Source organism: Notothenia rossii (genome assembly GCF_949606895.1).
Source record: "Notothenia rossii genome assembly, chromosome: 6".
Classification (NCBI taxonomy): Eukaryota; Metazoa; Chordata; class Actinopteri; order Perciformes; family Nototheniidae; genus Notothenia; species Notothenia rossii.
In genome coordinates this window covers 11,043,198-11,114,576 of record NC_136909.1, presented here as the reverse complement: position 1 = coordinate 11,114,576, position 71,379 = coordinate 11,043,198, and the positions used below count along the sequence as shown (strand labels likewise).

The 71,379-nt window shown below is 41.0% G+C and overlaps 4 protein-coding genes across 10 annotated transcripts in view; 2 read left to right on the top strand and 2 right to left on the bottom strand.

Annotated features, from left to right (window-relative positions):
- clip1a (CAP-GLY domain containing linker protein 1a) overlaps nt 1–20,746 on the top strand; it is a 29,580-nt gene extending 8,834 nt beyond the window's left edge. For 2 of the 6 annotated variants that reach the window (XM_079689095.1, XM_079689094.1), the window contains exons 9-27: nt 3,539–3,643; nt 4,838–5,746; nt 5,901–6,017; nt 6,509–6,566; nt 6,700–6,783; nt 6,885–7,041; nt 7,166–7,331; nt 8,359–8,574; nt 10,253–12,688; nt 13,894–14,031; nt 14,119–14,225; nt 14,653–14,764; nt 14,877–14,920; nt 15,076–15,096; nt 15,679–15,796; nt 16,273–16,423; nt 17,544–17,590; nt 19,415–19,542; nt 19,684–20,746. In XM_079689095.1, coding sequence (XP_079545221.1) covers nt 3,539–3,643; nt 4,838–5,746; nt 5,901–6,017; nt 6,509–6,566; nt 6,700–6,783; nt 6,885–7,041; nt 7,166–7,331; nt 8,359–8,574; nt 10,253–12,688; nt 13,894–14,031; nt 14,119–14,225; nt 14,653–14,764; nt 14,877–14,920; nt 15,076–15,096; nt 15,679–15,796; nt 16,273–16,423; nt 17,544–17,590; nt 19,415–19,542; nt 19,684–19,912 — 5,343 coding nt within the window. In that variant the 3' untranslated portion in view covers nt 19,913–20,746. The remainder of the gene's footprint in view (nt 1–3,538; nt 3,644–4,837; nt 5,747–5,900; nt 6,018–6,508; nt 6,567–6,699; nt 6,784–6,884; nt 7,042–7,165; nt 7,332–8,358; nt 8,575–10,252; nt 12,689–13,893; nt 14,032–14,118; nt 14,226–14,652; nt 14,765–14,876; nt 14,921–15,075; nt 15,097–15,678; nt 15,797–16,272; nt 16,424–17,543; nt 17,591–19,414; nt 19,543–19,683) is intronic. The other 4 variants (XM_079689097.1, XM_079689096.1, XM_079689098.1 and 1 more) reach the window with 3 other exon arrangements.
- Nucleotides 20,747–21,026: 280 nt separating this feature from the next.
- On the top strand, nt 21,027–23,016 carry LOC307044067 (dual specificity protein phosphatase 18-like). The gene has a single exon (XM_079689103.1). It carries the CDS (start codon nt 21,516–21,518, stop codon nt 22,062–22,064), a length of 549 nt encoding a protein of 182 aa, XP_079545229.1. The 5' UTR covers nt 21,027–21,515; the 3' UTR covers nt 22,065–23,016.
- tgoln2 (trans-golgi network protein 2) lies at nt 22,834–27,910 on the bottom strand. The gene is made up of 4 exons (XM_079689100.1): nt 27,718–27,910; nt 25,215–25,822; nt 24,584–24,667; nt 22,834–24,497 (listed from the first exon to the last, which is right to left on the bottom strand). Exons 1-4 carry the CDS (start codon nt 27,770–27,772, stop codon nt 24,492–24,494), a joined length of 753 nt encoding a protein of 250 aa, XP_079545226.1. The 5' UTR covers nt 27,773–27,910; the 3' UTR covers nt 22,834–24,491.
- Nucleotides 27,911–38,692: 10,782 nt separating this feature from the next.
- On the bottom strand, nt 38,693–70,318 carry tcf7l1b (transcription factor 7 like 1b). 2 transcript variants are annotated; one of them, XM_079686677.1, is made up of 12 exons: nt 69,370–70,318; nt 69,176–69,248; nt 68,958–69,085; nt 51,743–51,823; nt 44,696–44,831; nt 44,062–44,164; nt 43,254–43,337; nt 40,848–40,985; nt 40,541–40,703; nt 40,339–40,446; nt 40,113–40,164; nt 38,693–39,567 (listed from the first exon to the last, which is right to left on the bottom strand). In XM_079686677.1, the coding sequence occupies exons 1-12, from the start codon at nt 69,553–69,555 to the stop codon at nt 39,089–39,091; spliced, it is 1,731 nt and encodes a 576-aa protein (XP_079542803.1). In that variant the 5' UTR covers nt 69,556–70,318; the 3' UTR covers nt 38,693–39,088. The 2 variants fall into 2 exon arrangements, with proteins under 2 accessions (XP_079542803.1, XP_079542804.1); XM_079686678.1 differs by having other exon boundaries at nt 40,541–40,700.
- Nucleotides 70,319–71,379: the final 1,061 nt, after the last annotated feature.

Below are 71,379 nucleotides of genomic sequence, written 5' to 3'. Positions count from 1 at the left end.
ACAATAAAGTGATCATTGTGTATACTGTATATCAGTGTGTCTCCATGGATGCGACTAAAGGGTGCTTTCACATCTGTAGTTTCATTTGGTTCGAACCAAGGACAAAAGAAACAGATGCCTCGCTGCATTTTAGCTCTCGTCCCGTTCACGTTCATACACCCATTTAAAGGTCAGCCAATAGGAGTAAACATGGAGTTATACAGAATCCTTTATTAGACAGGTTTGGCGATCGTCGTCCTGCAGTATCCGCACCAACATGCGGAAATCAGAACTTTATTGCTTCTGTTGTATAGATTAAAGATCTCCAGAAAAAATAACTGACTAAAGGGATTTTTGGAGCATATAATTAAAGTGCAAATCGGCGACATTTTATAAATATATCACATTTAGAGAGTGTAAGGATTCTGAGCTAATGACTGTTAGGGCTGCTCAATTAATCATATTTGAATCGCAATTACGATTTTGGCTTGCAACGAGTATGAAAACAACATCGAAATAAAACTATTATTTTATTCTTTTTATTTTTCAATAATTTTTTTGTATTGGTTTTTCAGTTGAATTATACTTAAAGTTCAGGGTAATCAACTGTTAAAAACGCACTGTTCACTTTTGTTTTTCAATAAATGGATATTTTCAAAGTAAATGGATAATCGTTTTTAATAATCGTGATATCAATTATTGACCCAAATAATCTAGATTATGATTTTTGCCATAATCGAGCAGCCCTAATGACTGTGTGGAAGCACCCTAAGATTAAAAGGTACCTCTGATCACAGAACTCCAGTTGAGTCCTGACAGAGCATTTGCATTTCTTCATGTTAGCAGTCATACTCCTACTCTGCAGTCTCGGTACGCGTGTTTGCGTGGAAGTGTAATAAATTACATTATTATTATTATTATTATTATATTGTTCCAGGTAATTATCAAATCTAGTGTGATTGTTCCAAAAGAGCCTGTGATGTTAGTAGTATTATTTAAAACATAAGGCTCTGGTAAACCATTATCCTAATATTACGTGAGTCATGTTTGCATCCCAAGTTATGTCCGGCAGGTATTGGGGCTCAGTGCTACCTGTGTTCATATCTGATCAAAGGATTTGTTATTTATTCCACAGAGCTACACAGGGGACCGTCTCATTTACCCTGAAGGCATCCAAGCTCAAAATAGATGTTTTAAATTGAGGGCTACAGGGTTAGAATATCTTCTTTTTTAACGTGTATACTAACAGTTTATTACTTACTCACCGCTGTGGATACATTAAAAACGCGCATGAAGCTTGACAGACATCAACAAAAACTCCCAAATGCTTTGTTGACTTCAAGCTGTTAAAGGTGTACTAATGTTGTGCAATAACCCTCGGTGCCTCCCTGTTCAGTGATTTGATGTTATTGCTTCTTCTTCCTTCTCTTCCCCGTCTGTCATGTTGGTCCAGTGCTCAGCATGGAACCACTGGAGATGCTCCCTTGTCATTCCACTCCCCAGTCACAGACCTGAACTCTGTTTGCGCACTGCAATTTGATGCGAAATGCACTCAGCTTAAGAATTTAAATGTAATGTGCATATAAACTTAGATGTGTCAGGCTACATTGAAGGTCTTACCTACGCTAACGACAATTTACATTCAAATTACTCAAAAGACGTACAGTGGACTCTCAAATGTATTTTGTTGTTTCCAAATCGAATCCTTGTTGCTTTATTCATTACCTTTGAGTTAGGTATATCAGTCATTTAGCCAGGCAGGCCTCTTTTGCCAGATTGTGTCCATTGAAAACCTAATGTGTGACCTGGGATATGCTGTTGGCACAACATTTAAAATTGAGGCTATTCCCTTTTTTTAAATGAAACCTTTAAGTTTAAGTGCATTGGGGAACATATAATACAAGGGTCGGCAACCCCTGGCACCACGCGGCACCGTAACCAGTGGCACACTAGGAATAAGTGGAATAAGAGTGCAAAATATTAAAATTGTATTTTCGGATCCTGAACGAGACCGCCGCCAGAGCGCGTCTCCCCGTTACCTGCAGAAGGAAGCCATGCACGCAACGCAGCCCGCTCTCTTTATCGGTGACTTTCTGCCACTTTCCTCCGTGGTGCAGTGCTGATCGTTTCACCACGGAGGAAAGCACTTCACTAATTGCAGTACCCATAAGGAGCTGTACAAATGCCGCAGTTTTTGCGTGGCTGTGTCTGTAGTTGAAAGCCAAGTGGCGATCTGCTCATCTCTCAACGAAATAATTGCTACAAAGGGGTGGACTGGCCATCTGTGTGTTCTGGAGAATCACAGACTGGACGATCGTCCTTATTATTATGCCATTTGAACCAATTATTTAAATGTGTTTGTTAAATTCGGCATCATGTAAGTTGCGCTGACAGGTCCACACACTGCTTCCCCGCAGGAATGTGCCCCCACTCTCCTGTTGACAGTTCACAAGCGTCGAGCTCCCCCCCCCCCCCCCCCCCTCGTCGGCACACTGACATTTTTTTTTTTAATGGCACTTCATATCAAAAAGGTTGTCGACCCCTGATATAATACAAGAAGCCTTTATCAAGAAATGCTTCCTTAAGTTCCTTAAAAACTGTTATTCATAGCAAACAAAAGTCAAATGCGAATCATTTCTGTTTCTTGAGTCCCAACAGCCTGAGCTCTTCAATACTGATTGATTTATTTTGATTTGGTCTCAAATCCAGCACATGGGGGTCTGATAACTGGTGGTTTCTTATACACTACTTACAATATGCATTGTGAACAATGGCCTTATCACCAAAGAGAGAAAGCAGTGCGGTTATTGAAAAGGCTTCATGCGTCACAAGATGACGAGTAGAAGATACAGATGCTATGGGGTTAGCTTTATATGCAGAAACACATCTTTTATATTGATTTTGTATTAATAAATCAATATGACAATTCTACAACATTAGATCATGTCTGTACAGGAAACAACCTGCACTGCTTTCTCCCCATGATGTGGTGAAGTCATTTTTACGTGATTTACTGGCTTGACACAAATTATCCAGTTTTCTGTGTATCGTAACAATTAATGTGCTTTGTTCACCAGGTGTCAATTTTGCATGGTTACTTATAAACTGCCTCCATAAACATACTCATCCTGCACATCCATAACACATGGCCCCCTCTTTTGTCGCTTGTTTTGCATCTCACACCATTTTTTTTCCTCAACATTCCCTGTGTGCAGCTGTTTATCGCACAGCCTGAAAGTTCTGCATGGGGTGTCTCATTTTCACTCATCCATCATTTCCCTCCCAATACCCTTTCCCCAATCCCCCAAATACTCATACACAAAACACACACACACACACACACACACACACACACACACACACACACACACACACACACACACACACACACACACACACACACACACATACACAATACACGCACAATCCCCCCCTACCATTATCATTGTCCAAACCCCTCCATCCTCTCTCCTGTCTCCCTCCCTCTCTGTCTGCGTTGGGCTGGCATGTGATGGTGGCACTGGTGTGTTCTCTTCCTCTCCCCCTTGTTTACTAACAGACGCAGACCAGACTGGAGCATGCCCACATTAAGGAGCTTGAACAGAGCCTACTCTTTGAAAAGACCAAAGCTGAGAAACTCCAAAGAGAGTTAGAAGACAATAGGGTAATGAAAGCCGCTCTGCAGTGTGCTGCGTTGGAACAAAGTGCCGGGGATAGTGGCCAAAACATTTTCAAGGGATACCGAGAGGTGCTGGGCAGCAACTGGAGCTTTGCTTTGTATAAGCTTGTGGTGAACCCCACAAATGCATTTTTCAGGCTATATATATATAAGCAAAATAACACCCAAATAATCAGAAAAATAAGTTTAAAAGTTTATATAAATGCTCAAGTTGGTCTATCCAGTCTGGCATTACAGTGTGGCATTAGCTACAGAATTATTTAATTATACCTCGCATTTAAATCGATCCCCGCAAAATTATTTTACGTTTTAAGGTATACAATGACAACTGTCAACAAATTACCAGATGTGACTTTCAGCCCACTTCTATTTGAACCTTTTTCCGATACGTAACCCAACCTGAACTCACTCTCGCTATACTGCTATCACTGCTTAACCAGACAGACAAACGTGTCCCTTGTCCTTGTCTAAGTTATCCTATAAAATATTTCCCCAGTCCTTCCCAGCATCCATTTGTCCTGCTTATTGGTGTCCCTGCGTTTTGATAGTCAGAAACCTGTTCCTACTCCCAGACGTAGCATCCTTGTGCTCCCCTGACATCTTATAGTCATAAGGGATGTCAAGAACAATATCTTTCTAGTTTCAGGGCCAATTATTAACCAAGCTATTCAATATTAAGCTTAAGCAGCAGAATTGATGCATATTTGGGAATATTATAATGAAAGGCAGATTTGGAATAAAGTGGAACATGTCAATGTTCCCAAAATGTTATTCTTAATCCATGTAAATCATGAGGTTAACATTAGCATTAATCAGTGATATAGTGTTAGTGTAATGGATGGGGGGGAATTGTCTTACACACAGTTATAGCTCCATACATGCTTTCAGTGTTCACTTTCATTATTTGGACCATGCCCTTTATGGCCACAAGAGGTCAGTGTAACACCTTGTTTACAGGATCTATGTTTTTCATGCCCTCCTCATTTAGCAAGCAAATTAAATTCTCTGTCAGACACATTTTATTATTACTAAGTGTGGCTATAATTGCAGTTAACCAGTCAGTTTTCATTTGTTTAGTAACAGTTAAGTCTGATAAAGTCTAAGACCGATTTGTGTTTGAATACCGTACTAAACTATGTAAGATACATCTTTGAAAGTAAGATTGTTTTGTTCTTTAAGGTTGCTACTGTGTCAGAAAGATCCCGTATTATGGACCTTGAGAGGGACCTTTCACTACGAAGCCGAGATGTAGCGGACCTGCAGCTGCGTCTCGGGTCCCAACAGGGCTCTGAAGACTCAAACTCTACCCTTTCTCCCCTTCTGGAAGAGATAAACTCTCTGAGGGATCAGCTGACTTCCCAAGAAACAAAGCAGAAAGAAGAACTAGCAAAGTACAAGGCGAAGTTAGAAGCCCAAGAAAAGAGCCACAGTGAGGCAGCCGCCCAGCTTCAGGCTGCGTCCGTCCGGCTCTCTGGTGAACACGAGCAGCTCCAGATGCGCTTAAGCCAGGCTGAGAAAGAGAACGCTGACAAAATTGATCTGTGGCGTTCCAAGTTAGAGTCTTCCATCGCCTCTCATCAGCAAGCCATGGACGAGCTAAAGGTATCTTTTAGCAAAGGTGCAGGGGCCCAGGCAGAAGAACTTATTGAAACCAAAAGTGCACTTGAAAGGCTGAAGGTAGAGCACCCGTTGGCTCTAGAGGAGGCTGGTGCCAAACATGAGGCCGATGCTGCAGCTTGGACTCGGGAGAAGCAGGCGCTGAAGACAAAGCTGTCGTCTTTGATCGATGATAAGGAGCGACTGGAGGATTCTCTACGGTCCAGCGTTGAAAGAGTAGAGGAGCAGCACCTGGTGGAGATGGAGGATGTTCTTGGAAAACTTCATGCTGGCGAACTTAGGGTGAAGGAGCTTGAGGATAAAGAAACCATGTTGGCACAACAGGCCCAAGACAAGGATAGAGAAACCAAAGAGCAGATGTCAGAAATAGTGGCTCTGCGCAGCCAAGTAGCACAAGGTAACCAGGGACTTGTCACCCTGAAGAGTCAAATGGAGCTGGTTCAGAACCAAGGGAACAGCCAGGATTCAAAGGTGTGTTCTAATTCATCTCCATTTTAATACTCCATGTTCAGTGTGTTATGTGAGCGAAGTCCTTTCTCACTCATTTGTGTTTGGTGTGCATATTTCGTTGCAGTTTGCTTTTTCTCTATTACCAACTGTAATATTTACTTGACATGTGCTCTAGGTTAGTGAATTGAGCTCACAGGTGGAGTGCGGACAGCAGGAAGTCCTCTCTTTAAAGCAGACTCTGACCACTGTACAGCAGGAGAAGGACGCCCTGGAACAGGAGCTTGGAGGCATGGTGAGTCTTGTAGCTTAGTTATGGTAGAGTACCTTTTGTCTCACTTGTCTAATTAGCTAAACCAGCAGCTGTACAGCTCGGTGGTTGGCCAGTCCATAAAATACTACCCCACTCTAGAAGGGTGAGATTGGAGGTCGAGTGTTGTGTGTGTGAATGCATAGTCGCAGCTATTGTGGATACCGGGCTTGTTCGTGTTTAGTGTCCTTTTGATGAACAAACATGTACATTTGTTTAATTTGTCTAAATCCACTAGTGCACATCCTTGTTAGTCACAGAACAAATATAAACTATACACATATATGCAATGAGCTATCGTATCATCTGGTTCAATACATCACCTGTTCTCATCATTTAACTAATAATAAAATAATTATAATGCTGGACAAACCACAAAACCTTTAACATTCCTGAAAATGTATAAATGAGGATATTCCAGAAACATCAAACGCACAAATGTGATGCAGAATGTATTTCCCCCCCCCCCCCCACAGAAACAAAAGATGGCTGACAGCACAGAGGAGCAGACTAACTCATCAAACACTATGCAAGGTAAAATGAAATAAGCAATTGCTATATTTCAGATAGTAAACTGTTTCTCCTCCCACCTTCTCTGTTAGTAATTCGCCTCTTCCTATTCATTAAGGCTTCTAGGATCTAACATGCAACCATTTCCCTCTTGCAGAAACACTTGAGAAGCTCAGTCAGAAAGAAGAGCAGTGCACTTCTCTGACCACCGAGTCAGAGTCTTTAAGAAGTCAGCTTTCCGGTGAGAACGTTGCACGTTAAACGGTTACCATGTAGTACGTGTTTTCTCCTTTCTGGTTGAAAATAACTTTATAATCTATGAAAAATCTTTGTCTTATTCAGGCCTGGAGAGAAAGCTGAAGGCTGCAGATGAAAAGCTTGAGCAGCTTTCAAAGGACAAATGCAAGCTGGAAAATGATATTTCAGAAATGATGAAGACATCCGGCGATAGTTCAGTACAGCTGACAAAAATGAACGAAGATCTCATGCAAAAAGAAAGGTACGACACTTCATTATTACCTTCTCCTGTATTACGTGATTACTGCAAAAAACGAATATAAATCATATTGCTTTTGTGTCGTTCCATGCTTCGTCTAATGTCCTCTGTTTCTGTCATCACTCAGGAGGCTTGAAGAGTTACAGAGTCAACTAACAGAGGAGAAGGAGAAGGCGGCACACTCAAATGAACAACTGCTGCAAGAACAGACCCGCAAAGAGCAGGAGCTGAAAGAGACCAGAGACGCTCATCAGGCTCAAAGGAGTAGCCTTCAGGACAACATTACTAACCTGGTTAGTATTGTGGGACAGTCACACAAATGTCTTTGATTTTGAGAATGAAATGTCACGTTGTAAATCAAAAAGTGGGTAAATATACTTTAATATACTACAAATAGCTTTTTATGTTTATTTGTAATTCATTTAGTCTATCATATGAAGTGCACTCTGGCTGATTTAGTATGTATCGATGAAATTCAGATTTTTAGAGTAAAGTAGATGGTTGACTACAGCCCTAATATAAGAGTGTATATTTTGTTTACTCCAAAAGTCTATATTTTAGTCAATGGCTGATACAAAACAAGTCTATACAAGTTATTGTCTTTCTGATCCCTTGATTTCTAGAAGACTGTTAGTTATTGTCTTTCTGATCTCTTGATTTCTAGAAGACTGTTAGTTATTGTCTTTCTGATCTCTTGATTTAAGGAGAAGACTTTTAGTTATTGTCTTTCTGATCTCTTGATTTCTAGGAGAAGACTGTTAGTTATTGTCTTTCTGATCTCTTGATTTCTAGGAGAAGACTGTTAGTTATTGTCTTTCTGATCTCTTGATTTCTAGGAGAAGACTGTTAGTTATTGTCTTTCTGATCTCTTGATTTCTAGGAGAAGACTGTTAGTTATTGTCTTTCTGATCTCTTGATTTCTAGGAGAAGACTGTTAGTTATTGTCTTTCTGATCTCTTGATTTCTAGGAGAAGACTGTTAGTTATTGTCTTTCTGATCTCTTGATTTCTAGGAGAAGACTGTTAGTTATTGTCTTTCTGATCTCTTGATTTCTAGGAGAAGGCTGTTAGTTATTGTCTTTCTGATCTCTTGATTTCTAGGAGAAGACTGTTAGTTATTGTCTTTCTGATCTCTTGATCTCTAGGAGAAGACTGTTAGTTATTGTCTTTCTGATCTCTTGATTTCTAGGAGAAGACTGTTAGTTATTGTCTTTCTGATCTCTTGATTTCTAGGAGAAGACTGTTAGTTATTGTCTTTCTGATCTCTTGATTTCTAGGAGAAGGCTGTTAGTTATTGTCTTTCTGATCTCTTGATTTCTAGGAGAAGAGTGTAAAACAGAGTGAGACCTTAGTTGAGGAGCTAAAGGAGACGCAAGAGAAATCCTCCTCTCAGGCTTCGGAGCTCCATGCAAAGGACCTTGGGGTTCTTCAGAGTCAGGTAGACACGGTGAAGCAGGAGCTCTCCTCCTCCAAGGACAAAACCAAAGAGCTGGAGAATTTGGTTTCTGAGTTGCAGACTTACAAAGAACAGGCTAAGGTAAGCAGAAACCTTCGAAGGTCCAGACACTTCAGTTGAAACGAGATGTTTTCAATGTTCTATCAGTAACATGTTGAAATGTATTTGATGCATTATTGATTCTACTCATGATGATATTTAAAGATCATGACAAAAAACCTATCCTCTTTGTGAATGAAAAGTTGAAATTCAGTTGAAACACTAAAACAAATGAAACTAAGTGTTCATTTATGGGAGACAACATTTAACTGTGTCAGATTATTTGTCCTTGCTTTAACATCAATCATTAATGTTTATTATCCCCAGCATAACGTCATACAGTTCATTTGTGATGAGTTGCTAATCTCCCCAACACGATAATAACATATTTTTCGTACTCATCCCAGCTTTATATTTGATGGTGTCTTGTGCTTTATGCTTGCAGGGGTACACCCGATAAAGATTACGTGAAGCTTAAGTCATTTTAAAGTGATTGGAAAAGCCAAAGAAAGTGTTGTACAAATATTACACGGATTGTGTGCTAAATGTTCACGTTTAATCACTACTTACTATTTACATACTTCAGCTATTGATTTATATTTTCTCTTTCAAATTACAATAAGTGATTACCGATTTAGCTTTGTACCCCTGCTAGCATTTTTTATTACCTGATATTTCATTTGGGTTGAACATTTTCACTGCCTTACAAGAAGTTAGTTTTTTTTATGCCTTCTACTTTTTTGGCTTACACTATTTACCTGTTTTACCCTCATTTCATTTACAAAAAACATAAATACTTGTGGCAATGTGTATTGCCCATCTACTTCTGACCCATGGGACCTTATTTTGGAAAAAGTATGTATTGAAGTAAATGGGGAGAGAAAGATCATCTTTCGATCCCGTTTGAATTGTGCCACGAATTACACATATGATGTTTGTCAATCTTAAAAAATTATTTCCACGTAAAAAAAGTCAGTTTGTCGTAAAACTGTTGAAATATAAGACTATGAAAAATACACAACTAGAAAAACTACAAATCCCAGAATCCCGGTCCCGCATGCTGGCTCTTACGAACCGACTAACTCCCCTTGTGTGTATGCACAGCTCTCAACATGCCCAGACTTCTAGTGATTTTCACCTCTTAATACTTTTCGCCTCATTCTGAAAGAAAGAAGTGAAATGTGCCAACGTGACGGCCGTCTTGGTGTGTGGTGCGAGACGGGAGATGTAGTTCATTGAGCGGTTTCACACAAAAAAAAGTGTTACTTAACAAACACATGTGTAATTTATGGCACAATTAAAACGGGATGGAAAGATAATCTTTCTCTCCCCGTTGACTTCAATACATAATTCTTCTGAAATAAGGTCCCATGGAGGTCCACTGGAAGGGGAGGGACTTCGCCTCTCTATAAAAGATGCTGCAGGTGATGGTAGTATACACAGCAGGCACAATGTTTAAAGGCCAGTTTATTTGATTACATCCATTTCATTAATAGATTCTTAAAAGTAAGGCTGAAGTGAAAATGTTCCTCCTTCATATGGATGAAAGTCATTGTGGTGTAAGCTGTGGTGTTATCTTTGCCATTTTGATGCTTCTGCAGCGTAACCTTTCCAATTGCAAATCACTTGTGTCCATTTCAGCTTGGTTTATTTTGGATTCATCTTACTTCCCCTATATATATATTCCCCTCCTTTTTTTCTTTCAACTTTTTCCCCCCAGTGTCTTTCTGCTGAGCTTGACTCCCACAAGCATGATGTTGAACAGTTGTCCAAAAATATGGAAAAGCAAAATCTAGATCTGGAAAATAGATGTAAGGAAAGTGAAGATGTTAAGGCGGAGAAAAGCAAAGTGGAGAAACAGCTTTCAGATGTTCAGACCAAGCTCTCCGCCCTTGAGATTAGTCACCAGGAGCTTTCAGTCCAGACTGAAGAACTGTTATTAACCAAGAAAAAGCTCTCTAAACATCAAGAGGAACTACTCGCCAACAACAAATCCTCAGCTGACGAAAGGAATTCATTGAACACCGAGTTGAAGCAGCTCAAAGATCTTCTTCAGGCGGAAAACAAGAAACTGGAGCATGCTGAAGGTGAACACCGGGCCCAAGTCAAGGAGCTTCAAAGACAACATGAAGAGAAGAACGACTTGCTCCTAAAGTCTCAGCAGCAAACTGAGGCTAAAAAGAAGCAACTAAACGAAGATTATGAAAAAGTCTGCAAAGAGAAGAACCGACTCGAAGATGACCTCAATGAAAGCAGGTCAAAGCTCACAAGTGAAAAGGACAATCTCATTTTAGAAAGAGATTCTGCTAGAAATGCCAAAAAGTCTCTTGATGCTAAGAACGCGACGTTGCAGGAAAAACTCAAGTCCTTGAACTTAGAAAAAGAAGATCTTACGATGAAGAACACTCAGCTGCAGGCCCTCACAGAAACACTTGAAAAAGACAAAGTAGAGATGTCTTCTGAATTCAGTGCTGCCGTTTTGGAAAATCAGAGCCTTGCGATGCTAAAGGAGGAACTCCAGAGTAAGCTCCATGTTACCAAGAAAGACTTGGAGAGCTCTGTCCGTGAACGTGAAGAACATAAAGCCTCCAAAACCAGCCTGGCCCAGATGCTGGAAGAGTTCAAGACCAACAGTCAGGTGACGGATTCTGAGAGGCTTCACCTTCTGCAGGAGAAAGAAGAACTGGTTGCAAACCAAAGGAAAGTCTGTAATGAAAAGGAAGGGCTCCTCAAAGACATAGAAGAATTAAAGGAGAAGCTTCAAGTCTCTACAGAACAACTCCTAAAGTCCAACGAGAAACTTAAAGAAGCATTATCGTCGTTTGAGCAAGAGAAGCAAACGTTTCGCCTTCAGACTTCTGAAATTGAGATGTCTCTACATGTTGTACGAAAAGAAAACATGAGCCTGGATTCGGCCTTAGAGCAGCAGAAAATGGATTATGAGCGTTTAGCGGGAGAGAAGGGAGAGTTGGAAGAGAAGCACACTAAAACCCTATCTGAGAGTAAGGCTCTTTCTCTAGAGCGTGATAAGCTAGCTAGTGAAATCCGAACAAATAGAGACCAGTTGGATAGTAACTCCAAAACTAATGATGCCGTTGTTCAAGAGAAGTCTCATCTAACAACAATGCTAGACGAAAGCAAACGGCAAAAAGACCAAATTGAAGCAGAGATGAACTCGTTGAAACGAGAAAAGGCTGACTTACAAAATGAGCTTCAGAAACACAACTCTGATATTGAAACTCTTGAAAATGGCAAAGCTGAGCTTATTCAAGAGCACAGTAAACTAAAAACAGATTTTGAGAAGGCTAATTCTGAACTTGTTAAACAGGTTGATAACCTTTCTAAAGACAGTCAGGGTCTGAAGTCGTTGCAGGCTGACACCGACAAAAAAGTGCAGTCCTTGCAGAACGAGAATCAGCGTCTGCTTCAAGAGATCCAAGAGTTAAAAAGTAAGATTGAATCGATATCAGGGGCCAAGCTACTTCTTGAGGCCCAGCTACAGACTGAGTCTAGTGAACGCAATACAACTCAATCTGACAAGGAGGGTCTCTCCAAACAAATTGAGGAGCTGAAGAAAACGTTGTCGAAGGTCACAGAGGAAAATAAAGAGATTTCTTCTAACCTTAGGAATAGTGATGAGCAAAACAAGTCTTTCGTCATGGATGCAAAGGTATTCAAAACGCAGTTGAAGCAGCGAGAGCAAGAAACTAGTCAGTTGACAACAGAGAAAGAACAGCTATCATCTAAGCTTGAGGATATAGGCAAACAGATGACCTCGCTGACCACAGAGAAGGAAGACCTTTTAGCTGCAAAGTGTCAATTGGAGCAGAACAACTCTTCTCTCAACACAAGCCAAGAAACCTTGCATGCAGAGCGGTCAAAACTCCTCGGGGAGATGGAGAAGATGCACGCTAGCCAGAGACAACTAGAGATTGATGTCAAGGATCTACAAATCAATAAAGAACTTTTGGATAAACAGTACCAGAGTGCTGTCGCAGAGGTGTCTGCTTCCTCTGTTGTTAAAGAAGAGATCTCCTCCAGCATCTCAAATCTAGCCTCTCAGAAGGAGGCCCTGCAGGTGGAGAGAGATGAAGCCCAGCAGCAAGTCAGGAAGCTGGAGTCCCAACTAAAAAATGCCATTTCTAAGCAGCTTGAGGTATTCCTCCTCCAGTAGTAATCACTGACGTGTGTAGATTAGAGTGGCTGGGGCTCCTCTCACTGCATGCTTGCTGTTTCGTCTGCCTTTCCACTTCCCTTTTATCTTCATGTCTAACTTTCACCTTCCATGTACTAACTGCTGTGAACTACCCTCGGCTCCCAGCCTTTGCCTGTGGGCTTAGAACGTGATATGAGGCAATTATAATGTTAAAATCAACTGACCATATAGGGCTACGCTGATCTTTGTCACACTCATCATATGGTGGTGTTTCAGATTCAATTTGATTTTGTAACAGATGAAAATAGACTAGCTTACCTACTAATAGACATTCCGAACATAGTTTTTTAATAATTATAGCCACAATAATCTGATTTAAAATGCCCTTCAGTTAAAGGTGGGGTAGGTAATTCACTTCAGAAACACTTTTTGTTAAATTCCATGTAATGCTCTGAATATCCCGATAGCAATAAATACATTAAAATATTTCATCTGTGGAAGCCGTGGCGCTGTAAAAAGCACGACCAATCATCTGAGCCGGCCCGGCTAAAATAAGTGGATGGCCTACCTGCCTGTCAGCCTTCTATCTGAGCACAAACTTATCTCGTGCCCTCATTGGTCATGTGCGCGTTTGTGTGTGTTGGAGGAGGGGCTCTGTAAGGAAGTCTGAAGGAAGGGGCAGATTTTTTTCGGCTGCGTACTTTCAAATTCTAGCGCACTCAAGTTGGTTTCTCCATTCTTACCTACCCTACCTTTAAGTATTTGGGCTTGAAACATATTTTTGGACAGAAATAATGAAATATCTGAATATAAAGCAGGTTTAAACTTGCTTTCTTAAATCATTGTCAGTATCTGTTCTGAGCCCACAGGCTGTTGAGCTTTAGAGTATTTACTAATTATTTGACTCCTTAGTGTAGTATTTATGTTGTTAATTCTTGACTAGAATGTACTGCGAAATTGCAATGAACTGAGATTTTGAACTGATTCTAAATCTGTAATTAAGATGAGTAACTCATTAGGCATGCGATTAATTTATGAAGTAATATAAAAATCATTGGTTGATGTCTAGCAATGCATTATGAATAGCTTAATCAAAAGATTTAATTTGGGTTGGTTGAGTTAATCAGATGTTGATCTCAACCAGCCATTTGCTGCTCCTAATTTGAAACCTTTCTAAGCAAATATCCTGCTCATGCACTATTTAGGCTACAGAGGTCTCTGGCACGACCGCTGAGGCTCTGGAACAGCTGACAAAAGAGAAAGCCACTTTGATGCAGGAGAAGAACGAAGCTCAGTCTTTGCTCGAGGAGCTCCGAGGCTCCACGCAGAAGACGGAGACACAGGTGAACTCTCAGAGGTGAAGCGGCTCTTCTTATCCTATTGACCTCTGGGTTTTCTACAAATATGTGTATTGTTCATTTTTGTTTCAGCTGAAAACATTGAAGAAAAACAATTCCAAGTATCAAGACGACCTGAATGTATCCAAAGAGCAGCTTTGCATAGAAACTAAGAGGACTGAGAGTCTGTGTAAGGAAATGTGAGTATATTTAAATTCAACATTCAAGGCTTTTATTGTCATTTGTACATAGCTACAGTAGTGTAGTTATGACATGAACATGTTAGGTCCAAGGCTCCTCCAACAGTGCAACACAATAACACAGATAACAGTGCAAGTAAACACAATCAAATAGAAGTAGTGCAATAAGAGTCTAAATACAAGTTGCAAACAGGTGAATGTTATGGATGTTCTTAGTTCAGGTGTTTACCAGTCTTGGCTGCTTGTAACAGATATCTGTTAGACTTCAATATGAACAGTAGTAGGTGGGCTACAGTAAATAGATATGGTGAAGACGTTTGACCAATCAGAATCGAGTATTCAACTAAGCCATGTAATAATGTTGTTTAATATGTTGTACGGTTTTTATCGAAGTTGTAAGATGAACTTAACATTTGTTATCATTTAGAGAGGAGCTCAAAGAAGCAGATTCTGCAAAGACGCAGAAGCTGCAAGATGAGAAGAACAAGCTGAATCTGGAGCTCCAAAACAATCAGAATCACCAGAGTGATCTTGAGAAGGTGAAACAATTCAAAAAATACTCTCATAAACCTTCAAGCATTAAACATCATGTTTTTAGATTTTGATCTGTTGACCATGATTCGATTTGAACACATTTGTTCTTTCTCTTAGCTCAAGGATGAAAACTCAAAACTCAAAAAGCAGTTGAAGCAAAGGTAAGACAAAGCATCATTTATTTTGATTTCAGCAGTTGCACAGACCTTTGCAAATTCACAAATAATTGATAAGCATGTTGTTTCAATAAACATTTATATGAATGTACATGAATTATTAAGCAAAAGCTATCATGCTGTTTTGTTCTTCCTCAAAGCCTGCCAAATAATACTTACAGGTATTTAAAGCCTTCATTATTTTTGTACTGTTGATCATCATCGTGTGTTACATACCGTATATCATCCACACATCCATATCATTAGAGATAAGCAACAAGCAAGCTACGGTCACATTACGTTTCCGTTGAATGGCCTTTCCCCAAAAACGATGTGATGTCTGCTTTAAGCTGGAATGGAGGGACTACACACACACACACACACACACACACACAAACACACACACACACACACACACACACACACACACACATACACAGATTTTCTTATGACAACATTCTTGTTTTTTGTGTGAAACAAAAAAGTTGACGAAGGAGGAGGAGCGGGCTTGAAATCACGCTACAACAGGAACAAATTATAATGTGTTGTCGTTGTCCTCTGAATCTCCAACCTAAGTTCACCAAATATTTTAACCAAACTGCCAATTTTCGTTTGTTTTAGTTCCCTGTATGTCTTCTCAAATATCTGAAAGTTGCAAAAAACTGAGCTTTATAGTTGAAAATCTGTTGGGGCAAGTTTTTCTCTGCCTTGAGGGACTGTGTAGTGCACCTCTGAGATATATGTTGGTATTGTGTCTCTGATAGTGAGAGCACCTCCAAGGAGCAGCATGAGAAGGAGAAGGCTACCCTCCAAAAGTCCATCAATAAAAACAGTGCCTTAATTTTGGAAAAGGACCAGCAGGTGGAAACCCTGGAGAGCGAGGTGAGAATCTCATGCATTTTTGGTTTAGCAGAATATTAATGTAACTTTTGAGTTTGCACAAAATGTATTCAAGCAAGTCCAGATTTGAGTGTGTGCACAGAAAGAACGGAGACTTAGTGAGAAAAAGGCACAGTAGCCGATGCGGAAGCTATCTACGCATTTCTTCTTGCCGGTTCAAAACACTTGAACTTATGGGTTTTGTGTATAAGATCTCAAATTGAACTTTTGCTTTTATTAGTGTTGTAATTCAAATCACTTTTTTTTATCTTCAAATGATGTTTTAATAGAAGCCCTGCAATTAACATTTTTCATTATCAATTAATTGAATGATTATGTTCTTAAATTGATCACGTTTTCTTTAACGAATGACCTGTTATCAAGATAGTTGCCAATTATTCTCCAGCTGTTTAACTAAACATAGCAGCTCTATTTAATTATTTCAATATTGAAATAAGCGTTGATTGTTTTCTTCACAGCTGGGTGCACTGCGTGGGGAAAGTGCCTCGGTTAAGACTCTCCAGGGGACGATTGAGGATTTGGAGCGGGAAAAGACTAAGTTACAGGATCGAGTTCAAAGACTGGAGAAGGACCGGGCGGCAGGTCCTGAAAGCATCAACAGGTCCTCAGGTAAGAAGGGGTTTAATCCACCACCACTGCTAATACTTCAGAGCTGGGGTGTCCAAACTACGGCCCATTTTGAATCGCCCGTCAGCAAATAAAAAAAGTATAATGGGATATGGCCCATAAATGAAACTTGTGCTTTTCTTATAGTACTTCTTAAATATAAATCAGGGGGTCCGCGGGGTCCTAAAAAGTATTAAAAGTTGATAAATCAATTTAGCAAAAATGAAGGCTATTAAAAAGTATTAAACAGCATTTCCCAAGGTATTACATTTTGTAGCTTGTTTTCAATAAGTATATAAATGGTCCAAAGAGGTTGTATTCTACAGTCTGCCTGAATGTAATCATTGCGTAGGTGTGTAGTGTGATTCTGTGTCGTTTATTTATGGCATCCCGTTGGATTTGACGTCATCTGAACAGGACATCTCACGCTCACTGCTTGATAGCGCGAAGGTCCGTTTACGCCGGTTGTTAAACAACATCGTTATGGGGAAATGCAAGTTTGCGTCCAAATGGTTGGAAGATAAGGAGGAAGGACAATCAATACTGTATATAGTCAATGTGAGGTAAAGTGTGTCGCCAAGGCAACCGGTTAAAATTCAAAGTGGTGATGAGGTCTTAAAATGTATGGAAAGGGTCTTAAAAAAGGTCTTAAAAGGAATTACATTTGACTTCAGGATTCCTGCATATACCCCGTAAATGTAACAATATATGAAACAGTAGTATTCATGTGTTAATAAGACCACCTTTCCAATAAATTCAGTCAATTAAAGTTGAAAACATTTTCCAACATATCTTAGTTGATAAGAAAAAAGCCTAATAACTTATTTACAAAACAAGCTTGAAATACGAGCTTCCTCTTTCTCCTTATTATCGATCTGAGCTTCTGTTTGAAGGGATGAGCTGCCAACACTCACACGCATCATTTACCAACATTTGATTGATTTTGCTAACTTATAACTGAACTTATGAGGCGATACACCTCTAGTGAGTGGCCCAGGTATATTTTTCTGTATGTGGCCCTCGGTGAAAAAAGTTTGGACACCCCTGCCTTAGAGGTCAGTTCTGTGTGAAGGGACCCCAATGGAAGGAAATATTCTACTCGTGTTTTTCTTCTATCTTCCAGGTGATGAAGTTTTGGAGCAACTAAGGGACGACAAGCAGAGCGCAGAGGTGTGTGTCCTTTTGATCTCCTCCTGGATAATACTAACACTAGGTCTGGATGGACTGACGCCTTTTGCCATTCATACATCCAGTGTGAAGATGCTTCCTTACCCTGGCCCCAAAAACAATGTGACACATATTCAACCTCATTTACATTTGTCATCACTTTTGGGGCAGTCGTATGGACACCGTCTCACTGAATGCAGTTTGTGAAATGACTGTGCTGCTTCCTCAGACATTTACTAACAAAAACCACGTCTGATGTAGCAGTAGACTCTGAATTGTACAGTGTGTTGTTTACTCGTTACAGTATAATGTTTTACAGAGGTGAAAGGAAATTCAAAGCATACTGATGACAGCCTGTCTCTCTCCTCCTCGATCACTTCTCATTTCCTGCCTCCTTTTACTTAAATGTTATACTGTATTTTGTGTGTCAGTGATGACTTGAGTGTGTTGTCTGGCAGAAGGTTGGTCCTAATTTGAATCTCAACATTTTTTTATTCTCTTTTTCTTTCTTAAACTCCGATTCCTCTCCTCTGCCCTGTCTCTGATGTTGGCAATGCTACAACACCATCAGGCAGCGGTTTGTTCATGTTTTCATCAGCTTCACTTGTGCATGTCTGTCTCTGTCACCGTGGCGTCCAGTGGATCACATCTTAGTCTGTGTTAAAACTACAAACGGTCGTACGAAGATAATTCAAGCTTGATGAACTCAAACCTTTAGCGTTCAATAAATGCGCTGCTTAAATATTCCTATATAGGCAACTCCAGCCATCATAGCAAATCAGATCTGTTAAAGGGACAGTTCACCCCTTTCACCTGTAGTGCTAGTATATAGAAATGTATTTATTAGGATAAACCCCTAGAGAGCTAGTCATCCATTTAGACATTTTGCTGAGTGTTTGAGAGATAGCGATTAGGATCCGATAGCTCCAATGAAATGGAAAACTCAAAGCCCTAAACAAAAACAAAAATGCAACAGAAAGCATGAGCCATTACTAATCCACGGGTCCTTGTTGTGTGCAGTTTTACAGAGGAACTATTTTCTTCCTCTTAAACTACGCTGCCAACTGTATCACAGCACAGTGATGCGTGGATCTACTGCTGGACGAGAGCCAGGATCAGCTGTTGATTATTTTTGCGTTAAAGGGTCAAGCTTTCTCAAAAGAGACATTTCAAATGCTATTTTTTATTTTTAGGTTTAACTAAATAAAGGTTTTTTATTATTATTAGTCCAATCTATTGAACATGTCAGAAACAAAAACATACAACAATAATAAATATATATATATATTCTCTTTTTTCCTTTTTTTCTCACTCAAATGAATAATTATAACAAAGTACAAAAAAATAATAATAATATTTTTTTTTTAAACAATAATAATTCTCAAATAGTCTCTTGTCATGTTCAACAGGGGCAAGAAGAAGCTTAAAAAACCGTTTCTGGTCCTACCCCCTCTAGCATATATTTTTCTTATAAATAAAATATTAGGTCATCGTCATCAGTGACATGTTTGACAAGGTTGACTCTTACTTGGTGATACACTTCTCATAAGCGGGTATCTTTCTAACTTTCCTCATTCCAAGCTTGAGTTTCTTCTTCGGCTGACGACTCAGTCACAATTCACTATTATAACTTAGATAAGATTCATTGTTTTGGAATATGGCAGGGCATAGTTACTGTTGTATAAATAGTGTTTTAATAGAATGAAGGCAACATTTTGGCACATAAATCAAAGTTTAAATGTCACAGGGTGTTATACATACTGTCATAGATCATAGATGATCATTCAGCAGCAGCACTGATGCTAATACTGTGTTTCCCCTTGTCAGATCGAGTTCCTGAATTCAGTCATCGTTGACCTTCAGAAGAAGAATAAGGAACAGAAGGCAGACTTGGAGACAATGGCTGCTGCTGCTCTGAATGGAAATAATCCAAGTGAGCTGGATAACTATGATGAGTAAGTGTGTAGCTGTGAGGTCGAGTGGTCAACCCAAAATAAAAACGACATTGCTCCGGATGGCCAAAGATGTGTCAGACTCGTATATGTCGCGGCAATACAACTCATTCTGTAACTCATTTTCAACTTGTTTTTTTGCAGCCACGATAATCAACCCACAAAGAAGAAGCTTCCTCCAAGACTTTTCTGTGACATCTGCGACTGCTTCGACCTCCACGACACCGAGGACTGTCCCACACAGATGCAGATGCCCGACTCTCCTCCACACACCGCCTACCACGGCGCTAAGGGCGAGGATCGGCCATACTGCAACATCTGCGAGGTCTTTGGCCACTGGACCGAATCCTGTAACGATGACCAGACCTTTTAAGCCTTTTTTTCCCACCCTCGTTTTCCACCCTCGTTTCGCACAATCAGTACATTTGCACATCATGTTAAATTTACGCTGTGCTTTATGGGTTTGGGTTTGTACGTGTGCATTTGTGTGCTTGATTTTGCAAAGCATATCTGTCGTCCTTAAGCGCTCTTATGGGAGAACGTCCTCCTCAGAATCCCTTCATACAAAAAAAACTTCAGAGATAATCATTTTCAGCGGTTAACTGTTTGTATCTGTAAAACATTTTGATATCCTGGGCGTGTGTGAGTGACAAGATGCTGCGGGGGATGTTTCATGGTGGGAGAAGCGATGATCTTATCATTTAATTTATCAATATCCTAACATTGTTTGCACAGCTTGTTGGGGGCTACAAGATAATATAGTATCATAAGAGGTGTTTATTTGAAACTGTAAATTACTTTATTGAAAAAATATCAGTTTGCGCAAAAAGATTGGTGAGCTATAGTTTATTTTTTTATGCCTGGAAATATGATGTACTCTTTAAAGGTTAAATAGTATGTGTGTAGTTTTGTGAAAGGTGATCCCAGGGAGAAACTTTCTCTCTTCCTGGAGTGCAGCGGAGAAACCCAGTGCTGATGGCTTTAATGGGAACGTTTTGTATGGTCTTCATGAAGGAACTGATGGACGATTGCTTGCAAAGAAGCAGTGAAAGCACTTCAAACTCAGTTCCCGTGAAATGCCCTTTCCAAAAGGTTTCTTTGCAATTTAAAAGAGCATTTCTCTACGAAACAATAAATACTTTGGTATTTATTTTCAAATGTTTTGAATATCTGTATTAATAATAAATAAATGTATGTATAAATTAAATATTGAACTTTTGTTTTGATTGTTACATTGAAAGCGCAGTCACTGTTTACGACTTCACACAGTTTCAGATTGCACTTCAAGTACAGATCCATCAGTGTGTTGCATTGCTCACTTTATGATCAATCAACATTTATTTATATAGCCCAATATCACACATTTTACATTTTTCTCAGGGGGCTTTAAAGTTATTACAGAATATTAATATGAATACAACACCCTCTGTCACATCGGAAAAGGAAAAACTCTCAGAGAAACCCAACAGTTAATTGGTAAAAATGGAGAAAACCCTTAATAATAAATTACATTTGTATAGCAATGTTTCAAGGTGAACAAACAAGGCAAATAATAAAGGAAAAAAACCGAGGAGGGATCCTTCTCCCAGGACAGACCGACGTGCAATATGTCATGTGTAGCTTCCCAATGCTAGTAAAAAATCCAGGTATAAATAGCCTCATATTGATTTGGTTTAAGAGTTCTGAATGGATTACTGTGTGTGAGTTTTTCTTCTATAAAACAAGCAAAAACCGGTGACCGTGGCTAAAACAGATCGAAGAAACAGATGATGGATGGACAGCTTTAAAGTCGAGAAGCTGAAAGAGACCGTCAACGTTGTGACACCCCCTCCAGCAGAGGGCGACAGGTTACGCGCTCTCATAGTTTTGTCCTTCCTGAGTTGCCGTACCCCGGGTTACTTGTTACTACAGCTTGCTACGTTGTTTACAAAATTCCGTGAACCATTTTTCTGACAGTGCTGAATTCCCCTCGTTTTATGCATCAGTCGGGTCTCGCAGGTCTCTCCGGCCTGTGCCGAGTCACCGACCACCTGTACCTCAGTAATGGCCGAGCCGCAAACGACTCCTCCCAGGTGATCCGGTGCAACATCACCTGCATCGTGAACGTGACGGAGACGAAGAGCCGCTGTCCTCTGCACCGCGGGGTGGAGTACATCCACATCCCACTGCCCGACTCCCCGGCCTCTGCTCTGGGGGAACACTTCGACGATGTGTCGGATAAGATCCAGCTGACTGCGGAGCTCGGTGGCCGGACTCTGGTGCACTGCAACGCCGGGGTGAGCCGCTCCGCCTCGCTGTGCATGGCCTATCTGATGAAGCACCGCGGGGAGTCTCTGCGGGGGGCCCACAGCTGGGTGAGGAGCTGCCGCCCGGTGGTGAGGCCCAACAACGGCTTCTGGAAACAGCTCATCCGCTATGAGATGGAGCTCCGTGGGTGCGCCTCTGTCCGGATGATCTGCACCTCCATGGGAGAGGTACCAGACATTTATGAAGAGGAGGCCAGGAACATGATGCCACTGCGATGATGAAGCCTCTTTATTGTAACAACGAGGGAATGCATGAGAAATAATATTCCGTATCGTGTTTTGCATATACAATGAACTGCTGTTTGTATAAAGGCTTACAATGTACTCCTTTTATTATGGAGTCCAATACATTCCAAGGGTAAATATTGTACTCTTTACTAGTTATTCAGCAGCTATAGTAACTTATTTTAGATGAAGATGTATGTCCACATAAAAGGTTTAATATATTATGAAATACATGCATCCCATGCTTTTCAGGTTTGGCCAGTATTTAGTTTGGGCCCCTTGTCACATTTTTGAGTTGTTACAAGTTCCACCAAATAGAGATTTCAACTAGATTTTCCAGATAATTTCACTGGGGTAAAACTATCAAACATTTGATAGTTTGTTTCCTTTTTCCTGTTAAACGTCTGATGACCAGTTAGATTTATTGTGACCCCAGATGTGTCCTCCCAGGTTGGGAACTCCGGAAATAAACTATTTAACGAAAGTACTCTAAGTGAAATGCTTCTTAAGAATTGTGTCATTATAAACTATTATAGTATTAATTGTAATATAAATATGTATTTCCTATGTTGATCAGCTACAGTTGACATTAATACATAAGTGCTATTGTGTTTGTATTTTTTAAATAATGCTTTGTATGTTTTTTAACATTTTACTAAAGGATCGGATTGTTTTTCAGCACTGGCTGAACGTGATTCGACAGGCACTGAATCACGAAAGCAGGTGACAGTAAAAGCAGTCAAGGAATCCAATTCATTGAGGCTAGAATGTACAAAAAGCTTTTATTTTCGAATCAAAACACATCTCAATCGATTAATTGGACGGAAAATGTTGCAATAAACACTTGATTGACAACAGGATGTTTTCATATGGACAGCAAGGCCTAACAAACTGAAATAAATACCTATTCATGTAGCTAATATGTTCATTAAACATCTTGAAAACATGCCGTTTCATGCTTACTGCCAGACTAGGATGACTCAATGTTTTTTCTAACAAATGTTTACTCGTGAAAAGAGCAAATTAATTAAAAGATGTTGCGTTTTTCTTTGCAAATGTAACAATAAAAAATATATATTTTGGACTTTGATTCTTCCAAGAAACAATTAGATTAGATTTATCTTCCTTTTTCCAGATAGCATTTTTTAAATAAATGATAACCCTCAACCGGTACAAATAAAGTCATAAGTTAGGAAACAGGCACAAAAAACCCCACATTGAATCACAGTAAATTCGTGCACAATTTGGCACAAGACACAAACACACACACACACACATACCCAAACGGAACAATTGTATCTAATGCAATAGTGGTCTACTATCCCCAGTCACGTTTATTCCAATAGCACACTCAAAGCAATAAATCACCTGTCCAACGTTCCTCTTTGAAAACCGTTTTAAAGGTTACAACATATCAGACTACAGTTTCATGCAAAGCAACGAGTGTAACAGGTAAGACATATTCATCAAAAGAGGAAGTTACAGAATCAGACAGCAGCTTCCAGTAATGCAAGTTATGCATGTTATCATTGCGGATCAATTAAGATGCGTTAACAAACCCAACCCTGACAGCAGTCAACACGTTATTCCTTCATCTTAGGAGCTGGTTCAACCTTTTGGGGAGATATTCACTTTCTAGCTAAAAGTTAGATGAAAAGAGTGAAAGTGGTATTGTATTACTTTTGACAGAGCCATGCTGTCTGTTTTTCTGTTTCCAGTACGTATGCTATGCAAATCTAACCCTTTTGCCATATTTACTGGAAATGTTTTAGAGTGGTATTGATCTTCTTACATAACTCATAGCAAGAAAGCAAAGTACAGCCTTTCCAAAATGGACCACTTCCAGCACAGACTGAATAAGTGTCAAACGTTAGGCAGTTCAAGTTGGAGAGCATTGTTATTGTCCAAGCATCTCACTTGGAAAGTAAAGGTCACATTCAACTAAAACTCTTGTTATATTTTCTCAGAGACATTTAACCACAAATAAATTGTACACGGACAGTCATTTACAAATGGCTTATTTAGTGCACAGTGCAATAATGTACTGTACATACAAATCTGGAATCCAAACAGATAATCATTTCCTCTGCTACCTAAATATCCTGAGTCCGAACCTTAGCCAGGTCAAATGACAAAATCGCCTTTAAAGTGGAATAACGACAAGTGCAATAACAGCATGCTTATTTTACCTTCACTGCATCTCACTAATTCCCTCGATAAGGCAACAGTTTCACCTGCATAGTCACGTGATAAGCATCTATTGGTATAGAATAAAATAAGGTCAATTTATCTAAAGGTGGAGTCGACGCAGAGAGAACCAGGAAAATATATAACGCCAGTATCCATTCACCCTCTTCTTACACACACCCCTAGTTTTTTTTCAGCAGCTCAAGGCAATGGCTTCCAGATCATGACTTAAGATTACATCTGAAAGAAAATGGAGAGAATTCATTGATATGGTATTTTTTAAATTGAAAAAGAGACTTGAGTGTATCTTCATATTGACAACTTACACTCTGGTCCAGCTTCTGGTAGTCTCCGGATTTAGGTCGACGAGCAGATCTGTATTTCTTTCCTTCCAAAAGAAAGGCAAAGATCTAAGGGGAAGAAAAGAGATATTGGCAAGTTTTCCACTGAATGGTTGAAGCTTTACATACAAGACAAACCTTGATATGATTAACCGAGGCATCGCAGAGGAGAAATCGCTCTGTATCAAAAGAAATCAAGCATTTCTCCTAAAATATCAAACTATCCCTTTAAGATTGTTCCTCTCAGCTGTAGTGCTTGTTTGGGCCCAGAAATGAATCTGCAAGTCACAAGCTGACCACATGTACCACATATTTAGTCACAAAATAATAAAAGGCTGTTGGTCTAATAAAATAATAAAAAACACCAGCAAATATTTCCCCGTGTTAAACGGTGACCCACTTAATCCATTGCATATAATGGAGACCTGACCTGAGTGTGAAACAAATGCAAAAGATATAGCTAAGCCGCTTCTGTGTTTCAAAGAATTCCCCTTCTGTCTACGTTACACAGACTGAAATGGTTGACACACACACACACACAACATTTTCATCTGAAATCTGGGCCAGTGGAAACAGGAAGTATGCTTCAAAAATGTGCGAGCTTAAACCCAGGTACCTTCCGTTTGTTGTGGTAGGTGATGTAAAGCCCTGCCACGAGCACAGCTGTACAGACAAGGTAGGCAAAGAAATGACTGCTCTCCTCCACATCCTCTTCTATTTGTTCCTTATTTGCGCCGTCTAATTGTGATTTATTCTCATTGCCTTCGTCTCCTGGCTTGGTGTTATCTACTTCTCCCTTGGGTAACAGGTCTTCAGCTTCTTTCACAGGTTCTCCTTTCACGGATGTCGTTGTGGTTGCAGGCTTAACAGTGGGTGTTGTCTTCCCTTCTCCAGGGTCCTGGTTATTCCCATCTGTCCCTTTCTTGCTGTTTTCATCATCGTGGCTTTCCGCACTTGTTGTATTCGTCTCGTTGTTGTCTTGTCCTTTCTTGCCAGAGTCCCCGTCAGCCTGTGTGGATTCGTTAGACGGTTTGGTCACATCTGACGCTTTTTCCCCGTCTGGCTTTACTGTGGGTTTTTCATCTGCTTCTGGTGTTTTTGATCCTGGGACGCCAATACCTTTTCCTCCATCTTTATCTTCAGTTACAGTAGAAGCAGCTACGTTTGGAGTTTTCTCTAATGAAATGGGTCCTGCTACTGCATTGTCCTTGGTTATTGGTGCGCCTGTAAATAAGCACAAAACAAAACACAATCAGAGATTCAAGCAGAAGAACACACAGGATGGGGACAATAACAGAAATTGAATTGCCATCTATTAATAAATGCTAGAAATGCTGCCATTGTTTATCCCTCAATTAGACCTCGATACATCTGCTCTTTTCTCCACTGCCTTAGATCTTTGTTTCCCTTTGGGGTTATAGCGGCCAAAATCATAAAGAAATAAACCAGAAATCTAACTCAAATAAAACCGCTGCTGAGGCACCACTTAGAGTAGGGGTGTCAAACTCAATTTCATCGCGGGCCACATTCGCATAAAGGTTGCACTCAAAGGGCCGGTTGTAACTATATAAATATATAATATACATATAAAATAATGTATTATATTACATTATTGCCTCTGCATTGGATTATTATCGGATAGGAAAATAACTTAGTAATTAACTACGTCTGAAAGCAGAAGCAAATAATTGCAAGTCTCTTCAGTGCGCATGTCACAAAACGAGATGTATTGTGGGACATGTAGTTTATGGGCAGCCTGCTTCTGTAAAGTGGCATGTAACCGTATAATAAACGTATTCTATTCTTTGCAAGCTCTTGCGGGGCCACATAAAATGAAGTCTCGGGCCGGATTTAGCCCCCGGGCCTTGAGTTTGAGACCCCTGACTTAGAGGATCTTACGCAGGGTTCAATGATCCAGACCAGTATCCATTTCCACTACTAGTATGTTCTGTGTCACCTTTTTGGTAAGGTCCTTTGTTTTTGTATAGGCCAAGAAGATTTCATTAGATGATTAGATTATATGATGTTAATAGCACAAAGTAAAAGGGCTCGAGGTGGAAGAAAAAACCGCCCGTACTAAAAGACGAAAGATGAGAACTAGTTTGGTGTACAGAATGAACCGAAATAAATGTAAATAACACTCATCATTATTTATAGGATAAAATGGATGAGTTAATTCTTCAGACAATGTTAGATAAGATTGACTTTATTGATCCCAAATTTGGAAATGTTTCCGTCACAGCAGCATTTTAAAACAAGGCATTGCACATAATGGGAAAATAAAAAGAGTAGGAAACAAACAAACATGAAGTATAAACATCTAAAAATAAAAACACTATGATGGCCAAATTACAGCTAACAACATTGAAAAGTAAGATATTATTAACATTAAATATGAATGTAATATGTACAGTATACATTTATATTTAAATAAATGTTAATTTGTTTCTTATTATTTTACATCACAAAGACGTTTTAATTTGGACACCATCTCACTTTCAAATAGTAATATTTATGACATTTTTAAAAAGCTTGATTATTCTGCTTCATATTGCACTACATATTCCTAACATAAATGCAAATCATCCCAAACTAAATCACATTAAAAAGACTGAGGCCAGGTGGAGTTTCCGGATTAGAGTACTGTTTATCTGGGTGTGTAATTAAACTGAGTTATTAATAGGAACTTGGTGACAGGTCAATAAAGCATTACGACACAAGCCATCACTTACTTTAACAGCCATTGCAAGTCTCAGTGTGTCTGTCTTCTGTGTAACATGATATCTTGTTTTGTGTATGGTGTTTGGTGAAAAATAAACCCATTAAATAATTCCCCTTGGCATGTGTGCAGTCATTACTTGCCACAAAGAGGCTAAATACACAAAAGGTACCAGAATAATAAAGTAGCTAGACATGTAGCTGTGTTTTAATTTATTTAACAGACACTCGTTCGTTGATTGGCTAATTTTCTCTGAGTTAAAACAAGTGATACTTTGTTATTCAGCAACATGGACACTTAGCTTGATTAGCTATCAGGGATTATGGAGGACCAGGTATCTGTAATGTATTTGAATAGCCTATAAGAAGAAGAATACACAGCAAAACGACACAAAACTCACCTCTGACCAAGCAGACACACAGACATGTTGTGAGCAGCAGGAAAGCAGTCCGCATCGTGTCTCGAAAAGGATTAAAAACCGATAACTAGTGTGTTTATTCTGTCTCCTTTCAGCTCTCGACTCTATCCGCGTAGTCAGATTGACAGGTTGGAGCTTTTGACTAATTCTGCTTCCGTGTACCAACCATAGCCTGTTCTTCTTCTGCAGGGGAAAATACAGCAGAATGCTCTACCGCCACCTAGAGGTAGAGTACTGACACTACAGGGCTGTGTTTTCCAGCAAGGAAAGCTAGAATGCAATAAAAAGAAGCTTCACTGTTCAATATTATTTTCAGTTCATATTCTTTACTTCAATCCCCTTTTTCTGTAAACAAGTGTTCTTGTTTGTGAAATAAATGTGTACTTTTCTGCTTATTTTAACTGCTTTTTTATTGAAGTTCAAATGTACAAACCTGCATTTCAAATTAACAAGTTACATTTGAAGTCTCATGAATGTTCAAATGCCATCAATCACAATCTTGATACATTCAAATGTAGTTGTTTGATGTTAATGACAGAAAGAACCAGCATGTTCTTCTTCTGCAGGGGAAAATACAACAGACTGCTCTACCGCCACTTACAGGTAGAGTACTGACACTACAGGGCTGTGTTTTCCAGCAAGGAAAGCTAGAATGCAACCGAAACACGCTTCTTTGTCCTGTATTACTTTCAGACTTTATTCAGAATGATTCCCGTAATGGCACTTCAGCTGCTTTACACAACACACGAGGACTATCAGCTTTCTTGGCATGCATTCATACAGGATATGCAGTTGCTTGCTTAAGGCAGGACTGTCTATTCTTTACACCAATGCCTTCTTTCTGTACACAAGTGTGACGTGTCATTGAGAACAAAGTGATGAGTACGTAAAACTCTGTGAATATGAAACGTCTCCCACAGTATAAGGACAGTTTAAATGTGGTTTATTTGTGAAATGGATTTAATTGTTGTACTTATTCTTAACTGATTTCAATTGACATGCATTTACATCTAACAAAAAGTTATATTTTTCAAGAGACCTTCATGTTCAAATGGCAATATTCAATGTTATGAATCACAATCATGAGACATTCAAGTGTTGGAAGAAGTAGCCAGATCCTTTACCTAGTGCAAACAAAGGTACTCTTTATGCACAATGGCCCATCTAAGAATAATACTAAGAACAGCAGTATTGTATTGTTTAGGTTATTTTGTTGTCCTAGAGCATTTAGGTATTGTAGTTTGTCCATGTGGACCGAATTTACATACTAGAAATACTGTGTAAATGAGCAGTAGGCTACTCTACTGTATTATACTATATTGTGTTTTTATATGCAGGAAGTAGGCTAACTGTGAGTGTTAAATAAATGTTGTGGTGTAGAGAGTAATACATGGAAATACTAAAGTACAAATATGTAAAAAAGGACTTAAAGGTGGGGTAGGTAAGTTTGAGAAACCGGCTCGAGATACACTTTTTGTTATATTCCATGGAGTGCTCTTAACATCTCGATAGCAATGAATATCTTAAGTGCTTTGACAAAAAATACATTAAAAAAATGTCATCTGTGGAAGCCGTAGTACTGTAAAAAGCACGACCAATCATTTTAGCCGGCTCGGCTAAAATAACTGGATGGCCTACCTGCCTGTCAGCCTTCCATCTGTGCACACATTTATCTCGTACCCTCATTGGTCATGTGCGCGTTCGTGTGTGTTGGAGGAGGGGCTCTGTAAGTACGTGGCAGATTTGTTCCGGTTGTGTACTTTTAAATTCTAGTGTACTCGAGCCGGGGGGTATACTACGAAGCTGGTTCAACCTAACCTGGATATGTTTGAGTTAGCCGGTTGGCCTAATCCAAAACATACGCGCTCTCGCTAAACGGTACTACGACGCGGGTTATCAAGTGGATCGCTCAAGCCAGCCGTGTCCTATCTAGTTAGGTGCGCGTTCACATGAAAGGGGTGGTATTTGGAGCATTCGACCAATCACAAACATGGAGAAGCGTACTGACAGCGCAGCGTCATACTTCCTGAATGAAAAGTCAACTATATAATTAGACACATTTGAATACGTTAAACTTTAAACATCCATGACTTAAACACTTTATCCAGGATAAAAGCCACATCACCTGCAAGGTGAATACAGCTGGTAAAAGAAAAAGTTTGAATGCGTACATTAACAGGTTTATGATATCACATCACTGCCCCGTCTAAGACACGAGTGGATCTGACTTTAATTACATTTGTCTCGAGTGTTTCGTCAACTTAATGTGTTGCTTAAAATAATACTTCTGCATACAGTATGTGACCAGGGCCGCCTTAATGCACGGGCTGACCTGGGCTGAAGCCCAGGGGCCTACGGAGATCGGGGGCCTATCATGAGCCAATTAAAAAAAAAAAAAAAAAAAAAAAAAAATTCAATTTTTTTTATTTTTTATTTCGGGTGTTTTAAAAAAAAAAGTTAAATAAACAAAGTCTTGGCTTTCAGAATATGAAACTTTCATTTCCAAAATCACACGATAAATACATTTTTGAAGCTTGTAAAGGGAAGACGACAGCTCTCCCTCGCCACTCTGCTGTTGCACAGCGCCGCCCCCCCTCCCTCCACTGAAATTATGAATGTAAGGTGTATAGTAATCATAGATAACACAGCAAGGTCCGTTACAGTTTGTCTTCATCTGATTTAAAAAAAACAAAGTCTTGGCTTTCAGAATATTAAACTTGTTTCGGCAAACTCAGATGATAAATACAACTTTGAAGTTTGTAACGGCATAATTACAAGCGGAGAACGGAGTAACTTAACGTCACAGCAGGCATAACAACAGCCGGTGTTTCTCGTGAGGGTTTTCCCCGGGAAACAAACACAATACACACAAACGCAAATATACACAAACACACACACGTCAGAATGAGAATATGTTTCACATGTGACTTATTCAAATTGCGAGTGATTGAGTGAAGAAAAAGTTTGAGTGGCGCTCGGAAAAGGAAATTGTTGAGGGAAAAGGAGTTTCGAGACAAGCAGCTGTTACAAAAAATGCCGAAGCTTACAGGTTATTTTAAACCTGTAGGCCAGGATGAGGAGGAAGGACAGATGAGTTCTGTACCGAGCGGTAGCGGTGCCGGCCGCGGGGCCTCGGAGACAAGTAGGCCGTCTGGTTCTGATAGCGATGTGGAGTAGCGGGAAAGGAAAAACAGACAGGAGGGACATTATCTGTTGGAGGAGATGGAGAGGACGACGAGGACTTGCTACGTGGAGGGGAGCCAACGGCAACCAGACATGAGGGAGGCCTGATACGTCACTCATATGGAGGAGAGGACCAGGCGCGTGTAGAGCAGAGTGGAGAAGGGCGATCACAGAGCCTGCCGAGGCTATAAATGACTTTGATTTGTTGTTTAAATAGGGGGCCTACAAAAACTATCAGCCCCAGGGCCTGATGGCAGGTTAAGGCGGGCTTGTATGTGACACTGAGTGCACGGCCAGATACGGCTCCGCTGACTCAGATAAGGAAATATATGATACATTATGATGTGATATACCGCGGACTGTAGCCTACTTAATGTTACTCTGATCCGGTTACTTATGTTGTGGCAGATATTTAAGTAAGCTTCCTTAACGCTAATGTTATAATAGTCAGATTGCTCTGAAGATGGGAGGTCATATTCTATTAATGTTCACGTTCACACAGTCGGTGATCTTTGCCGGTGTTGCAGTATAAATTGAGTCATGACAACTGGCGACATTCTATTATTTTCGTCATAGGAATCCGGGGCGTGTACATTGAGGACCCATTGTTGACTTACCAGGAAAGAAACATCGTTTGTCGTTTACGTTCATCTTTTGCTATATCTGCCTTCCTAGGATCACTTTGCTGCACATTCAGTACTCGTATGTGAGGTTGTGGGTGAGAGGCCGATATCGTGACGCTTACAGGGAGGTATCGAACATTACAAAGTAGGTGACTGTGTGGATGCCTGTTCAAAACATTGCAAACTTCAATAAATCATTTAAATTATATATTTGTGTCCGACTTTCATTTGTTCATCGTTCTTAATGTGATTTATAGTAGCTTTGATAGCTGTCCATACCTTCAGACAGCCTAAAAGTAAAACACAAGTTGTTTATTCACAGCCCGAACGCTCATCGAGATGACTGGATCAGTCATGACAACTTGTGATCAGCTCAGATTAAATTGTGATATCAATTCTGTAGCTAACCTCCAGGGAGCAAGTTTATTTTATGAAATACCTGTATCCCTCTCATCACAACAAGACTCTACACTGTGCAGGAAAAACAATTACATACATGAAAATAACCTTGATGCATGGGAATTAAACACACAAACTATCTTCCGTAGCTATACGGATATGTCACAATAACGGTAAACCACAGAAAAGTAAGTCCAGCGGGGCACAAGTTGAATACATATAATACGGTAGTTCTATTATGCCTTTAAGCCTATACGTTTAACCCATAGGAACCCGGACCCATTTCTACTTTTGGGGAAATTAAGGGGGACGTCATTTAGACTAAATAGACACATTTCTGACAAGTAACCCCCCTAGTGTCAAATATCTGGCCTTTAATGGTAAAGTAACTCTTATTTATAACTTAATGAACAAGGATGATGTTTTGGTTTGCATTTGTTTGAACATACTATGAATTGAAGAATAAAGCATATGTTAACTAAATATAATTCAATCACTTAAATTAACTGACCAGACCATAATCATATTTCTACTTGTGCATATATGTCACTCCGGGTTTACTGTGAATGTTTAGGGTTAAAGTCCCGATGTGACACCATGTGTCACAGCAATATTTATGGCATTTGTTTCATATCAATTTCATCAAGAAATGTTTCCACAACAGGTTAAATGTAATCAGAATCAGAATACCTTTATTCGTCCCACAGAGGGGACATTTACATTTGTTACAGCAGAAAAGAGCCGAAGACAGCTTAATGTTGAACAAATGACATGTCATGTAAGCATTTTTATTCTTAAATGGCTTGAATATTAACTTTAGCAACAAAAAACCTTTCCAAATCTAGCTAGTTCTGTCACATGTTTTAGCCTGACACATGGACATCTTGGACATGTTGTTGTGGGAAGACAAAAGCAAATGACAAGGACCATGACCCCAGACTGTTCAGTGTGTGTCACTTAGGGACTTCATGAGATAAAAAAGGCTAAAGCTGTATAAGGAACTTTCCAGAACATTTAAATGTCATGTGACACCCGTGTCTAAGCAATTCTGCCTGCCTTCCGTGTTCCTGTTGTTATTTACTTCCTCTCTGCCTTCTTCTGATGATTTATCTGTTCGTTTTTGTGTTTAATTCCCATGCATCAAGATTATTTTCATGTATGTAATTGTTTTTCCTGCACAGTGTAGAGTCTTGTTGTGATGAGAGGGATACAGGTATTTCATAAAATAAACGTGCTCCCTGGAGGTTAGCTACAGAATTGACAATTTAATCTGAGCTGATCACAAGTTGTCATGACTGATCCAGTCATCTCGATGAGCGTTCGGGCTGTGAATAAACAACTTGTGTTTTACTTTTAGGCTGTCTGAAGGTATGGACAGCTATCAAAGCTACTATACATCACATTAAGAACGATGAACAAATGAAAGTCGGACACAAATATATAATTTAAATGATTTATTGAAATTTGCAATGTTTTGAACAGGCATCCACACAGTCACCTACTTTGTAATGTTCGATACCTCCCTGTAAGCGTCACGATATCGGCCTCTCACCCACAACCTCACATACGAGTACTGAATGTGCAGCAAAGTGATCCTAGGAAGGCAGATATAGCAAAAGATGAACGTAAACGACAAACGATGTTTCTTTCCTGGTAAATCAACAATGGGTCCTCAATGTACACGCCCCGGATTCCCGAAAATAATAGAATGTCGCCAGTTGTCATGTCTGATTTATACTGCAACACCGGCAAAAATCACAGACTGTGTGAACGTGAAATTGAATTGAATATCACCTCCCATCTTCAGAGCAATCTGACTATTATAACATTAGCGTTAAGAAAGATTAATTAAATATCTGCCACAACATAAGTAACCGGATCAAAGTAACAGTAGGCCTACAGTCCGCGGCATATCACATAATGTATCATATTTCCTTATCTGAGTCAGCTTCTTGAGCCGTATCTGGCCGTGCAACACTTACAGTGTCACATACTGTATGCAGAAGTATCATTTTAAGCAACACATTACGAAACACTCGAGTCAAATGTAATTAAAGTCAGATCGTGTTTTAGACGGGGCATATCATAAACCTCACACATTCAAACACTTTTTCTGTTACCAGCTGTATTCACCTTGCAGGTGCAGCTATGTGGCTTTTATCCTGGATAAAGTGTTTAAGTCATGGATGTTTAAAGTTTAACGTCTTCATATTTGTCTAATTATATAGTTGACTTTTGATTCAGGAAGTAAGACGCGCTGCGCTGTCAGTACGCTCCATGTTTGTGATTGGTCGAATGCTCCAAATACCACCCCTTTTATGTGAACGCGCACCTATTTAGATAGGACACGGCTGGCTTGAGCGATCCACTTGATAACCTGCGTCGTAGTACCGTTTAGCGAGAGCGCGTTTGTTTTGGATTAGGCCAACCGGCTAACTCAAACATATCCAGTTAGGTTGAACCAGCTTTGTAGTACAGGCCCCTGAAACTCTGGATCCACCGGTTCAGCAACAACAAATCTGTTGTTGCTGAACCGGTGGATCCAGTTCCTCTCCTGATTCCTTTTGAACAACCTTCAGATTATTCCACTAGGTCAAAAAGTTCAGGCTATAAGTAATCTGGTTACATCTTTTCCTGCCTTGTGACCAATTTTGTATTTGATTTGAACACATGTCCTCAAGATTATTATTATTATTATTATTATTATTATTATTATTACAACTGGTAGGAAGTTAAATTATCCTTTTTGTGCATGTATATTTCATATTTACTTTATATACCAGCACGTATCTCTATTAATGTTTCACAACAATCTATGTTTGCTGATTGAAGTCAGTTGACTTGTATTTGTTTTTGTGAATCTTCTTTTTGTGAATTAGAATTAACTTAATGCAGGGGTGTCAAACTCAAATACACAGTGGGCCAAAATAAACAAATGGGTACTAGTCGAGGGCCGGACTGGTTCAATGTTTATTGCAAAACTTATTGAAATGAACTTATTGCACATATTAAACCTGGAACTAACAAAGCTTAAATTAATTGCCTATAAAAGCAACATTACACATTAAATAATCAGTTGCATTCATTTCTTCTGGCTCTATCTGCAGCTTTTCCGGAGTCATTTCTTATGTTTACATTTTTCCACAGGCCAAAAACAGCTTGAAAAAAACTATTCCCCTCAAAGAAAAAAACAAACATGCCCTGTTGTTGTGAGAGAAAAAAGTGCAGAAGGAAACATAACATCCATTAAACTCAGGTTGCTGCTCTGTGATGCTCGTTCAAGCAGATACTTGGCATCTCATCTCGGGTGCAAGTTCATCAATGTTTGGGCTCAGGCTCTGAGCTGAGGAGACCCTCAGGATGGAGTGAAGGTGTGCGTGCAATATACCGGCGGGCCAGATCAAAATAGTAATTAAACATTATCCTGTGGGCCGAAATTAAATCCACCAAGGGCCTGATTTGGCCCCCGGGCCTTGAGTTTGACACATGTGACTTAATGGCTGCATTATTTAGGTTTACTCCAATAGCACTAAAACACCACAACATAACAAGTGCCTCCTAGTTATAAAAGCAACAGTAATTCAACTGATTACAAGGACTTTGTTAAGAGATGTTAACTTAATGAAGTCGAACTGTAACGATAGAGTAAATTTAATTGGAAGTGGATATATGGCTTAGAAAAACATACATTAGAAATCTGGTATATATATCTTTGATAAAAGAGGGGAAGTTATGCAACCCACAACATTACTCATGATTCTCCGTTTGGATATGGCAATTACTGATCCAAATATATATTGATCTAATAATGGTAGTAGTTTTTTTGTTGTGTATGCCCGGTGACAATATCCAAATCCAGATGTATCACTGTAAGATGGCTGATATTTTCCTATTGTATTTACAACCTTTTGTGCTGAGTTGACCTGAAGTCCTGAAGGTAAAGCGAGCACTAATACAGAAATGATTCACTAATGCTCCACTGCAGGATGCATGGAGGAGATAACATTTGTGTGATTATTGCCACCTCCAGGTTGGTTGCTGATATGATTTTATTTGACTGGTGGTGTCAGTGTTTGGCCTGATCAGCAGATGGCAGTATTGATATTCAGTGCAATTGAAGAAAACCTGACAAAAGCACATCATGACACCAGACTACTTTATGTGCATGTGATTGTGAGGGGTTCGCAAGAACTATAATCAACCTATTGTACAATTATACAACACGTCTAAGCATATAAGGATTGCATTTCTTATCGAGGAAGAAAAAAACCCATTTCCTATTAACATAAAGTCACTCAACTGTACAGACAGGCACCATGACAATAACGTAACAATATAATATGGATTACAATTGATGGTATGCTTTAGGGACGAGATAATGATCGACATGTTAATTGGAGGTGTTTTACATCTCAGCTGGGTGTGGAGGACCTGTGGGTTCTTGTAATGAATATGTCTTAATTGTGGCAGGCTGCTTGACATTTGAAAAGTCCGATGATCCCTCTCATTCTTGACACCCATTTGCATTTCCATCTTTAAGGTCAAATGGGTATGAATAATACATTAAGGAGGTTCTTAAGCTCACAGCCAGCTATACCTATCTCCACAAAGGCACCAGCTGAGTGTTGCTAAGCTCAGTGAACGCTACAGAAACAATCAATTAATACCACTTTGGGAAACCACATGTGAAGCAATCAAGGCATCCTGACATTAATAGGAATATAAGGTCATGATTCAATGGAAGCTATAGGAACAGTCTTTTCTGATTAGTTTGATAAAGCCTATAACTCTCAGCTAGTTTTTATTGTGTGAAGCAGACTAAACGGGGCAATCAAGTGTGTTTCTAGGTTTTCATTATCAAAAGTGTTTAAAACATTTTGTAGATTTTTCTCAAATGAAAGTTCTCTGTGCGATATTACTACGCATGTGAACGTTCAAAGGGTTAACCTGGAATAAATTCAAGATCAAAGGAAGGCCCAAAAAAAGAACCTTGGCAGGAGATTGGAAGAATTTAATGAGCAAAAATTAACATGTATTAAATCTGACCTCGTGCTTACATGGCAGATGTTGAGTGGAGCAGCAACCAGATACGTTATTAGGCGTGTTACATTTTGAGGGGAGCCTGGGAACTGCCTATGCTTTCAACAAAACATATATCATATATCAAATTGTGCTAAGATCATCATGTTTTAACAAATGTCATGATATTTATTTCAATAAAGAAGATTTTAACGGGAGGGAATTGTATTAAATAGAGAAAAGATTCCTCGTATATCCAGCACATTTGAAGTCATTCACTTGTGGGCTGAGTTTCATAATAAGGCTACTGTCTTAGGGGAATAGCACGGGATAGTATAGCCTTGAGGAGACAGATTTGCTGGCTGTTTTGACAACTCATTACCTGTAATTTCAGTGACGGATCGGTGGAGTGGCTCAGACTAGGCATCCGTGGCACCAGAGAAGCTGTGTGGTTTGTGCCTGGAATGATGTAAGATACAACGGCAAATAAGCAAAGATTTATTATGGCTAATGATTGCTTAAAAACAGAGCCGGGGAGACTTGACAGTTTGGTGCCACTTTACAGAGAATGGTGGAGTTGGGGCAGAAACGGAAACACATCCTTATTTCACCTTTCTGTACTTCCAGAAGAGTGTTTATTAGAGGGATAACTCTGTCTAATGACACTCACGATTCATTCTGACACACAATTTAACAGTACATTGATGATAAATACTATCTAATAAATGAATATCAGTCAAATACTTCATTGAATTTGTCAATACTAAGATAATAACGGTGGAATTTAAGTTTATTAGTTAACCCAGCGTGCTCTTTTGGTACAGTTTGCCCCATAGTGCTGTTTAATATCTGGAAATGCATTGTTAAAAAGTAAAGTTTCCCCGTACTGTAGATCTCCCTGTGCGTAAGTTCTTGGTTAAGTTTCTATGTCTGTCGAAAAGGAAAGGTGCGGGGGGTTGTATCAGTTGGGCTTGTCCCCCCCCCCCCCAACGCTCTGCCATAATTGGTCCATCCCTGGCACTACTCCTCATCTCTAAAGCCACCAAAAACTGTAACCTACCTTGTGTATTTTTCACTAATTGAATCGCCTAATGAGGTCCCCAGGGCTCCATGCCATTACCTCTGAGTTAATTAAAGCCTAAGCAGTGTGCCAAACGGTGAATAAAGATGCAGTGAAAGTGCAAGAGGGTTCTCTGGGATGGGATGGGGCTGACCTGCTTTTCTGTCATTGTTGTGGGACATTATATTCCAAGAAGGAGCAGATGTCTATTATTTTTTTATTTGTATTTATTTTAGGCTTCACATTTTGTTGCCATGGCTCAGGCACTTATTTTCCAGTGTGGTTAGCCTAATTCTGCTTTATTAAACATTAAACTCACTGCCACCATCAGCAAGGATTTTATGAAGATGTACAACTAAAGCAGAACGCAGAAGACTAAAACATGGCAGGTGTGTTATGGATTTCTATTCAATTAGGCGTGGCTGTAATCAAATTATACTGCTCATTAAATGTACATTTGTAACACCTACAAAACACAGTTATCGACTTGTTATGCACTGTGGTCACTCGTGTGGGAATATTAATCCAAACCACATAACCTTGTTAAATGACAAAAACACGGGCTGATAGAATGTGAAAAGACAAAAAGAGACATTTCATTTAAGAAACAATTTCAAATGTTTATTTAACATGTCAAAGAAGGGGCACACACTCGTGAATTGAAAAGGGGGGGAGGGGGGAGGGAGGGGGGGGGGGGGGGGGGGGCTGCAATTATTGACCAGTACTATGTCTTAAACTCAATACTAACATTAATCAGGTTTTGGCTAAAAAGCAAACATGTTTTTTGTTTCTTTTTTTTGTTTTTATAAAGAAACATTATGTACATTGGTTCTTTTATACAAGAGGTTCATTGGATAAATGCATCAAAAAGAAACCAGTTCTGCAGTAAACTTTACAAAAAATACATTTCATTTTTCATTGAGAGATGTAGAAAAGGAGCCGGTCAAATATTGACCAATAATATTTCTTCCTTTTCATTATTTAGAAAAAAAGCTGTTCTAATAACTATTTTTTTAAAGAAAAGCAATATACAGCACAATAAATGGGGTAAAATGGCCTTTGTGCAGATTTAATTATTGTGTTTGGTAACCAGGGAGAGGGGCTGCGATTGGAACAAGGCATGATGGGAGTGAAGGGCCGCCTGATGGTAAGGGGAAGGAGGGGAAAGCATGGAGTGGTGCAGGGAGGCGAAGGGGATTGGCCGACTCAGGATGGGTGTCGAATGGCTACCATGGATGGAGAGGTGAGAATGGGAAGAGGAGGAGGAGGAAGAGGAGGAGGAGGAAGAGGAGGAGGAGGAGGAAGAAGATCCAGAAGCTTTCCCGGCGAGAGAGTAGTGGTGGTGCATGCGTCCTTCTGGTTTGGTGGTGAGCGATAGCGGCTGGGCCTGCTCGGAGTGAGTGGCAGCGGGGGCCGCGGGGGAGGCGAGGGACGCGGAGGGCGTCGCGGGGGAGTCCAGCATGCTGCTGTGGGACGAGGCCGGGCTGTCACACATCTTCTCCGACGGCAGGTACTGCACGCACTGCTTCTTGCTTCTAATGGAGAAGTCTGAGGGGGGAAACAAAGGAGGAAGAAGCTGAATTATGGATCTGCTGCTGGCTTCAGAATCTGGTTCATGTCCCTCAATGCCGCCCGTGACAGAAGTGATCATCCAAACAGTGACGACGATGGCAGTGGAAGTTGTGAAACATGGCGAATCAACTCCAAAACACATTGCAACAGGGAGAGTGGAACATGATGTTAAAGATATTCAGATGGTATGCATTAGTTATGCAAAAAAAAAAGAAGGAATGTGACACACAAAATGTGCACCCAAAAGTATAAAGCGTTCTTGTTTTGGTTGCACAACAGCAGACATACCTGCCGCTATTAGCACTGAACCTCATAAGCTGCTTGTCGAAGTATAGAGGCAGGGAGAGAAGTTAGTAAGTGTTAGTGAAGAAGGAATCCATGCAGAAAAAGGAAGATAATAAATAATGTAATATCGTAGTATAGTCGCATGTTGCCCTTGCTGTTTCTACAGTTATTAATACTCATTCCAGTCGGTGACGACACAACCCAAATAAAGGCAATCAGGAAGAAAGGCCCCTTACCTTCTGGTTTCGAGTCGGGTTTGTTGTCTCTCTTCCTCTTTTTCCGCTTTCCCTGCACATATGAAACAATGCCGTTAAAAAGCTGTTTTTCATAGTGAAAGTAAACCATCTAAACAACATTGATTATCCAGAGCGTGTAATTAAGTAATATAGACAAATGTGACTTTGGAAAATCACTTCCTTTACTCATTAATTGAATATCTTGTCATGGAAATATGCTACTCACGTAATTGTCTCGTGCTGACCACCCGGGGTAGAGCTGGGAGTGAAGCTGCCTCTCTTTCCTGGCCAGCTCGTAGTATTTGGCTTGCTCCTCTCTTGACAGGGAATGCCACTGTGGACAAAGAAAAAAGACATCAAAGGACTGCTAAACACACACACACACACTGTTATGAACTCACGTGCACATCTGTGTCCGCGCTACTTACCCGTCTTCCGAGGATCTGGTTGATGGCAGCGCTCTCTTTCAGAGTGCACTCGGCCACCACTTTGGCTCTCATCTCCTTCATATACAGCATGAAAGCATTCAGAGGTTTCTTGATATGAGGCCTCTTGTCCTCTTCTTTCTTGGAAGGAACGGGGGATTTCCTGCTAACCAAACGTAAAAAATACATGCCGTTAATAAACTGTAAATGATGCAGATGTGCTGGTCAATTAGAGAAGACAAGGGAGGCTAATGTGCTGTAACGAAAGCTAGTTTTGATGCAGTTAAAAGATTATATTAAGTGTTCTTACGCATGCATCGAGGGACTCATGTCATGGGGCTCCTGTTTGATTCCTGAGGAGACGATGGCCGGATGGGGGATGCCGGTCTGATGGAGGCCGTGTGGAGGCGGAGACACCATGTGAGGCGAGAACCGGCTGGACACCAAGCTGTGAGGGCGACAGGAGGAGACATTTTAACAGTCGAGTTTAACAGCTAACCTCTGTTAACCTGACGGGAAAGGGTAACCCTAACTTGGCACATAACCGCCCTGCTTTACCCTCTGGGGGGAGATTCAACTTCTATGTGCGTCTAGACTAAATTCAAACACACAATGAGTTACATGCTTCCTTTTTGTTCAAATAAAGACTTCTTCAAAAGCCCCATTTATTCAGCGATGGCTGGAGAAATGTGGAGTGTGTAGTAACCATGGTGACTGCATGGCCGTGACACCTGAAACCACTTTCCTCTGACAGCCATTCACACAGAACACCTTAACAAAAGTGTCTTTTATTTCCAATTGTTAATACAATGGAGCATTGTAATGAACAGGGGGGGAATTAAGCTCCATATCCTTCTATCACACATTCTAGGTTCTGCAAGATTGGAAAATTCCTCTGTTTTAATTATTTTAACATGGCACACAGGCTGTCATGAGAAACAAAGCACAGTGTGGCCTTGTACACGCAGTCCGTCAATTTTTACCTCCCGATACTCTCAGTATGGACTAACCCAGGGATAACTTTTACTCAGAGGTTTTTCTAACCGTCAATAACTGTAAAACAACATTTGAGGCGAGGTTGCTCACAGAGAAACATGGTTCAAAGCTTGTTTTGGCTCCTTATTTAATATTTATCTGACTGAATCTAAAATCTGACCTTAGGTAAAAAAAATGTGTGTAAATATATGAAGTCGACTTATATATCAAGAAGTTGTATTTTGCTTTATTTTCCATCTTTTTTGAACTGTTTAATAATTGATGTTGTATAAACAAGGAGGGGCCAAATCATTCCCTAGTTAATAAACCTATACCGACTAAATCTGTAAACATCCACTTAGTCCCTGATGAGCTTCTCCATACGGCTCCCAGTGATGGCATGCAGTCAAGATCCACATTTGAACATAATGCTCCTATTAGCATTAATGTACTGCGGTTTGTTGTTGCCAATATTTGTATTCTTACTGGCTGTTCTTTTACTCCATAATCACAGTTTAAAGGTGATCTCTTCTTGAACAAACAGTGGAAACAGCTTATAGTCCTTCCAGTTATGGCAATAAACCCCTCGGATCTACTGTATCAACAAACTGCTGTATAGATAAAACAGCTTTTAATTACAAATCATGTTAAAAAACATTTGCTTATAGTATTTAAGTGCTATGCTTCAATGTTCATTTACCTTAAAATATATGGAAAATGCATTTTACATTTCATTTTTAGGGCATTCTTAGTGCATTTCTAAATATTTAGTAGGCCTAAACAGCCATTCTTTTGTAAACAGCACAATACTGTTTTAGGCTAAAAGCTTATTATAATTTGGTCTACAGTGAACTAGGTTATATATACAGTTCTGTATTGTATCATTGTGTTTCTAATATTACACAACACGGTAGATACAATTGAAGAGTTGTTATCAGTCAAATTCAATTAATAGGCTTTTTTCTAATTGTTCAGAAAATGTGTTAGTAAAATCAACAGTTATCAATTTGACCCTGACAGACATGAATAAGATATTTCCACCATAGTGCCAAAAATAAAACCTTTTTGATATCATGTTTATGTTAACATTTGATGGATTAGTGCAATATTTTGCAGGTACGAAATATTACGCCTTAAGTGGAGCAAAAAGTCCTATACCGTTTGTTGTGATTGTTGTGAGGAAACGAGCTCAGGACGAGCTACACATCCTATTGATCACAGAGACCCTGCTGAATATTTCATCTCATACTCACGCCGGAAGGCTCACTACAAATCTTCCCAATTTAAAAAAAGGGTCAGAGAGTGTAGTCTGATTGGACACGTAGGTTCAGATCAGCTTTGATTTGTCGTTATCGATTCTCAGCCCTTTCATCTCGGCAGTGTGTGTGTGAGTGTGTGTGTGAGTGTGTGTGTGTGTTTTCAGAACACTGGCCTGACCACAGAAGTTTAGCTCGGAGAGAAAAGACAGGAGGAGGAGTGCTGAATGCCAATAGCGCCTTCACACTGTTTAAGAAGCTGTAGTTGACACCGCTGCCTGTGCGAAAAAGCCTTTTTCAAAACTATATCCCTGCTTAAAAAAAGTCTACAAATTGAAGTATAAAAGTGCACACCAGCCATTTCTTTCACTTAACCTTTGAAATGGCTGCCAGGGTAAATGTGATTACAACATGTCACAGAAGCAGCAGATATTAGATGTCCCCCTTAGGGAGGGTGGGGGTGTTGCCGAACATGATCTGCTCACCTGGACATGGATGCATTCATTGCTAGCGCTGGGTAGGGGTGACGGAATCCCCCCGGAGGGATGGAGTACATGGGCTGGCCCTGCCTGAGAGACAGAGGGAGACAGAGGGAGAGAAAGATAGAGAGTGTGTGAGGTGGTTCAAACTCAGCTGACAGCTAACCCAGCAGCACTAATCCTCTACTCATCAACTCAAAGCTCCTGCTTGTGGAACGGCACCGTTGCAATTGATTACGAGAGCCGTGGCACAACTCATAAATATTCATAAATTCCTGATGTTGAAAAGTATTATTGTTCTGGTGTGATGCGCCTGCACAGACATAACAACTGGACATCCACTTAAACAAAGATTTCAAGAAATGTTTTAAAACTTTTTTTGCTTAACTCCCCACAAGCCACGCAGTGAATTAGCTAACATCAGTACTCTATGCCATAGAGTATTGATGCTATATCTATGCCCATGTATATAGACTCCTGCATTTACTTGTTTCCTTACAACAATCTCTGCAACATTTAGCTTATTGTATTTATTGAATGACATATATATAATTTAATTTATCTGCATTTCTTGCACATTTCTTCTTGCACTATTTTATTGTTTTTTAATTTGTTTGATTGTTTTAGGTCTTAAGTATATTTTGTGGCATTGTTGGAGGAGCCTGGGACTTAAACGTTGCATTGCCATGACTACACTGTAGCTACTGTGCTTATGACAATAAAGACCTTGAATCTTGAATATCTGCTGTGATTTTTAATTAATAAAAAGATAATTTAGCAGAGTGGACGGCTGACAATAATAAAAGTGACTTACTGTGGCATGAGCCAGCCCAGAGGGTGTGCGATGGTCCCCACGGCCCCAGGAGAGAGGGGGTAGTACGGGGAGAGCTCTGACGGGTGAGGTGTCCGAGGAATGCCTGCCAAAAATGGAAGAAAGACACTTTTAAAATGTAGCACATACCTGCTGAGATAACATGACATTCACATAAGGCAAGTATGTATAACAAGATTTAACATCTCTGTAATATTTGCTATCTAAATAAACTTGCCTTGCCTATGATTTCCACTAAACTTTTGATACTCCACACAAGATATTCAGAGTACAGTAGCTATGGTCTAATAGTTGCAACATTTTCAAATGGGAAAAAAAGTCATTTCCAGATGTTTCTATCCCAAAATGTTTCCGTTTTGAAACTTCTTGACCCTGCTGTGTTCATTTAAACACATGAGAATGTCTGCTTACTGGTTTCTGTGGATGTTGCAATATTTAGTGAAAACTGTCACTTATAATATTGATCATAACTGTCACGGATTGAAACCAACTAAAGCATTATGACAAAAATATTTTTTTTACACCCAGCTGTCAAGATCGCTGACCATTTTGTTTAATGTAATATCACTTTTAGATACACAGTGAAGTAAATCAATGCCTATCCTTGAGACCTTACCTGTCTTTGGGTCAAGGATCTCTGGGGAGAGGTGTGAGGGCGGCGTGCCGGGGGAGAAGTGTTCATTGCTGTAGGTGATGAGGGGCGTCAGGGGGTGGACATGGTGGGCGTGCTGCACCACTGGGACTTTATTGGACTGTTGATGGAGAAAGAAAAAACAGACACGTAGAAGTTATTAGCAAGAAGTAACCAATGTTCAAGTGTCTAACCCAAAACATTCAAATAAAAGCTTCTCTTCTTGTGGCTGTAACAAGCATTCAACTATCCTAAGGTGTGAACCACACATTATTTCTGTTGCCCATTGTTGGAAGGAAGTGCACGGTTAAAATAGGCCATCATGTGTTAATGCCGTCTACGGTAAACATCACATCAGTCTGAGCGTGTGACCGGCCCTGTGATGCAATCTGGACCAGCACCAAGGAACACTAAAAAGCCCTGCAGACGCATGCCAAGACCATTACGGTTGTTTAGCCGAGGAGAGAACTGTTTGTTCAGTCCAACAAGAACAACAACGGTGCTACTGGGTCCAAAAGTCAAAACAGCGAGCCACAAACAAAAACAATCAGTGTGAGGCAAACTGAATGCCCATAAACAAGTGGGGACATACTCTCTGTCTGACAGATGATGGAAAGAAGCAGACGCCCATGGGTGGGTATAAGAAAAACATTTGAAGTTCTGTAAGATAACTAGCGAAACACAGAAGGCTTTTCACATGCAGTGTGGAGATATTTCAGCAACACTCTCAGAGATGGGAGCGAAAACAGCTACGACGAGTCTGATGAAGACAATAATAATAACCAGCGTCTCTACTTTCATTAGGCAGCGCGCAGCACCGCAGTCATTTCCCCTGGCTGCCTGGCTGAATAGAGCACTTGTTGGCTCAACTTGTCACATGGGAGGGTCAAGGGGTGGAGGGGGGAAAGGGGGGAGAAAGGAGTCTTGTTCCTCCAGGCTAACCTTTCTTCAATATCCCTCCCCACCCCCCTCTCAACCTCTCCAACGTGGTCTGCTGGGGAACAAGGTTTGCATTGAGACTTCTGTACACTCTCTTGCTTCACGATGCTTAGAATTGTTCCAAATCTTTGCTTTTTTTACGGCCACTTTTTTCTAAGTACGGTCCAACCTTTTCCTCCTTTTAAACCTTAAGCAAATTGGTTTCTCCTATGTGTAAAGCAGGCTTTGATTCTGGTAATGCCAGACGGGGGGAGAAAAATATTTACCGGTGTTAAACATGTCTATATCAAGATCAAATTGCTTCTTTTTTTTTGGTTCTTCCAGACTTAAGATCACACAAGGTGAATGCATACGATGATGCGCAGTGAACACAATTGCATAAACACAGTAAAAAGCTTTGATGAAGCTTCATGGCAGAAGTAGCGTTGACCTGCTGGGTTGAAATCCCAAGTCCCACATGTCATGTATATTTGAGTTGTGCTTTGTTGTTCTACTTAATGTACAATACGCCTGCATTTTCCCTATATTGTGAGGGCTGTTTGAGACCTCTAGACCTGGGTGCCAACACATTTTGGGAAGCACTTCAGTGAGAATTTGAAATGATGCATATTAATTATTCATATCCTGGAATACACCAATCGTGTGCTCTACACATCATTTCTAAGTTTGAAGGCACTAGTTTCAACTCCAGGCTGTCTTTCTGTTAAGCACGGCCGACAAAAATGTGGAGAAAAATGAAGTATGCAGGTTGCACATATGCAAAACTATTCCAACCCGTATACTACCTGCCAGACTGTCTCTCCAAGGAATAAAGATGGCTACTTCATCAAGCAAATTCCTCTTTTTATATAGGAACATTTGTAAATCAAATCAGTTTTTAAACTGTATTACTTTATCACGTTCTCCAGAGCCCTGAGATGTGTTTTTTAGAAATTGAAAAACTACACTAGTTGTGCAAACATAAATTAAACTAAACACTTAAATATCAATGCCTTCTTTCACTTGCTCTATGTGTAGAGGTTATATTCCTCTAGACCATAAGAGCTTCATAAGTCTGGTTTCATGATCCACGAGCAAAGTGTAATAGGGAAACCACAAGGAACCTGAGCCATGTTTTAAATATAAACAACATCTACGTGATAGGACAGATAAAGGGCAACCTGGAACCAGATGGTATCTACATCAACAGACAGAAATCATGCTCTTTACATAGACATGCTTGTTACAAACAGGCCTGCAGTGGAGCATACCTCTCAGATAGCAAGTAAAAACACCCCAGACTAGTCTAGGAGCAGATTGGAAATAGTAACAGGGCGGTTTAAAAGGAAAAGAAAACAGCGTAAAGTTGCTGAGAGAAAAGATGTCTGTCTCTTAAGAGGGTTTGAGACTAAAAAGACCGAGGTGGCAGTACCTCGCCTGGTTGTCCAACTTGGAACGGCGCTAAGAAAAGCACAGTCCTTGGTCAATGTGGGTGGAGGGGTGGATTTCATTCAAGCAAACATGTTTTTGGATCCTGCACATCTGAATTGAATTACTAGGCAAACAGCCGATGGGGAAGAGAGCTTAGAACAAACTGAATAACCCCGCAGCTTTGTGTGTCTTTATGCTCGGTGATTCTGGGTGGGAGGCTCAGAGGCCTTTCAAAACTCCAGGAAAGACAGGGTGAAAAGAATGCCTGGCATGCTGAGAAATCCAAGCCTTGTTTGTCAACGCCAACAGGAAGCGGACGTGAGAGGGGACTGACCGTGTCGTATGTCTTTAAAAATCAACCACTCCAAAACTATGCCATTCATCACAGACAACGTGTGCTTTGCGTCTGGTCGTCGCCTCTGAAAGGGTCAATGGGATTTATATTCTTGCTTAAAATAATAGAGGGCAGGGCGGCGTCATGTTACTGCAGGGAATATCCCCAGAGGTAATTAAATAAATTCAGAAGGCTCTTAAAATCAGCACAGACATAATGGTCATAAACATGGACTGGGATAAATATTTGTTAACTGACATACAGTACATCCATTTTATCCTCTGGTATATCTGCCACTAATCGCCGGCATCTTGTGAAATGTAATGAATTCACTCTGCGATGCTAAATCTCTCCGCTTTAGAGTTTGACTAGAAATCAAAGCACCGGTTCCTTATTCCATTTCTGAAGAGGATCTCGTCTCTGCAGTGGCCCAGCAGGCTGCAGACCTCAGATCAGTATTCAGTGCAGTCCTCCCAAAGCCTTTGATTTCATGATGGATCCCGGTTGTTCACTGCCTAATGCAAAACGAGAGACTCTCACCGGACTCCCAGTCAAAGGTCTGTTGAAGGAATATGGGTCGAAAAGCAAGTGTATGTATCTCTTTGAGGGAGAAAACCCCCGTCACATTCCCAATTAATATCTCTACTTAAAGTGTCACATCGCCCTGAGAGTGTTGGATTGCCGCAGACACATGCAGCAAGACAAAAGGCATCTCAGGAATGCTGTTGCTCGAGACCTTACCACTTCAATTCACTTAAACTATTCGTGGAGTAACTAGCTGAAAGGACGTGTCCCTCGATACCTTGATTATGCTAGAAGCTAATACCATATTGAGGCAGAGAGGGATTCTTGTGTCTCTGTCAAGTGAAGATTAGCCCAAATGTGATGCCAGATAACCCTGGTCAGTTCCACCTCATTACAGAGTCACAGCTCCTCCTAACTCAGAATAACAGTACAAGTCAGTGTACTCTGTAATGACACAGAGAATAGGTATTATGGACAAATGACTGCAAGTGACTGGATAACCTCAATGAGAGCAGCATGCAGCCTTGACATCATTATTAGCAGAGTGTTAATGACTCTGAACTGGTGCGTGGTGGAGTATGAGTCACACATGATTCAGACAGCAGCACCTCCTCCTGCTTCCCCTCCTTTTCCTATTATCTCCTTTCCTTTCCTCTCCTCTTCTTCCCTTTCCTCTTCCTCTCCTCTCCTCGGTCACTACTGATGGGCTGACATGTTACCCATACTGCATCACCTGGCCCTGCAGCGCCTTTGATGTATTATTCATGATGAGGCAGCCCTCTGAACACAGGGGTCTATATGGGGGTTTTGGGGTGCTCATGTGTGCATGCGTGTGTGTGTGTATGTATGATGGGTGTGGTGCGTTCATAGAAAAAGCTTGTTCCCTACTTCTCAGTCCTCCCACCCCACCACCACCACCCCTATTACTACCAACAGCAATACCAACTGAATGCTAAACAAACCTGTCTGTTGAATAATTGAGGCTCTCAGGCCAGAGCAGGCTCTGATTAGCATACAGGCCTTATGGACCCAATCTGCAGTGACAGGATGCTCTTTCCCTGGACTTTGGGATCCAACCAACGCTCCGATTTCTATTAAACATCTTGTTATCTCGTTCCAACTTGCCAGAATTTGAAGAAAGCGATCCCCATTCACCGAAAACAATGACATTGATCACTGTGAAGACATGTAGGAGTGATGTGACTCAAAAGTCTAAATATCAATATTGTGTTCATGCGTAGGCTTGCCGGTGGATTATTTGTTAATCTGCAGAGGCTCTTGACTGAACATGCCTCTCCACTAACACACTGTAGCCTTATCAGTACACCAACATTATGCATATTTGACACGCATATAAGATGTGCTTACAAGCAGATTTGGACAGATACTCCAAACCGTGCCAGTCCGTCAAAAAAGCAAAACAACAATGTCAGATTCAACACATGCTTGCCGAATGACTGCAGGAGCACAGGTCTGCTTCAGGAGTCCCTGCTGGTGTCTCTTCTCTCTGGCTCCTCTTGGCCCTGGGCAGTAATCCCTGGCCCCCCGCGAGTGCCCATCCGCTCCCCCTGCTCTCATTAGTGCAGTGTTGGGGCCTGGGGAGCCTGCAGGCCTGGGGAGCCAGCCTGCTGCTCCCCTCCCACTCTGCCTCCCTCTCTCCCCCGCTGGAGTAATGAGCACATAATCAGCCTGGCTCCCTGTCAGCAGCAGCGCAGCAGAGGGGCAATGGGCTCCTGGCCCAGAGTGGGGGGCACGGCCACAGCGGGGCGGTTCTCTCTCTGTGCTCTGCGCCCAGAGTACAGCGCGCCCGGTGTTACAGATTCCCACTAATCAAGTGACCCTGGAGTCTCAGGTCAGCAGATCAAGCGACTTCCTCTTTTAGTTCACACACTGGAAGTCGTTACACTTTCAGTGAACTTCCCCACCTTTTATACCCCTTTCAAAATGTCTTATGATTTCTAATACAATAAGGCTATTGATTATTCTTTTTCTGCCAATTGAAGTGTTTCATCTGAGTTGGTTAAACTTTCAATACGTTTCCCAACCTTTTATACTCCTTTAAAATTAAAGTCTTCTGCATTTTAAGTCAATACTACTATTGTATAATCTTTTTCTGCCAATGTAAGTGTTTCATTACTTTCATATAAGATGATTGCCCTCGAACGGCCTAGTTATGAGACCTGTGTTATTCAATTGCACTCAATACTCAAAACAAACAGCATTAAAGTAATGACTTAAAACTAAAATACAAAGCAACTTATAAGCATGTAATGTAGACGTTTTTTTTGCAGTTATATAAAAGCATTTACATAACATTTAATTACAAAGGGTAGATGAACAAACATACCAAGCTTAAGGGAAGTACATATTTAAGCACACTAAAGTGAAGGCTACTTATTATTCTGAAAATGTGAGTAAGATTTCTGCCAGAACACAGTTGGATCCCTCACATTTCTTCTACAATGTTTCTCTCTGTATAGGCTCTTCTGGTTTAATGACGTTCGAAGAGATGAAGGCCAAACAGAATAAGAAAGAGGAAAGAAAAGCACAAACACTGAGCCACATGAAAAGTATCAGGAACCACCGAAGGACAGAACAGAAACATCCAAGCAGGGAACTCCACCTCTGTCGATCTGCTTTCATTTCCTTTTTTTTCCAACTGCTTTTATCTTACTTATTGTTATGACTTTTTCTCTTGTGTTTCTACTTTGTAGATTCAAAGATTTCATTATGATACACATTGTCTTAACTAACTAGAATGAGTGTGCTGCAACAAAACACACCGTTTATTTTCCCACAGAAGAAGCCAAAGGGTCACAGAGAGGTTAGTATTTATTCTAATAAAATATATTTAATTGGTTTCTATTGAGACTCAAGTTAGTCCTGGATTCCCATGAGCAAACTCTGTTCCTTTCACAACAATTTACCATTGACTGCGCTCAATGAGGACTTTGTCATGTGCATCGCTGCGATTATGGGATCCAGCGAATCAACCACAAACTCAGCAAGCGCGTCTAGCCGGGATATGTCAGGTCAGGAGGCTGAGTCACAACGGCTGTATTTGCTGAAGCTGTGTGACAGCGTCTTCTTGCTCCATGCTCGGATTAACATGACTTCCCGAACCAGAAAAACGCCCTGATACAATCAAGCAGGTGAGATGCCAGATAGATGTCCATGTTATCTAATGTTTTCAATCCCAAACACACATCCCTCAGCGAAGCCACAAACCAAACAGGTCTGCTGAGGCCCCGCATTGTCGAACCCGGGTGAGACACCATGATGACTAGTTCACACCTGAGTGGGAAAGATCAAGAATGGCAAGGAGGTTCGAACTTGAGAGATTTATTGCGGAGACTGAGTTATTGTGGTAAAGACAGACAGGCTGATCAGCAGTTTGCCTGCGGGTACTGTAGGGGCTTTCTTTAGGGGGGGGGGGGCACTGTACATGGATGTATGGGAACCAGTAGATTTACATAACTTAATTATTGGGAATAACCACATTATGGTTATAGATTGATTAAAGCATTTATATGGCTGGCAGTAAACTAGTTCCACACATAAGTTGTTATGATTAGATTAAAGTCCTGAAGCCCGGAGGAAACAAATTGTTAGTGCCACAAAACAAGGCAGAGGACTTGTTGGGAAACTGGTGTTCACACTGTCGTTCGGTGTGTGAATTTGTGAAATTGAAATTTCTCTTTTAACCAGCCATGTTTCTCATTTGTCAAATACATGTTTTCGCAATTTCAAAACAATCATTTTTTGACTCGATTAAGTCATAATCAAAGTTTAATTTAGTTTTTAATGGAAGTGTAACTACTTACAAGATGCCCTGGTGTTGGAGAACGGGAATCTTTTAGTCCTGAGCCAGGGACGTCCAAAATAGGCCATTTCATCTGCAGGTACTGTGGGCGAGAGGAATAAAGAAGAATTAGGCAACAGAAACTTGGCACACTGCAGGTTAAAACAGTCACTAAAATATGAAATACAGAAGATTAAACCAAATGCATTAAAATACACTTGATAAAGAGACCAAGTGAGCAAAATCTAAGGCTCTGTTTTGCACAAAAACAAGAACTCTAATATTTACTGTTACTAGACTGTAGGGAATGAAGCATGCAAAAGTGGGATGAATGATGTGAGATATCCCTCAGACACCTGTAGCAGACCCACATGGTGTCTGGAGTCAGACAGGGAGTTCTGGCACGGGGGAGAGCAGGGAGAGCGATGTGAACACAACGGACTGGTGGAGGACTGTGAAATTGCCGTTTGTCAAGGAAAAACAAGAGGCCAGCTGTGGGCGCCCGTCGCTGAGCGGGTGGGAACAGACAGCTGGAAAGAAGCCCCGTTTACAGAGCAGCAAAGAGGTTGAGCTGCGGACTCGGAGCTAACTCCATTGGTTTGGCCTTTTGACCCCAGACATAGTCCCGCCCTCATTATCTTTCACACATGTATCAAAGTTATCATAAAGGGTCTGTGTGTCTTTGCTCTCCCTCGTTTAATCTCACATGTCTTAAAGATTTCCTGCACCATTTAACCGCTGCCCGTCCCTTCGCCGCTCTGCCACAGAATGCTGTGTGTACTCAGAGAGGTTTGTGTGATTTACGGCTTCATGCAACAAGCTGAACATTTTTTTTGTCCTCCAGCTATGGAGATAGCATGAAGCCAGAGCTCCAAAAGCACGGGTCAAACATCTGGTTTATGGATCAGTTTAAATACCGGACGCAGAGGCTTGTCATGCATGTGGATTTTTCTCTCCGGTACAATTTCAGATTAATTATAATGGTTTTATAGGACAGGTTATGTTTTGCTCATCCAGGCCCATGTTGTGTGAGACATAAATGAATCATAGTTCATTAATTGGGATGGCTAATAGCATATAATGGTTTATAAACTCTATCATTAAGCGGTGGTTTCACAATAGCCCCATGCAGCTGTTATTCATTTACAATGTATACTGTTATTTTTATTTACATAGCGTCGCGCTCATGAATTCCTATGCACAAACAGTTGTACGTCCGCCCATAGCAAACATCTGACAAATGGATAAGACAAGAAATAGTGTCTGACACTTTCAATATATGCAAAGCTTTGTCCCCGTGCTGCAGGATGAATGATGACAAACAAGCAAACTGGAGGAATCATGCATTCAGGTTCTGATTTTAAAACTTCATTCATCACTCAGGGTTTGTAAGGAGGAAGGAAGCTTGGATGGCTGTGGGTTAAAAATGGAAAAGACATTATAGCAGGAGGGGGAAAGGGAGAGGAGGGGAAAAAAAACATTTTCAGGAATGAGTTTGTCGGAGCAGGCAGAGGGTATTGTTTCCTGACAGCTGGGGTCCAACAGAGCACCGAGGCAGGGGGAAGGGGACCCTCTTTCCCTTCCAAAAGGAGGGAAATTCTTGGAGTTGACATCAGCTCTCTTCATTTTCACTATACTGCTCAGGGCTGAATCGTAGGTTCCAACTAATGGGCCCAAGCCCATACAACTGTCAGGAGGCAGTTGCTTTTAGAGGCTGCTAGCTCCCTATTGAAACTTTACTCTGCTGTGTGCATGGCGCCTAATGAATGCTGCTCTCTGGAGAGAAAATCCAAAACAATGCAGTTTTCTCTGTCTAATCTATGTCAATCATGAGTCCTTCCACAAATGAAACGAGCGCTATTGTGAGCGTTTGGTCTTGCCCAGCCGTGCCCACCCCGGCTCTCCCACCCAATCCATCCCTTATTTGACAGCTTCTGCCAGGACTGAGGAACATGCCCCCAGGCACTTTTTTTTCCGAGCGCCTACTTTTCTTTTAATTGCCAGCGTGCCCCTATGGAGCAACTGTTCACACAGTCCCTGAAACATCCAGTCAGGTAATGCCAGTCGCACACTGTCACATTAGCTCCAGTCCAGACTACAGCAGCACTCACTAACACATGAGAGGCAGAGAGGAAAAGGAGAGAGGGAGGAGGGAGGGTGTTTGAGTTGTTTCAGGAAACAAAAGGCGAGGAATTGTGGGTCGTGCTGCTCAGCAAAAACTTTCTCAGTGTTTTAGTGAGAAAAAAAGGACACAAGGGAAGTGTAAGAAAAAAGTTAGGACAGCTGAATGAGAGACAGCACTAAAAATGAATGTTTAAAAATAGTTATGGCATGTCTTAAGTGGTACTTAATGTTTGAAAAAGTTAATATCAATGTTACTGCAGGATATTTAGTGACTCTTTACACATGCCCTTATTTTTACTAGAAACAAATACAGACATATGGTCGGGGCCCATAGCAATGCCTGTTTCAGCATGGGACCTGGAAGCCTGGTAAATCGACTCGGACAGACTACTGAAGGAAATGTGTATCTAAAGAGAAGTTTAGCTGATCCATTTTCATAACTCTCTAATTGTCTTCCAGCCTTCCCTGTTGCCTCCAACACTCAGAATAGACTTCAGTAGAATGTGCTACTTTTACAGGACCCAGATGCGACAAAGGTGGCAGTGATGCCACTGAAATGTTCCAAAAAGCTACAGTGGAGCCCTTTGGTTTTCTGAACAGAGAGAACGCAACATATGCTCAGGGGCATGTGGCCTGCCAGAGCTGGGTTCTAATTGTTACATCGCTCTCACAGAGCGAAGGAAAACACAGCCAAGAGTCTTTGTCTTCTCTGAAGTGTGTGGTGCCATACTGCAGGCCAACATCAGAGCACGGAGAAGAGACAGATGTCTGGACATTTGCTGTCAAACTAAGTCACACACTTTGCCAAAGACCGTGAAAAAAAATCCCCAACTTTTCTAGCTACTGTCTGGCGACTTCAGGGCGCATTGAGAAGTCGTAGTGACGGTCAAAAAGTAAAGTACAAAATAATATAAATGAGGACAAAATGTGAAAAACTACACAAAAAACATTTATTAAGTGCAAAAACTGCTGATTATATGTGGAATAACTTACTATCTAAAACAGATTATATGTTATTGTGTCTTATGCTGAATTGCATTAACTCAACAATGCAAGAGCAAACAATCAGAGCAAGTCAAACAACAAACAAAAGAGTAAATATGTATAAAGTGGCAGCTCAGACGCTTGTGAAATGGCTCAGCCTTGTGTTGAATAGCAGAGCAGCAGGAATGCCTCCGTGGATCGCTCCAGCAGATAATGTCAATCACCTACTGTGTGGAGAACCCCTCCCCATTGTTTTCTTTTACCCCCCAACAGAAAACAAATGGGCCGCACAGCTTGCTGTTTGGCTGAGGTGTTAATTACCGTCCCCTGCCCATATGAACAGCAACTCCAGACAATGGCCCTGTCAGGCCCCCTACACTCAGGCCCTCCCTGGTTTGCTCTGCTGAGATCACCTGCTCATGCGGGGCCATTGACACCTCAACTTGATCTATGCATGAAACACAATTAAAGCCTTTGCAACAAAGACAATGTGATAAGTAGCCCCCGCCTTGTCTCAGAGTTTGCATTAAGGCTCTTTGTTTACCAACATTAGAGGCAATTACAGTGACAATTCTTAAGCAAACCTCGGTAGCCTTTGTGCTAATTACTGTGTAATTGATGGGGAAACGACAAGCAGTTTAGCTGGTCAGACCCACAATGCACTACTGGGCCACTGCAAATTTTTCTGAATGGGGACCATGTCCTATTATCCGGTCCGCTATGAAGTAAGCAGATTAGTCAGGGAGGAAGTTATTAATTAAAGCTATCTCAAAAGAACATAGCAAGAGATGGAAACAAGAAATATATTTTGGAGATAGTGGAATATGTGAAGACATTTTTCTGTAAAAAAAACATCCTTGCCTCATGCTGCAATTAGAGGCTGTACCAAAATAAAACCGAAGAACCACTTTTTGTCCATGTTTCCGCTCACCACTTGAGTTACATACACAGCCAGTCTCTTTACATTATATTAACCGTGAGAAGCCTGCAGTGGAGATAGCACGGCTAATGGCTACCACATTTGAAGTGTCCATTAGCCCTTAGAGGAATGAAGTTAAGTGACTATGACAGGGGCACTCCCTCAGTTTGCCGGGCCTCCATTGTGACCCGGTTGGTCGTCCTGCACTCTTATTCACAGCCAGCAAAAAAAACTGGGTCAAAGGTCAGACGTCCAGAGTGCCGTGGTTTCTATGGCAACGTGGCCTATTAAGGCCAGGCTCATTGGCCTCTTAACATGCTCTTGTACACAAAAGAACTATTAGTGCAAAGAGGGAGAGAGGAGAGGGGAGGCCGCTCAGGGGAGGTCCTGAAAACACGGCCACAAGGTTTTTCCAAGATTTCAAGATGGTTACACTCTGCCTGCCGCTCCGTTTACGTCTATATGTAACACAAATTGAATTTCAGCATTTAATAAGTTTAGAGGACCGTAAGAAATAAATGTTGATGTGGGAAATGTAATCAGAAAAATAAGCTGTAAATAAAGTTGTTTAAATCCGGAAAATAATTACCAAAATTCAGCATTTACAAAGCCTATGGTGTCACGTGACTTCCCTATGCCTACAAGGCCAAGCTGGCCAGCAAACTTGGTTTATTTGAAAAGTCCTGGGAGTGAATTTACTGCTGTTTCAGTAATAAACCGGCATTAACAAAATACAAGGCCAAGATAAACCCCCTTAAAGAGTGTCTTTAACATTCTGTCCCTGTGAGTGAGCTGCGACTTCAGCAGGACTTTGCATTTTTGCAACTCAAGCAATTATTTCTATCAGGGTTTATTTTGTTCTTCCCTTTGCATGACATGATCCTGAGTTATTGCTTCCTCTATATCCACAGCTTTAGAGCTCATACAGTATGAGTCCATCAAATAAAGCCGCCATTGTTCTTATTCTGTCCCATTGACACTCAGGTACAGATGCAGTTCAGTCTGACTCAGGTTACATTTAGGAATAAGTGAGTAATTCTGTTACAGAGCACTACTGCAGGTCACATAAAACCCACTGTATAATTAGACACACAAGAAAATAATTATGCATCTGGTAAGAGCAAGGCCGTCTCATAAAGACAGTGGAGGGTGCGAGGATATTCAAGTCAATTATGTGCAGTCAGTTATGTGGTTTCCCGTATACCTGGGAGATCTGCTTCCAATTGTCACACACTGTTCCGCTTATAATGTCAGTGTGATCTGGTGTCAAGACGGACTACAGGTCAAATGTCATAGATGCCGTCCTTTTCCGTCTCCTGTGGCATTGTTTGTTCAGTCGCGCAGGAACACAACTTTTTTTATTGTTTGGGGAGTAGCCTTATTTCATTGAATTTCACAGCAGTAAACGTCTGTATAATTAACTCCAGAACACGAGGTGGTTACTCGTGGTTTGCTGGATGTTTACAGTAAAGCTCGACTTAGAAATCAAATGTGTGTGTGTGTTCGGGTGGAGGTGTGCATCGAAGTCTACGCCAATGACACACAAGTGAGACCTGAATTTGTCGTTTATGACCGAACACAAATTGACTGGAGACAGCATGGGTTACCAATATAATACAGTGTTTCCTGCCAAGGCATTTAGGAGGCAATAATCCAGCATGCACCCCTCACACTGAACAGGGTAAATACCACAGAGCGGGTAATCACTCCTAACTCTCTGCTAAGACATAGAAATAATCTTTTTCTCTTCTTTTTCCAGAAACTGCGGATAAATATTGACACCGTCGAAATAGTAAATGTGTGTAAGTCTGTTAAAAGTGTGTCTAGAAGTTTTTTTTCTTTTAATGACAAGGGTACAGAGGGCGAGTGTTTCTTTTTTTACTCTTAAGAGCAGCGGAGAGAGGCATCTTGAAGGGGAAAAGTCAGTTTTGTAAGACTGAGGTGGGCATAAGTGGGTGTAGTGGAGAAGGCAAGAGGGAGGGAAAAAAGGGCCTAAATTAAACACATTTGTTTCTGCTCTCACATACCGCAAGTCTTATGAAAACAGAGGGCTGATTGTGTTCGCTCTGCTAGTCCACCCCCCACCTCCTCCTCTCCCTCTCTCTCTCTCTCTTCACCACTACCCAACACCCCCCCCCCCCTGCAGCAGCCTCCCCTCCCCCCCACACACAGCTGCCTGCAGATGCCTCCTGTGTTTGCTCTCCGAGTGCCGGGCGCGATTCTCCAGACTCCTGGGCCCTGCCTCATCTCACTTTTTACTATCTGACATCCCTATCACCCCACCGCTAACTCCACTCACTCCACTCTCCGTCTCCTCTCCGCCCATCCCGACACCAAACCCCCCCCCCCCCCCCCCCCCGCCCCCCCCCCCCCACCACAACCAACCCCCGCTCTGTCTTACTCAAACATACACTCACATGCTTCAGGTATGTTTCGACACTCGGCCCTGTCGCAGGGAAACAGAGACTAACTGTTGGGAGTTCAAACTAAATTCCTGTGCATTTTGAAATGACTATTGTTGTCTACATATCAGAAAAAATGAACACGTTTAAATTGATTCAACTAGGTTATAAGCTACAAATGTCTCTACTCTGCTATTTCTATGAGACTAAATACAATTTAAATGTTCTATTTGGGGAATAATAATCTCATATCAAATGTGAGCCATGATCTGTAACACAGCATCTAATTGAATGAGAAAATATTAGCAAAAGTAGTTTTGAGCTTCCAGTGTGCCACAAATCGCAGAACATACTACCATGACATTCCCCAGGATTAGTTATGCGTATTGTCAGCAGACAGCACGGAGGTCTGGCACGTCGCCAACACATTTTTATACCTTCAAATATTTGTAAAAGTCATTCGTCTGCAATCTACTGGCACACTGAGCGTCGTGATATTGAGTGATAAATCATGATCCAGCCATTTGTTTGGCTGTCCATTTAATTCACATTCAATTTAAGAGATTTTCTTACATGTCTGAAACTTAGCCAATAATATATCTTCTGTATGTATAGGTTTACAGAGTTTAAGAAAAGCCTTTAGAGGAGTCACAAGGCGGGAAGAGGTTGGGTCATAAGGTCCCCCACCTCTTCAGGGTTCATCAGGTCTCTAGAAAGCAAAACAATGGAGTAGAAACAAGGGAAACCCAAGATATGTAATTTCTTTTGGCGTTGTCTATATGGAATAAATAACTTTTTTACATCCTTGAAGACAGATGTTTTGTAGGAGCTAACATTTAAATATGAGCTGTTCCAGTTTTATAAGTTGCAGAAAAATGTCTTCATAACATTAACCAGACCACTCTGAACTCAAGGCTGGACATGCTATTTAAAAACAATATATACAGCTGCTGCTATCTTTCAGTTTCTATAGAATCTAATGAAAACGGCAAGGTGATTACGATCAGGGGCTGCTGTAAATATCAAATTCCCAGGGACAGACTTTAGGAGAGGCCCCTTACAATTACACAGTATTCAGGAATGCAGCGCATGAACCACAGCAACATGGAGCTGAAGACAAAATGCTCACATCCAGATTTGGACGTTTAGCTCACACCACGTGACAGAAGAGGTTTGCGAACGGTGTTAAAAAAAAGTAGTAAAGTTTATCTTTCATGAAGAGCTGTTTCTGCGAGCCCCACATCTATGCCACAATGCAACAAACCTCCACTCAATCCAAACTGCACACTTCTGCAAACAATTAGCGTTAACCCAAGAACTGTAAGCTGCTCAGAGAGGGAAAAAGAGAAAGAGAACGAAGGGGGAGTGACTGGAGAAAGAGAGGGGTGCTTGTGCACAATTACAGCAGGGATTTATGGCCTGAGAAACAATTTATAAATCACAGCGCCTGAGCTAATGTGCTCCAGATTGTTCTCCATGCAGCTGCAATTTTGGTCTGCGTGAAACGGCATAATAAACCTGGCTGGAGGACATGTTTGGGTGGTGGTGGTGGGGCCGGGAGAAAAGTTGAGTTTGTGGGTGGGGGCTGATGCAGGCGGAGACGTGGGCTTGCAAACTTTCTAAGGTGTTTGGAACAAAGAAACTTTTTTTTCCAAGTGAGATTTTGCTGAGGTGCATTTTTGACAGAGAAAGCGTGAATAGAAGCTGGAATCCCAGAAAAATACATTCTCAAGATGTGCAAAAAATAACAATTTAATGATGGTTATAATGTGCTTACACAGTAGCTGTACACTAAATGGTACACAAGTATTCCAAAAGTGAATAATTACATAACTTTCCACGAGAAACAATTAAAGTCAAGCCGTAAACTTAGGACAGTTTTACGACTTCATTGTGAAACTGAACTATAACCCTGTAATTAGACTTTCAACATAAGTTAAAATTAATTTTAGGCTATAATAGGAAAAGACAAATGTTGCAAACTGATCCCTTCATTGTGGCTGCAGGCTGGTGTGGAAGAAGGGATCGGATGTGTGGAGGGGAAACCTGGGCTTTTGTGGCCACTCAGCCAACTGGCCCTGAACCTTGACCTCTAACCCTTCACCCTGGGGGGCAAACAAAGCTCTGAGTGACATCTGAAACTAGACACTCTGTGGGGAGAGAGTGTCTGGACAGGACTCAAATAACCCCATTAACTCCGCAGAAAAGATTTATGGCTTTTTATTCTGCCCCTGGAAAGAAATTACGACGAGTTGTGCAGATCCGTCAAAAAGAATCAAGCAATTAGAAGTGTGCACCGAGTCTCGTCTTGTTTACTCGCCGACATCACCATCTTGCACGAAGATAAGCAGAAAAATTCCATAATTAACGAGTGGAGTTGTGATTAGCGGTGATACACACATATGCCAGCAGTTAAGTCTGTATCCAAATAAATTCTGCTTAATACGAACATCATGAGGCTAATCTTCCTGCGGGTTTAAGAGAGTCACTGATGCATATTCACCAGCAGCTCCGATGGATTCCATACAATGGATTACGCAAACAGCTCTGGCATTAGTGTACTGTAAACAAAAACAGAAGAGAGGAAAGTTGATGGTAAAAATGCGCCGAGGTGAATGCGAACCTCCGTCGCCAGAATGCTGAAAGCCACTGTAGTATTTAAATCAGGCGAGGAGGGAGGAAGACTGGGGCAAGCATTCTGTAGCTCAGCTGTGAGGCTCTAAGCCGTTGCCCTAGGGTCTTTGTCCTGCCTTTCAGGGCAAGTCTGAGGTAGTCAAAGACCCTATTCATGGCCGGCGCTCCCCCTGCCAACACACCCATACAGCCCCAGTCAAGTCAGCCGAGAGCTATAGAGCCTTCCCATTTCACACGAGAATCAGACCTGCCCCTAAAGCCTGCTTCAGGGATTTCCAATAGCCAGCCCCTCCAACCCATGTACAAATCAAACAAAAGGGCTCCTTGGCCTACTCCATGTCATATAGGGCTGATTAGATCTTTTTTTCCTAATGTAGCTACTCTACGTTAGAAGCAAATAAGTCCGTCACATTTGTAGGGATTTGGTGCACAGCCATGTTAATGGATGAGGGATTATGTCAGCGGATGCCCTCCAGCGCTTCTACGTCCATCATCCCATCAAGATTCACCTCCTGCTCATACACATTTTAATGGAAAAACTTGAGTGTGTCAAGTGATAAAATCTCAGAACAAAGATATCTAATCATGCTGATCATCTGAAGCAGGGGGAATCCCTCAACTCTACACAGGGTCTTGTGTCTGAGAAGCACAAGGTCCTCGACAACAGCCATTACTCATAACTACGGTAATCAACATTTCATTACCTCATAAATTGAAATTGAGAAGATAAGGTCAGGAGAAAGTGCTATCCTGTGGCCAAAGTAAAACATATTAGAAGCTTCTGCTGTTTATTCTAACAGGGTCCACAAGTCTGGTTTCAGATAAGGAGGCTACACATAAATGAAAGTGCCTTTGACTTCGGATTTAATTGAATTTATTGCTCCGCAGAACATTGTGACTTCTTAACAAGTACAATTGGTTTATGAGGGTAACTGGGGGAAGCAAAGGGCACCCGAAGGTCACGTTCTTATCAATATTAGGACGAGGAGCATGCTGATCTGTGGGGAGATTGTGCTTATGATATTTCACAAACAATCACAGGCAATTACCCGTAACCTTAAGTTAACTTAAACGGATAAAAAAAAAAACTCATGACTAAATCAAATAGGTCACGACAATGACATAATTATTTTATGAATAAACTGATTCATCATAATGTTGCCACCAATATGGCTGTTTAAATTAAAATCTATACTTTATGTATGCTCTTATGCTTTCACGTGGAGTAAACATTTACACACTAGACAAAGACAAAATTAGTTATGTACTATAAACATATTTTATCTATTTAAAAACGAAGTTAATATTTTCCCGTTGCATTTAAGACAAAGAAAGCCAAAGTAACTGCATAGTAGCATGTGTCAGGGCATATAAATGTATTAAACATGGAAAAAACCCCGTGGCTCTGTTTAAGATTTATGTAGTTAAACATACGATCCATTACATACTCTGCTTGTGTTTTTAGAGCCGGAGCTAAATTCAGATTACAGATGGCACTTAGGCCTCATCGGTTACATCACCAGTTACAGCTGTGAATTTATAGCATAATGTACGTTTAGATTTTTCCATGGGTATCAAGTATAAGATAGATACTGCCCCATAAAATAAATAAAGGAGGAACGTGACAGGGAAGTTATCATCCAACTAACTTTGGGGTTTCCCATAATAACCATAAACTGGTTATAGTTAAGTATGCTGCATGTGTGCAATGGGTTGACATGCGTTCGTCAGGGGATGTGAGCCGCAGCGGTTATCCTAACTCGCTCCACCATTACAGGACAAGCTCAGTGGGAAGCAGCCAAACTGATTTATAACTTCAACCAGGAGAACAGCTGCTCAGCTCGCTGTCAACTAACCTCAGTCTGGACGGATATCCATCCACTTCTTAATTTAGTATGACCACTGCAACCTCCCAGATACTACGCAAGACATTTACCAGGGAGAACATGCTCAATGTGAACTGAAGCAAAGCCGGATACAGATCTTAGTATTACTGATGCAACATGTGCCTGATGTGATACTTCTCCTGCTGTTTGCTGATTGGCCTGTGACTGTAAGTGAAAGGTAGAGCATTGTGGCCCATGGTGAAGAAACTCTGTGGGAGACAGAATCCCTCAGATAAGTGAGTGCCTCTGGGTCTGGAAGCCGGCCCACCTCGGGATAACAGGCAAGAAGAAATGCAGGACCCGTATCTGCCCCAGTTTACGCTCCCACCACCACCACCACCACCACATCTCATCAACAATCTCTCGCTCCCTCTCTCCTGATGCCTGCAGAGCCTAAACTGAAAACAGCTGCTTTGAATACCAGACTGATGAAATCCTGTTTAGGGCTTTTTCTTTCTCTTCCTGCTGTACAATCACGTTTTATTAGAATGGAGTGAAGCGTTTAAGGTATAATTAAAGAGGTAAAACATTTCTTTATGTGAGCTAAACAGTCGTGGAGATATATGGGTATGAGAGGGCTACATTTGGGACAGTCCAACAACAGAGGATAGTTTCGTATAAAAACTAAATGGCCTGTTATCAGTTCATCTTAAATGGTTTATTCAAATTATTTATATAGAGTGAAGAGATAAGTAGATACGTTTATTAATCAATTGTTGCATTATTTTGACTGAAATTTCCCCAAATCACTACTTTAATCCTATTTATTTTTGATAATTTGCTTTTTTAATGGCCGTTGTGCAATATTATCTGGAATTTGCAGCTCAAGCTATTAATTAATTAATTAATCAACTAACAATGTCAAAAAAGAGTAAGAATAACCATAAAGCAAGAAGAAGCTGCAAAGATCTCATTTACAAATGACTGATTATCAGAAATAGTTTCAGGACCAACAGGACTGTCAGTCTTTGGGAGAGAGTCTGACTAACCTCCTGGTAAATCCCCCCCGCGCTCCAGGTTAAGACCACAGAACAGACTTGACTAAGCTGGTATTCACATGACACATGATACGTGTCTCCACCGCCCACACCTCACCTCACGCAGAGCTTCAATTCGTGCCAAAAATATATACCTTTCTGATAATGAGCAGATGTGGAGGACTGGAGATAGAAAGCGTCGTCTTTCCATCGCTTCCACTCGTCTGTCATCTCTCGTAACGGTTAAACCCTGCAGTGACAGTAAGGGCGGACTGGATAATATCCTGACATTAGAATCCCATACTGAAGAGGCAATATGTTTCCAATCGAGAATTATGCTTTTAATTGAAGATCTGTTTTGAAGCGTATTGTGACCCCGAGAATCTAAATCAATTCAAGGCTTGTCTTACCGAAAGATTTACACCCCTGATGTAGACATGTTTTGGTTTATTGAAAGAAGAGTTTTGTTGTTGTTCGTACAACGTATCTTAAACTCCTTCAATGCCAGAGGGAAAAGCTGAGTGTTTGGAGTGAGCTCAGGTGCATTAGTGATCTTCACCTTTGGCCAAATGTATCTCAACTCAAACACAAGTTTGAATTTTCCCAGGCAAAAGCAATGTACCAAACAGCGCAGAAACTCCGGCCAAACACAGCGGATGAGAAAAACACATTAATTGATAAAAACACATTTGCACACATATTCGTCTTGGCACATCAAAGGGATTCATTGATGTCACTGAACATGGGGGAGTCTGCGGCTGGAGAGGGGAGATGTTGGTTATCCTTTCCTCAAAGGGTGCTGAGATGCTCCTGATGGGCCACGCACGCGAGAAGCCAGAGAGCGCTATAAACAGAATTTCTAATGTCAGGCGGGCGGGTGGGTGGGTTTAGGTAGTGAACTAGCAGAGAACGGGGTAAAGGGAGGAATTGACGCCAGCTCAGGCTTTCCACAGAGACCAAAGAGGGAAGGATACAGACCGGGACTGACACCATTTCATACACTTCTACACAAATGATGCTAGGAAGTCAACGTGAGCACACTCTGAAAATGAACTGCATGAGAAAGACTGCATGAGAAAGTGTATGTGAAGCTACTGAAGCTAATAACATTATTAGGATATGACATCCACTGACTTTAATTGTCTTTGAGTGATTTGTACACGTAACGGCAGGTAAAGAGGCTCCTTTCTAATCCCCACTTTAAACAGCGTTGCTTTGTGTCGCACTAATTAGACCTGACCTCGATTACCCTTACGTAACATAAAAAGTCATTTGCTGAGACACACAGTTGTTGAAATACGCAACCATTGCAACTGTTATCAATTAAAATGTTTCTATTTTTTAAAAGTACAAATATCAATTCAAACAACGCCCTTCCTCTCAAACTAAATCATGATTAATATAATATTTCAAAACCCTTTTTTTCCCTAATTTAATTTCCTTAACCCCAATACTGAGTTCATCATTGAAATGAATCACTCCAGACGAGGGCTCTCAGCCAGCGATGGCATTTCTGCGGTTGCTCGGGATCTGTTTTTAATTGAACAGTGCCACTAAATTGATGTGGATGTGTTTGCCTTTGAAGGAAAACTCTTCTAAAAACTATAGACCTAGTCAAAAAATGTTAGCTCTGTTGACACAGTGCTTGGCTGAAAAAATATTTGCGCCCTAACGTTCAGGAATACAACTCTGAGGGTTGTCAGACTGTGAGCCCTGCACACTGTTCCCTCTGTTGCAAAGTATCCACACAGCCTCACCTGCACCCCCCCTCCACCCCCGACACTCAAACACACACACACACACAGACGGGCAGCACGCATGGTTGCATGCGTGCAGACTCTCACACACACAAACACATGGTGAGCGAAATGCCAAGTGAGCCACCTGATGAAAAGACACCTCAACACAAACAGCGTTTGCTTATGCAGGGAGAGGCCCTTTTATTCAGCGGGACAATGTCTGTGTTGACTTTTCTTTGTCTGCACATTTTTAAGCACCAAAAAGCAGCAGAAAGAATGGAGAAAAAAGAAGTCAGAGAGGCATGCAATCGCGGCCAGCGACATGTTCAGACTTATACAAGCTCTCCATTCATATGTCAATCTCAAAACATTTTCTACTCCACAATCATGCTCTGGAGTCCCACTGCGTATATTTGATGAAGATATATTCGAGTGGCTAACCTCGCTCTCGCATACGTGCAAACCTCTCACACACAAGAGGCATTTCACTCTTTAGTGATGATGATGATGTACTCGCTGAGTTATCTAAAAGTGCTGATGAAGCGGGCTAGAGGTGGCGTCAAGCCGAGTGTGTGCTCACCAATTAAATCTGGCACTAGTCTGTCACTACGGGAACAATGAGGCGATAATCACATAAATTAATTGACAAACAATACGCTTGATTTGCCAGGGAAGATAAAACTTGGTCTAGCCCCGCACACCACAGCAGGAAGAAGTCTGGAGGAACATCTCTGGAAACATAAAACCTCCTCCTCAGCTCTCAGTGGATTACAGCAGAATGTCAGCTCCGAGCAGGCTTTAAATCAGTTATGTTGGTCCTCAGGGGAACTCTGTGCTGATCCCATGTAGGCCTGTCTCTCATTGCTCATGCTAGGGTTGCCACATCCAAATTTAAAAGCCTGGGCCTCAAATCCTTCATCATGTTGCACATTTCAGGCTGAAATCACAGCATGAGGACTCTTGAGCAACACCTCGTAACTATAATTGAGCCGTGTGTCTTCTAAGTGCTGATATGTGAGGAGTATACATATATGTTGCTTCAGATGGCTTTATTATTTCACAAAATCACAAAGATGCCAGACCAGAAAGGGGAATTGTAAATGGATACATGCAGGAAATGTAAAAAAATAAATAAAGCTAGCCTCTAACAAACGCTTCTATCAGTTATTCCAGAAAATATTTACAAAGCTATGAGACTTGACCCCGGATATGAAATCAGTGGATTTCATCAGAATGGTATTAATCACATGATCTGTTTGAAAGCCATAACTTTATTGTGTCTTGTGCAGCACGACCACATTGCACACTACACTTATAAAACTAATCCGTCAGTACCTACAGGGCTTTCCAAGACACACAAGCTATAATAAACTTGGAATGTTTTTCAGAGGTGACAACCAAAATGTGCTTACACTGCGGGCACAATTTAATCTCACAACCCAATCAGCTCTTTCCCACAGGGTGATGATGCGTGATAAATGTTCAGTTCAGTGTTAAACTAAGTTGTTTGCCAGACATTGCTGCGAGCCACGGGTAAATATGATCTGACTGTATTGAACTTCATCCACAGGTGTAAATAAACCGACCCCCAGAATGCGAGCCTAAATAGGTGCTATGTCCCCTCATCCATCAAACTCACTGCGTTCCCACTAAGCCATGAGCAACATAGAGGACCTTAAGACGTCTGCTAAGTATGCCAGCCATTGTCTGCATGCATGTTTTCTGCCACGCTGATGATTGACACAGTCAGCTCACCCTGTCCCATTGACCTCATTCTATTCTTTTCCTAATATGGGGGATTATACCTCTGAATTTTAAATCGTCTCCAATTATTCGCTACTTTGCCTCAAGTAACAAGAACAACGGTTTTTAATTTTCAACTTTGCTTTGCTGGACAAAAACACAAGGGGGTGAAATTCTTTCATTCGAGAGACCCACAAGTGACAAAACAAAGAAGAGGCTAGATAATAGGCTGCTAAAAATTCTGTGAGGCTCTTTCCTTGATTCTATAAAGACATCTAGCAAAGCTTCCTGCTAAGAAAAGCCACTATATATTATAATGTGCCAAATATGATTACATTTACAAAGTCTGGCATCCAAAAGCAACGAGATATGCAATCTCCACAGTGGTATGTATCACCCAGTGTGAGCAGAGTAGCCATTTAGTTAATGAGCCCCAATGGGGACCTCCAATGAAGCCATCAAGACTGCTCAGAATAACAATGGTCAACTAACGCCTTTCTAATTGAATGGAAGGTAGAGGGAGGCGAGGGGAGAGGGCCAGAAACAGTGAAAAGGAGACAGATAAAAGGGGGGTTGTGGGGTGGGGGGGGGTCGTCTTTTCAGTCAGATGCCTGCCAGGCTTTAACGAAAGTACTTGTTTTTTGGGGGGATGTGACATGGATTGGGGGATGGACAAGCTCGGAGGAACACAGCTCTCCAGCAGTGATTATTACAAGGAAGTTTGCATAGTTAAATTGTATTTAGTGCGTTAGCAATCCAAATATTGTTGGTTAAAATGCTTTAAATCATGCATTTTTGTTGGTAATCAGTATTCATTGTGAATACTTTAACACGCTTTTTAATCTAATGCTGGATTTCTTATTATGAACTTTCTAATGTGACTTCATTAATCACATTTGTAGCGTTACCAACTGGTGAAGGCTTATTGTAACGCCGTCATGCTTCAGTAACCTGTTGTTAAAGCATATTTAATATGTGATTTGTATGGCTTATACAGAAATAAAAACGATGCAACAATAATCCATGTAGTGGTTAAAAGCCCCTTTAGAGATTTGTGTACAACTGATGTGATGCAACAAGTATATGAATCATAGTGCATCAACAACACGTACTTAAGAGACTGTCAACCTTATCTAGACTTTTAAAAGTCTCCAGACAACTGCTGTCACAGACACTGCACTGACATGTGTGTCAAAGCATATTATTACAGTTGTGACTGAAAAATATGTCTCCAGGAACCACTTTTTGTATTATTGCACAAGAAGGTTAGCAAACATGTATGGTTAAAAAGGACTATCACTCACTTGCCTGCAAACTTAAGTAACCCTTTCCATACTTACAGGAAAAAGGCAAAACAATATTGTGGCCAACTTAATAAGATCCTGTTATTCTAAAATATAAAAAATATTTTGGCTTTTCACTACAAAATGTAAGAGATGGTAGCACAAAACATAGCTCAAGCAAAGCAAGGTCACAAGAATTTAATCAAGATGCAGCATGTTTCAGGGTGTTTTCGACAATGAGTAGCCATACATTTTATATATATATATATATAGATATATATATATATAAAAAAAAGAATGAGTCATGTGTCTGAACTTTGAGACGAATGAGAAGTTGTCAAATGCGAGGGCCGGGTGGCAGGGAGAAATGTATATCCCCAAAAAAAGAACAAAGAAGTAGTTAGTACTCCTTGAGAGGCCACTCGGAGGGAATATGGCGGTCTGGCAGTGCACAAGGAACTTTTACGCACGGCCAGAAGTTTTAGCAGAGTGCAATTTGAGCGAGGAAAAGAGAGGAAAGAGTGAATTATCCACGGGGACACTTACTGTTCTTGCACTCGGAGACAGTGCACCGTTGGATAGGTATGGGTTGGAGAGGTCTGGGATCATGAGAAACGGGTAGCCAGGATAGTGAGGACTCTTAAAAAAGCCACCATCTTGCTGCCTCCTCAGTGCTGCAGGGGAAGAGGAGTGTTAGTTATTAAATAAAACGACCACATAACTGATAAGATATAGCAAAACAATGAGTGTGTTTCATTTTGTACCTTCACTGAAGTAGTCTCTTGCTTTCTCATAACTTTCTAAGTCGGGTCTGGTTTGGGGGCGCCTCTCTGCTTGCTGACAAGGGGAAACAAAAACACACGGAGAGGAACAAACTATTGAAACTTTCAACAGCATAAACTCTTATTTTCTCTTCGTGCTGAGCGGATGAGAAGTATTACATGTGCAGTTTCCTTACCTCTGAGTCTGACGAGCTGCTGTTGTTTTCCGACTCGTTCACTAAGGAGGATTTCAGATCATCCAAATCCCTTTCCGCTGACACATTTTCGGATATCTTTTCCTCCTGCTCCCCTTCGTCTTTAAAAGAAATCATTTCATCATTGGCCCCCAAATCATCCCCACCACCTCCGTTTAGCTGTGGCATTTTTGCAGAATAGATAGTATCGAGGATAGGGGGGAAACAATAACAATTGACTGTTTTTGTGTATCGGATCAGTCCAAACTGGAGTAGTAAACTAACTACAAGAAACTGTTCATGTTTCAAACGCCCCTTCTCAACCACTGAACGTGCTCCCGTGGTCCATGACGAGCCTGGCGATAATAATCCACAGTAAAAGTTACGACGGGGATGAAACAAATATCGATGCGCGTTTGGCGTCAACGGCCGGATGCGCAGCAACTTGGCAAAGTTTGGTCTCCTTCGCAGCTTGTGGACAACTTGTGGCCCCTGAGTGTCTCCGTGTTGTGCTGCAGAGGAATGGGACTCTCTCTCCTCCTACAGAGCCCGGGGACAACATAAACTACAGTCCGACCGAGAAGGCTTACAGAAGAGCAAGAAACACGTCCGATTTCATCTCCTAATATCCATGTGTGAGAAAACAATGGCTGGAGTAAAACAAAAAAAACAACAGAAAAAACACGAAACGGTCAGGCTGCAGTTTTCTTCACTTCTCTCTCGCTTGTTTCTCTCCTCGATTCGCTGGTGTATCTAACAAAGTTGGCAAAAAGAGGAATAAAACCGGATGATAAAAGTGTGGAACGAAAAATGTTCAACTGGACGTAGTCGCCCTTTCCCTCCACATTGCTGCCGGGGAATGCGCCCTGAAAACTACTTGGTTGTTGAAGTGGAAGAAAAAGCGCAGCCCGTCCGTAGGGGAGGAGTTAGCTCTGAAAACCGACACTTCATTCAGCTCGGTGTGGATCAGCTATTCTTCAGCCTGCACAGCCGCACACAGCAGGGAAATTAGGGTATTTTAACAGAATAATGGAGGGGGAAAGTGTAGAGGAAGCGCAATCAAATAAATGTATTGAACGTTTTTTGTTTTTATTTTTTTAAATCATAATAATACAAATTGTTAGGCAGCAATAATAATAATAATGATATGATTTGAATAATAATAATACATATACATTAATTAATTATAATATTTATTTTAAATACTTTATTATTGTATAATACAATTGAGATTTTCGTTAGAACGCATTATATATTATTTATTTATTTTATACATTTTTCTTTAAATATAACACAAAAGAGTGGAAAGAATTAGATTAAAATCCTTTCAGATATCCTGTTCTACTGCAGGATTTACAGGTAAAATATTAGGTGGATAACATATGACATGCCCCTTTAAGTTGTCGCATTTTATCAGAGAAGAACAAGACAGTACAGAGCAGCATGGGATGTGTTTCATTTTTAATCAGCCATTGTTGCCAGAATAAAAGCCACTATAGTTAAAGTATCTTGAGCGAAGTCTATCATGTGGTCTGACCAGCTGATACCTCCAGTATTGTCGGGCGAGAGACCACACTGCCTCCATCTGTGTGAAAATGACAGACCTGGATTTAGTGAGAAAGTCATAATTACACCCTGCCATGTAAATTGCACGTCTGCATGTCCTGAAACAATAGGCTGGGAATGACAAAGCATAGTAACACCTGGGATAAGCTGGGCGTATTATGGCACAACTGTAGGCATGACAGAGTGAGGCAACATGCAGGCCTCCTGTGACAAGACCAGCCTCACTTCTCTCTCTCTTTCTCTACACTGAATACATGGCCCCATTGTTGATTTAAGGAAGCGGATTGGGGGCCCGGTGTGCAGGCAGCCGTCATGGAAGAAGGAGGAGGGGAAGTGGTTGCAACTTTTCTTCGTTTCAGTGGAGCAACCTGCACATAAATGTTAATCACGACTGTTTTCTCGCAAAGTTTTAAAGTTGGGTGTTGGACATACATTAGCAGCAACTTT

What these genes read in the sequence shown, in the direction of transcription:
- LOC307044067 (XM_079689103.1), top strand. Translation starts at nt 21,516, where the DNA reads ATGCATCAGTCGGGTCTCGCAGGTCTCTCCGGCCTGTGCCGAGTCACC.
- tgoln2 (XM_079689100.1), bottom strand. Translation starts at nt 27,772, where the DNA reads ATGCGGACTGCTTTCCTGCTGCTCACAACATGTCTGTGTGTCTGCTTG. An exon ending in GTGTGTCTGCTTGGTCAGAG is followed by an intron (nt 25,823 to 27,717) that starts GTGAGTTTTGTG and finishes GCTTATTTACAG; the next exon opens with GCGCACCAATAACCAAGGAC. An exon ending in CCTACCACAACAAACGGAAG is followed by an intron (nt 24,668 to 25,214) that starts GTACCTGGGTTT and finishes TCTTCCCCTTAG; the next exon opens with ATCTTTGCCTTTCTTTTGGA.
- tcf7l1b (XM_079686677.1), bottom strand. Translation starts at nt 69,555, where the DNA reads ATGCCACAGCTAAACGGAGGTGGTGGGGATGATTTGGGGGCCAATGAT. An exon ending in TGTCTCCGAGTGCAAGAACA is followed by an intron (nt 51,824 to 68,957) that starts GTAAGTGTCCCC and finishes TCTCGCCCACAG; the next exon opens with TACCTGCAGATGAAATGGCC. An exon ending in CTGGGCTGGCTCATGCCACA is followed by an intron (nt 43,338 to 44,061) that starts GTAAGTCACTTT and finishes TCTGTCTCTCAG; the next exon opens with GCAGGGCCAGCCCATGTACT.